The 70,557-nt window shown below is 35.0% G+C and overlaps 1 protein-coding gene across 1 annotated transcript; it reads left to right on the forward strand.

Annotated features, from left to right (window-relative positions):
* The first annotated feature begins 6,039 nt into the window (after nucleotides 1–6,039).
* Nucleotides 6,040–58,725, forward strand: CCT2 (chaperonin containing TCP1 subunit 2). The gene is made up of 11 exons (XM_089087475.1): nucleotides 6,040–6,138; nucleotides 25,029–25,202; nucleotides 32,864–32,999; nucleotides 34,243–34,372; nucleotides 36,544–36,746; nucleotides 37,388–37,488; nucleotides 45,958–46,089; nucleotides 48,169–48,339; nucleotides 51,787–51,964; nucleotides 56,574–56,777; nucleotides 58,498–58,725. Exons 1-11 carry the CDS (start codon nucleotides 6,136–6,138, stop codon nucleotides 58,668–58,670), a joined length of 1,605 nt encoding a protein of 534 aa, XP_088943601.1. The 5' UTR covers nucleotides 6,040–6,135; the 3' UTR covers nucleotides 58,671–58,725.
* The last annotated feature ends 11,832 nt before the right edge of the window (nucleotides 58,726–70,557 follow it).

Below are 70,557 nucleotides of genomic sequence, written 5' to 3' on the forward strand. Positions count from 1 at the left end.
AATTAATATTTCAAGAAGTCCATGTGAATCATAATGGCTGAAAATTCCTAAAACTGCCTGTCAGTGAGACATGGTCCTTGCAGCTCCAATGAGCCAAATACGGACTATTGGACCTGAGCTACATTTTAACTTCCAATTTTCACCACGGTGTGCATAACAATATTTCTGAGCTTGTAAGTACATAAATCCCAAATAGTGTTTACTTTCATCAAAGTTAGCATTACGATAAATAAAAGTTCAAATAGGGATAAAATCCTCTAAATTATCTAAGTTAGCATTAAGGAAGCTTCTGAAATTACGATTGCGTCAATAAAACTGGGATTTCACTGGCCTAGAAAGAAAATATGTCGCTTCATGTTTAACAAGTTTCATTACAGTTTGCACTTCGAAGGATTTATGAGCTTGTTTATTACACATTTAAGCTAATATTGTAATATACGAGTTCACAAATAAGCTCACCCCAAACCCAAACTATGAAGGAAATTTTTTTGGCAATTAAAGTACAAAACTATGCGTATTTCTTGCATATTTCCCATTGGGGATGGTTGTGACAGTTAAGGCCTTTCATAACCACAACGGTGCATTATTGCTGTTTTTTTTTCTTTTATTACGATTTTAAAAGGGCCAGGAACATGGGCTGTAGCACCTCACCCAAGACTGTATCCCGGGGGCGATTTTGAACCCCCTCCCCCCGTTTTGAAATTTTTGTCGCAATGCTTAAAACGTAACAAATATATCAACAAATTCTGATGCTTTTTTTTAGTTTTTTGTATACCCCCCCCCCCTCCCGAACGAAAATCCTGGTTACGCCCTTGACCTTGATAGTATTCGCTATAATCTGTGTTCCGATGGACTAAATTCTTTTACAGAAATATTTTAAACATTACATCTCACTTGATCATCATTTTGCTGACTCATGGACATAAGAATTAGACATTAAATTATGCATAGACAAAAGCATACTTAGTAAATATTTTCCGGCTTAGCTTTATGGCCACATGTTGGGTAATGTGCTTCCGTTGAAGCTACTTGGAAAATTTGTGGGCCCGAGGTTTTGGGAAACAGCTTGTTTCCCAGTTCACAAACAAGCTAATATTTAAGCTAATTTTGTAATATACGAGTTCATGTTAAGTGTGTGATTTTAACTGAATTCGTAGATAAGGTTTTAAACTTAAAGTCATCGCAAATATGAGGCTAAAACACCGATACAACTCCGGTGTCCTAAAAAAAAATGCAGTTTGTATTCCACCTTTTGCAAAACAATTTTAAATTCCTACTAAAGTTTGTATTCAAGTATTCCCGGGATTGTTGATTGCAATCCTAAAATCGTTACATAGAATTCCAAAAGCAAAACGCGTTGAGCACATACTTAAGAAATGGTGTTTAACACTCATCGGAGCATCTTTATAAGGGTTTTAAGTCAATATAAGGCAGATATTCTATTTTTGGCATCTTAAAACAAAACAGAGCGTGCAGTTGATATGTTTCGCAAAGGTCTCCCGATTTCTTCTAATGTATTTAATGGAGTTTTTTCGGTTAATGTTTTTGGAAGAAGCCAGATAAATATGGAGGATGATTTAATCTCTCTCCTCCTGTTATTTGGAGGGTATTTGACTAATCATTCAATATGAGTACTGAGGGGATCCCAGCCCCCTCCCTTGTATTGCTGAAGAGTAGTTTTAGCAGAAAGGAATGTATCAATTTACGTAACTAGAGAGAAGGGGGGGGGGGCAAACTTTATCATTCAACATCTCCTGGGGGGAATAACGCTGTTGTATTTTTTATGAAAAAAAATACAGAAAATCCATTTTTCAATGAAAACATCAAAAATGTATTTTCAAAGTCTGGGGTGGGGGTGTGTTGTGATAAAAAGCTGAACTTCAGCGTAAAAAGGGGTTTGATGTGAGTGACAAACTTTATTTTACTTAGCATAATTTTTCTTTTTTTGAAAAGCGAATGCGTTTAGAACTAATCCTATTTCTTGAAAGCATTGTTTTGGTATGCAAAAATTAAGTTTTAGTGTGAAGAGTGGGGAGGGGAAGGGCTGTTAACCTTCTCATATTAATAAAAATTCTGAATGTGAGAGCAACAACGAACAGAGATTATATAAAAAAATTCAAGTGAAAGTAAATAGCAAGATCAGAACAGAGAGTGAACACGAATTATCCTGTATATGATTTGTTTTCGTTTCCCTCAGCTCCATATGATTTTATTTTTCCCTAATACTTAAAAAACTCATACATTAGCACAATTTTACTTGATAATTGTATCTTAAATTGTTGTTTAGTTGCATGAAATTCTAGAAAAAAGTTGCTCGTTTCGAGTTCGAATCGGCTATTTATTCTAATTTCTGTTCTTTTGAGTTTCATTTATTTATTGATAGCGATTCGTGGTAGTTTCACACTTGGATGATTACTTGACTTCATTTCTGCCCATTTTTGCTTAATGTAGCTGTTTACTTTTCTTTGAAAAACTTGTATTGTGGAAAACGTTTTTTTTAGATGATTTTTTTGTGTTGATCCCTCCATAGAACAATTCTCTGTTTATTTGCATCTGGTTTAAAAAATGGAATTTTCAAGTAATCGGCAGATACAAGACATAATTCCATCTTAGCTACATTTGTTGTACACTAAAATGCTTTCAATAAAGCACTAGTTAAACTTTAGGATAAAGAACGGGCGTCCGAGGGGTGATAGCCCTTATCATATGTAAGATAATTTCTGGTCTCTTAAAATTGTAATACTTATCTTTACTCCTACTTCAAAAAACTTCTTTTTTCTCTAAATTTTATTATTAACGAGGAGGGAATTGGGCCAAGGAGGATGTATTTGAGATTTTGATAATTCTTCCATTTAATTATCAACTAGTTCAGTGACAAGTTGTATGCAGGGATGGGACAGCATTTCAATCAGGCCAAATCGTTTTCAAACATTGGTTTGAGAAGCCATTCCTTATTGCTTTGACCACGAGGGCCGGGTCCATGACAAAACTTCACTGACTGACTTAAGTTTCCAAATCTCATTGTTGAAATTGAAAACATAGCTCCAGACAAAAAAAAAACACTGATTTGAACTGTAATCGTTGGTCCAAATAATAGCAAATCTTACATTAATGTGTCTCTAGAGGGGGCAGATTGCTGTTCAATAATCTTCAGAAGCTCAGACAAGGAAAATTATCGAAAAGTACATTATTAGTGTTTGAAAAAGTATATATGGTGATACATGTGTATTTAAAAAAAAATCAAACTTATTCTACATGGGGCACAGTTTTCGTTTCTTTAAGGGGTTGAGGTTAACTTTAATGAGTTTTAGCTAGTTCTCTCGTACTTAAAGAGGATATTGTGCAATTTTGTATTATCTATTCTTAATTTTTTGTAGGGTGATCCAACACTCAAAGGAGTTTTTCTTTTTTCAATGAGATTCCATGCAGCCCTATCTCGACCACTGTAAACTTTTTTAGCTTGGGTGGCCAAACTATTTAGAATTGGTTGGGTGGCCTTGCCACAACTTGTAGAGCTGGAGTAAGAGATCTGAATAAACGACACGAAGCTAAATGACTACACCTACTTCCCTGGATATCTTTGGAGAGCCATTTAATTTCTCCTGTTTTGTGCTGGTGCTAGAGATTTTCTGATTCAGTGAAGCTTAAATCATTGGAAAATGTGGATTTTGATTCTTTGGATAAACAGAGCAGAATTTTCGTTTTAAAGTTCAGGAAAGGGCTGTCTTTAAAATTATTGTCGCATAACTGCTTTGAAACATCACAAACAGGCTCAAAGGATATATCGTCTGAGCAATTTGCTACCCGCCATTACTGAAAACCTTGCTATCCCAGAATGTATATTTTGTATGCTGTATATATAATGAATAGAGATTGCTTTGCTTAATAATTAGTAATAGGTTAAACTTTTTCTTTATTCTAAACTAGCCTCTTGATAGTTTTTCAAATTGTTTGTACATTTGAGATACCCAACCAATTTTTACCAAAATTACATTGAGTGTCTCCTGTAGGGGTGGGGTAATTTACTAACGTGTCTTTTGTCTTTGAGACGGTCTGCCGACGCTGAAACGTGCAAAATGTTTTTTAAGGTATCAAATAGCCTTAAGGGGCACAGGTCCCGAGCTCCACCTACCCTGTCAAGAAGTTGAAGCCTGTGATATTATTACAGCTACAACACGATGAACATTCAAATTATCATTTTCGAGAAAGCTGATAGCCAGAAGCCTTGATAAACTACAGATCCGTATATTAGGCGCAAATAATAAATATATTCTCAACTTTTTTAAATTGTTTTCAAAATGAACTAAAATGTAGAAAATTTTTTTCTTCTCGATAATCTATGATTATAAGTGAAAATGAGGGGCGCAAAATGGATTGCGCCTCTCGTTTCCACTTTTATTCATAGATTCTCGAGTAAAAATTATTTTCTACTTTTTACTCATTTGGAAAACGAGTTTTAAAAAATTATGTAATTATTATTTTCTAATTTAGTCTTCTCTGATACAAAAATTTGTCTTACTAAGATCCGAACATAACTTACCACAATCACAAGCAAGTGTTCTTACGCCTGCACTATTAACTCCTGATATTGTTTATTTATATTTGTTTTGCTATGCCAAATTTCCATTTTTGCTGTTTTTTTTATATAAGGGGGAGTATTCAGGAGGGGGGACTTTCAATGCAGTTTTATTGCGAGGTCTTCGGATATGCTGATATAATTTGGAATTAATTGCACATTTGGAACGGTCAAAAAATAGTTTACAGATTTTGCGAATTTATGTTCACGAACGAAATTACGTGAAGACATTGCAAAAATATAAGCCCTTGAGTTGATAAAAACGAGCTTAAAAAACTGCACATCGCCACTTCCCTGGAAGTGTGATTAACTCTTGCTCATAATTGAGAACACTAGATCCTTAAGTAGAATAAATTCTACCTTTTTTTTTTTTTTTTTTTTTTTTTTTTTTTTTTTTTTTTTTTTTTTTTTTTAGTTTAGGTCAGGTACATAAACGTATATTTTATGAACCCATATTTTGAATTAGGTTCTGAAAGCAGTAAACGAGGAGCAGGGGTGAATCTCCAGTATTTATATTGGGGGGAGGAGGGGCAAGAGGGGTTCATACCTGGATAGTCAAAGGACATGGGATGTATAATACTTTTTTCTCCCCATTATTGGGGGGGGGGAGAACTAACCCCCCTTGACATCCCCAAACGACGCCCCTGACGAGGAGTCAAGCCATTAGTCGTGCTATAGTTATCCATTTGAACTTTCTTCAAATACAAACCACCTGAGTTATGATTTTAAGGCCTACAAAAGATTTCGAAGACAGTATTCCAGAAGCCTGTTGGCCTATAACAATCAATTTGATTTTTTCTCAGATGTGTACCACCTGAGTTTTAACTTCGGAGTTTGAAGGATCTTTGAATTGTCTTTAATTTCTCATTGGGCCTATCCTGCTCAAAAATACAAATCACCTGAGTTATGATTTTAAGTCCTACAAGAGATTTCGAAGACAGTATTCCAGAAGCCAGTTGGCCTATAACAATCAATTTGATTTTTTCTCAGATGTGTACCACCTGAGTTTTAACTTCGGAGTTTGATGGATCTTTGAATTGTCTTTAATTTCTCATTGGGCCTATCTTGCTCAAAGTGACCAAGCGTTCGCGAGTGAAGGTCCATCAACTCAATGATAGGATACGTGCGTTATACCAGGCGTAGGTTGATCCTGGAAATATAACCCAAATTCCGTCCCTAAAATGAACTCTGTCCCCTTCCTAACAGGTCTCCTTGTAGCATTACAGTCTTTTCTCCATGCCCATTGACCTTGAAACAGGTTTCGCTTCACGGAGTAGCTGGCTTCACTGCAGAAATGTATTTCCTTTGACTCCTCTTCCTTCTTTGCCAAACAACCTGGGAACAACCACCGAAGTGCTCGTCTGCCTTGATCAATTTAAAAAATTCTTTGCTATGTTATCTAGAATTTTCATTTTTTTTTTTTGACTTGCTGAAGAGGGATTTCATTTGCGTACCGATGTTAAATAATCTTAACTCATCTGCAACATTAAAAGCCGGCATCACGCTTGGGCGCTCTAGTGAATATTTCATTCATTAGCCTAAGTATTTTGCACTGAAAAATGGTAGGCTATGGAATAATATTTCCAAATTATAAAGTCTTGATACCTTTAATAGAAGGTCACATAGTATAAACAATTATCAATGGAAAGTCTTCTAAGCAAGGGTAGTTCAGAAGTTTTTGAGGTAGGCCTAGCCTGGTGCCTAGGTTAATTTTGTTGCAAAATTCTTTTTATGAACTAAACAATTGATAATAACATAAGATTAGCACCATTTGATCCCCTGCTCTGTCAATTTATCCTGTATGAGATTCCATAACTGACACAGGGACAAGGTGAATACTTGGTAAAACTTCTCCAAATCATATTATTGACTTAGCTACAAATAAAGTAAATAAACCACTTGATGCCTTTTTTTATGCTCTTTCCAAATATAATAATCATTTTTGTCTGAAATGAATTTTACCCCCACCCCTGTATAGGCCTATACCAATTAAGGGTATATATTTGCACATTAGAGGCAAATTTTATGGTCAATATATACCAAATCATATTATTGAGTTAGGACTAAAGTGAATACACCATTTGATGCCTTTTTTTATGCTGTTAACAAATATAATAAGAATTTATATTGGAAACGAATATCAGCCCCCCCCCCTCTCTCTGCCCATTCAGGGGTAGGTTGGGTTAGGTAGGCCTATAGCCTATATAGGGGGGGCTGAAATTCATTTCCAATAGAAATGCTTATTATAGGATATTTGTAATCAGCATAAAAAAAGGCATTGAATGGTGTATTCACTTTATTTGAAACTCAATAATATGATTTGGTATACCTATATTGACCAATTTTATTTCTGATGTAAATGGAAGGTAAGTTTAAACTTTACCCCACCCCCCTAATGTACAAATATACACCCTGAATTGATATATAGAGGTGAGGGTAAAGTTCATTTCCAACAAAAATGATTATTATAGTTGGAAAGAGCATAAAAAAGGCATCAAGTGGTATATTCACTTTATTTGTAATTCAATAATATGATTTGGTAAAAATTTACCAAATACAATAGCCTAGGCCAGACTAATTCAGTTCCTTTTTCTGTGCTTTCCAACAAAGACTAAGAACAGCAGCAGCAAAGTTGCAGAATTTGGACTAGCCTATTAAGAAGGAAACATGTTAAGAAAACAATTCATACTCCATAATGTGCAGAATAATTGTAGGTGACACATTTTTACTCCAGCCCACCATACTTTGCCCCCCCCCTCCAAATGTGCAAATATATGGCCCAAGCAATATACCTCTGATGTGTCTGTTCTTCAATATACCTGTAAATGAGGTCAACTAGGCTATGATGGAACAAGAACCAGAAAAAATGAAAGTGCATGAAAAATTGTGGCAGTTTGCACCACAATTTCTCTGATGCTGCTAAAATTCTTTGTTTGGTTCAATAAAGACCATGACAGTACTGGTATGTCATATACAGAAATTTTGAACTTGATCAGTAAACACAGCAGTTTTTCAGACTCCTGCCATGATTTTACAGATAGTGCCACAACTTTTTATTTGGTTAAATAATCAGTATTAAAATAGTGACATGATATGAACCAAAATCTAAATCTTGGTTGGTAAATGGAGAGGTTTTACTGACTTGTGTAGTGATTTTATGTATTGTATTCAAAACAGATTATGCTTATTATATTGACAAAAAAAAAGTTGGTTAAAATGACCAGTCAGTAAAATCTCTTGCCAAACCCTCCCCCCCCCCCAAAAAAATAGTTAGTAACCCTGATTCTAGATCTTTACCACAGTAGCTCTCTAGAAGGAGATATGCTAGAAGAAAAAAAAAAGATAAATATGAAAAAAAAAGAGTTTAAAGGTAAATATTAAGAAGTTTAAATCACTAGCTTACAGTAAAAGACCACTTTACTTTGGTATTCTGGAAAAATAGAGATGGGTTTTTGGACCACCCCTATTTTACTATGGCATGACTCAATTTGAGGGTAGAAACAAGAGCCCTGCCTTTTTGGTGAATTTTTTATCAATAATTTGCCAGCATAAATTAAAAATCTGGTCTGTGTTTTGACAAGCAATTGAAAAGAGAAAAATTTAATATTTGTGATTTATAGAATAAATATCAAGCAATAAAGGCTACAGTTTTACAATCAGAAGAAAATCACCTTTCTGTTAATATGTTAATAAAACTGAAATGCTGAAAGAATATATACATCAAAATAGGATAATTGGTATTTCCAGAAAAGGTCCTTGTAGGTAAGTCAATAAACTAATAATTTCAAGTGTTTGGTCATAATGATTTTAATAATAACCATATTGATACATAGTTCAGATTTTTAGCTATTCATTCATATATACAATTCTTCTCAATTCATCTTTAGTAACAAGGTGTTAGGGTTTTAGTTTTACAAAATTTTGCTCAATTGGATACTGGTTTTTTACCCTAGGGATAGGCTAAAGTGAACATATCATTTGATACCTTTTTTATGCTCTTTCCAAGTCTAAATAGTTGTTTACATAGTAACTATATAATGTTACTATAGTATGTTAAATAGTTACTAAATCTAATAGGTGTTTTACATAGAATTTCAATTTTAAGACCTTTATGCACTCTCTCAAAGATGATACCCTTTTTTTCTCATTTTTGGCTATATAAAATGGTCAAAAAACTTTTCTTACTTCTATAAGTAGAATAATTGTATTTAATACATTTTGACTACAGTTCCACTATACTTTACCCCCCCCCCCCTCATGTGCAAATATATACCCCAAATTATATTTTTCCTATGTGTTTTCTGATTCTTGATTTTGTCACAGTTGATTCAATTTATGGGTAAGTTAGTTTAAATAAGAGATATACTAACAGCTTAATGTTAACACTGCAATTCTTTAAAGATTTTTAAATAGTTTATACAATTAGAGCATGATGAATCAATGTATGTGGATTGTATAATTCTAAAAAAATGGAATTATAATCAAATAGCAAGTTCTTAACCATTATTTTAACCCTTTTCTATTGCAAAAATTAGAGAATAAAGTATCATCTTCAAGGGTCCATAAAGGGCTTAAAATTGAATTTCCAAGTAAGATGACTACTATATTCAGATAGAGCATAAGCAAAGGCATTGATTGATATGTTTGTCTGATTTGTAAATCAGTAATCTGAACTTTTCCATATTTACAGAGAAGTGTTACCTTAATTTGCACTTTGGAGCAAAATAAAATCCATGCTGGATCTGTTCTGCTCTGTGTTAATGATGTTAATTTGGAACATCACTGTGAGATGGGCCCAGCAATATTGCATTAGTTGGCAGCTGAGAGGGATGGACTGTCCTACTTATATTTCCATGGCTTTTTGTTCCATTCTTTGTCAAGTCTTGACTTAAAGGAGGCACTAGTGGGTGCAGTCACAGTTTTGTCTTGGAGGTTGTTCCAGTTGTTGGAAATATGCTCATTAAAAAAGTTTTGGCATATTCTGGTCTTCACTCTTTGCTTTGCTAGCTTCTGTGAGTGTCCTCTAGTTTTGTGTTGACGTGTAGGTTTTGTGAGAAGGGTGTTTTTTGGTTGACTGTTATGGTTGTAGGTCAGCATCATATCACATCTGTGATGTCTGAAAACCAGCATTGGTAGTTTTAGGTGCTCCAGTCTCTTATCATACAGCATATTTTGTAGACTCGTGATGCATTTGGTTGTATGTCTTTGAACTCCTTCAGTTATTCTGGTATCATGCTTGTAGGAGGGGGAGGGGGATTATGTCCTACTTGAGAGTTATAGGGGGGGGGATGAATTGTCAAAAACAAACAGAAGCATATAAATTAGTAATCTAAATATATCTTTTTTTTGTTCTAGCTTATGTCCCTTTGAGAGTTATAGGGAGGGGGGGGGGGGAGCTGTGGATGAATTGTCAAAAGCACAAACAGAACCATAAAAATGAGCATAAAATTTGTTATATAAGTATTTTGTTGTAGGTTGCGCCCTGCTATTCTTAGCCTTTATTCCTTTCCAAATTCAGGCAATTCTCAATAACTCAAAGTTCTCAAAATCTTGAACTATTTTCAATCCCCTTGGAAAAACCTGTCAAGTCAAAGAAAAAACATGCATAACTCAAAATGATTTTGCAGTTATATTTCACCTCTGTAAGTCAAAGTGACCCAAGAGTTACCTCTATAACTGGAAATTTAGTGGATAAGTCAAATTTAATTGTCACTTTAGTCCCATAAGTTGAAGTTTTCCTCTTTATCTTGAAGTTTGAGGACCCAATCATTAGAAAAAAGCTAAATCTCTAGGGCACAATAATTTAAGGGCATTAGCAGTTGGATTGAGAATATTAAAAAGAGGTACAATAATATTTCTAATGCTGATGAAACAGCTTTGTACTTCTAGTTCCTCCCTGATAAAACTTATCAATTTAAAGATGAAAAATGTCATGGTGGCAAACATAACAAGGAAGGCTTACAGAAGGGTTACAATTTTGCTAGCCACCATAATGACAGATCAACCAACTTGGGGCCTTTCATTATTGGTAAAGTGAAAATTCTGCTTTAAAGGAATAAAGTCTCTACCCATCAAATGCATGTCAAATAAAAGGGTTAGGATGAATATTCAGGTATTTTCCTCATGGCTGACTGAAAATAAAACTATGGGCAAAAAGAAATGCCAAATTCTGTTCTCTATTAACAATTGCACAACACACATTGGGTTAATTTTAAGTTTTTGCCAGTCAAAACAATGTCTTAATTACAGCCAGTAGTTGGTTGTGTAATAAAAAACTTCAAGGCAATATCAACCTATTAGAGGCCATGCAATTTGCCAACAAATGTTGGGACAACATAACAAGCAAAACAATGGCCAACTGCTTTAAGTTCTGTGGATTCAGACTTCAAGAAAATTGAGCTGAAACAGAAAATGGGCCACAAGTAGAAGAACATCCTGAAGTGGGACTACCAAACAATAACATTGTTTTTCATTGTTTCAATAACAAGTACTTTTCTAAAATTTATCACAGAATTTGTTCTGGAACAAATGGACTAAACTTTCTTGCATTCTTGTATCAGTTTCCTAATTCAAGTGGTTCTGTTTGCCTGTCCCCTCTTTGCAGGTATTGTATTATGAATGATGAAACAATTGACCACTGCCTATTTGAATGTAATATGCTGACGTCTGCACAGTATACCTTGCATTGTAAACTGTTAAAGTGCTTCAAACACCACAAAATCTCACTATCAGCCAAGAGCCTAGCCGACTATTCCTGCACACAGAGCACAGAAATCGATATCTATCATCTTATATTTGAACTCCTTGAGTTGAAAGATCTACTGAAAGATATTTGAGAATATATAATAAATAAGAGACAATCAAACCAGTAGCTCTGTAGCCCACAGAGTGAAGCAAAAGGAAAAGGGCTAAATAGTATCAACTGAAAAGCCCGCCTGCTGTGAAATAGAAGAAGAAGAAGACATTGAACCTTGGTGGAATGAGATTTCCCCTCCTCCTGTCCAAGATTATCCTCCCCAAAACTTAGGAATTTACCTCAAAATTTCTCCTAATACCCCTTTTGAAATAACAAAGATTACTACCATAAGGGTTGCAATTTTCGAAATGCTAAAATCAATGTTTTCTCTTAACATTCACCATGATGGATCTTTGCTAATAGCTGTCCAAGATCAGAAATCAGCAGATATAATACTTAATCTAAAATCTCTTCTGAATACCCCAATCAATTCATCTAAATGGAACCCAAAACAATCCCCAACAAAATAGTAGTATATAATGTTCCCCTAGAATCACCAATTCAGGAATTAAAAGATGGGCTCTCAGATAGGGCTGGTAATACAATCCCTGTAGAAGATGTCACTCAACTCGGTAAACCCAACTCTAATGGATTAAAAACAAGTAGATCTTTCTTATTAACACTGAAAGAAAAAATTAATATCCCAGAAAGGTTATTCCTATTTGGGCAAATCAAACCACACAAGGAATGCAAGCCAAAGCCTATCCAGTGTCTGAAACTGGGACACACAACAAATAAATGCAATGAAATTCTCCTAGCCTGTTGTAATTGTAAAGGCTCCCATCCTAAAGAGTTGAAAACTTGCAACAACACTCAGCCTACATGTATCAATTGTAAAGGCCCACATGAATCCACCAATAAATCACAATGCCCTGCATATAAGAAAAGAGCACTAACACTCCAAATAGCAACAGAAAAGGCCATTTCATACCCTTTTGCAGCTATGGAAGCAAATGCTGCCCAATGACACCAAATAAAACCTATATTGAAATCAAATAAAACTCCCAAGTCAAACACTCCGAATGCATAAAGTACTCCTTACAAAACACCATCCTTTAAGCCCCCCAGCTCATATCTCAAAATCAGAAAGAATCACCAAGCCAACAAGCCTCCTTGCCTAGTGAGATGAGGTTGGCCTGGCACCCCCTCCCAACAAGAAACAAACCAGAAACACTACTAGGAATTAATCCCTTAACTGACAAACTGGAAGCACAACCAAACATGCAAACCCCAAATATATGCTTATTCATTCTAAACTGCAATGCAGTTCAGGCCATGAATATACAACAACAACAGAAAACAAAAATCATTGCTGAATTGGCAAAATCTACATCCCTAATAATATGCTCATTCAAGCAAAAAAAGATCTTGCTCTACTATTAACAAAGCTGAACATTGATACACAGTCATATGAAAAATAAATCAACAACACAACATACATCAATACTCCAGTGGAATGTAAGATCACTTACAGAAAATAAGTTAAATGAACTAATATCTTTTATGAATAGTAATTCCATCCATATTGCTTGCCTCCAAGAAACTCATTTAACCCAAAATCAACAAATTAAGTCTCTGGGATGCACTATCCTGAGAAAGAATAGATCATCAGAGAGAAAAGGAGGTGGAGTAGCTTTAATAGCCTAGTTAAAAATAATATAAAATTCTGTGGCATCAACTTGCCAGATTTTGTAGATGATGTTGATGCAATTGGTATCAGTGTTTGGCTGAATAATACAAAAACTTACATAATAAGCTTTTATAACCCTAATGGCCAAACTACAGATGCCATGGATTTCTTCAGTTATATAAATACTTCTTATATGTTGAAAAATATCATTATTTGTGGAGACTTTAAATGCCCACAGCCTTTTGCAGGGGAATAAACCAGCAAATAAAGCTGGTAAGTTCATTGAGCATATGACTTCAAATAAAAATGAATTAGCTGTTGCTACCCCTCCAAACCTGAATACATATTTCAACCTCAAAAGTGACAGTTTTTCTACAATTGACCTACAAATTGTGTCTTAAAATATTTTGAATAAAATTGATAGTCTGTGTACTGACCACTTTGCCATAGTTTGCTCCCTAAATGAACCTGCTGAAACCCTATCACATACCTCCAAATATATCAACTCTAAAGCAAATTGGCCTATGTTCCAAAATAAGCTAAATGATGAAATAACAAGTTTCACCCAAAATTCATACATTTCAAACACAACAGCTGACACACATGCTGAAGTTTTGGCATCTTTACTAACAAATACAGCTAATCATGCTATCCCCAGGACAACACCCAGGAAAACCTTCCCTAAACATATTCCTAAAGCATGGTGGACAAATGAGTGACAAAATAAATGGAGAACAAAAAAGGCAGCTATGAGAACATTCTTAAAAAACCATTACCTACTACATATTTTAAAAAATTACAAGCAGAATATAATCTTAAAAAGACCATAATAAATGCCAAATATAACTACTGGATAAATTTTGTAAACAATTTCTCAAGTGAAACACATAAGCCAATTATACATAAATTCATAAGCCACATCTGTGGGAAAAAACTTCCCCCAACCCACTCCTGTATGAGCTTATACATAATAATACCCATTATGACAATGATAATGAAAAAGCTAAGCTATTTGCCACTCTTCTTGTTAATAAGTTAACATCAAATAATTGTAGCAAAATGCCCCCAATTCCTATGAACCCAAGTTACCAACCTTTCCCAGGATCCGAGGATATAACCAGCCCATTTTCAATCCAGGAAATGAACAATGCAATACATCATATTAGGACCAAGACTAGCAAAGGCTATGACACATAGCTGCATAATATACACCCTGCATGGATAAAGAATCTCGCCCCTCTTTACAAACATGAACTTCTAAATTGCTATAACCATGCTTGGGCTTCATCTATGTTCCCCAATATCTGGAAATGTTCATCCCTCCTACCAATCCTATAGAAAAATAAACCCAAAAATAACCCTGAGTCCTATAGGCCCATAATGATTACTCCTGTGATGGGGAAAATAATGGAGCAAATGATCTATTACCAACTCCTCTGGTTTGTTGAAAAAAATAATATGATCCCTCACACTCAAACTGGCTTCAGGAAACACCATTCCTCAACAGATGCTTTCATATTGTTAACAAATGCAATAAATGAATCATTCTCAAAAAATAATGTCCTAGTTGCAGCTTTCCTAGATTTTGAAGGGGCATATGACAATGTGAACCACCAAATCCTTTTAATTAAGCTTGCAAGCCTTGGACTACCGCCCAAGCTAGTATCTTTTATAAAATCTTTCATAGAATTGCGAAGTTTCATTGTTTGTGTAGGTTCAGCCTCTTCACCCCAAAAGATAATAACCAATGGCCTTCCTCAGGGAGTAGTCCTGAGCTGCCTCCTTTTTGCCCTGTATCTCTGGGACATGAACCTCCCCCACACGTATCTACAATATGCTGAGGATCTGGTACTATGGTCATCTGGCAACACATTTGAGATTGCACAGTCAAAGCTACAAAAGTCACTTTTCCAATTCGAAAAATTTTCTCAACATTCAGATTTACCCATTGCACCCATCAAGTCAAAAATAGTCCAATTTCATCAAAAGCAAATTTAAGGGAATATAAGATTAACTCTAAATGGAACAACTATTCCAGAATATAAGCATATTATCTGCCTAGGTCTCATGCTATACCAAAAACTTAATATCCACCTCCACATTTCAAACACAATAATAAAATGCTATAGAAAAATAATCATACTAAAAAGACTTCTTTCTACACCCTGGGGCTGTAAGGAGAAAACCTTACTCCAGTTTTATAAATCACATATAAGACCCCATATTGACTATGGGCTCATCGACTATGGTGCATGTGCAAAGACCCAGATGCAAAAAATTGAAACAATACAAAACAATATAATATGTCTCATATTTGGTCTTAGGAAACCCACAAGCACCAAGTTTCTGCTTATGGAGAGTGGATTAACATCAATAAGGGAGAGACACAGCTTTCTCTTGACAAAACATCTTACAAAACTTGAATCAAATACTTCACAAACCCTGCATATTTGGCTGTGAAATCCAGCCCTGTATAAAGGCATTACAGATGAGTATGGCAATATGCAGAAGACGTTTCTTGTACTAGCAGTCTATTACAACTATTTTTCCCCAATCCCTTCCACGGAATTGGTCAATCCCCAAAATAAATACTGATTTCTCAAAGGGGACTAAAGATTTAACCCCCATTGCTTTTGTCCAGAAGAAAATTTGCTGAACTTAATACAATTACTTATAAAAACTATTTCCAAATATTTGTTGATTGGTCCAAAATGAACGAGAAGGTAGCAAGTGGTGCCTTGCTTCCTCACCTGAAAATTGCAATGGGTGAGAGATTGTATAATAATGTATTTATAATGTCTGCAGAGTTGAGTGCCATAATCATGGCATTAGAACACCTAATGCAAAATAAACCCTTGATTGCTAATTCAAATAATATTATAGTTTATTCTGACTCTTCATCAAGCCTTGAGTTGCTGTCTTCAGCTCCTCAGTATAAGCTGGATATTGACACTTATCATTGTCTTAGTATTATTGACAATCTTGCTTCAAGTGGAATAAGAACTTATCTTCAGTATATTCCTCGCCACTCTAGTATAAGTGGTAATCATCAGGTTGATGAAATAGCAAAAAATGCAATAAATATTGACCAGCCAAGTGGAAGACCAATCCCCATTAGAGATATTTACCAATGGAGACTATCAAATACTATGTTTAATAAGAAAAATCCTACTCTTTCCCCCTTTCCCAATAACTACTTTTCTAAAATTTATCAGAGAATTTTTTCTGGAACAAATGGACTAAACTTTCTTGCATTCTTCTATCAGTTTCCTAATTCAAGTGGCTCAGTTCCCCTGTCCCCTCTTTGCAGGTATTGTATTATGAATAATGAAACAATTGACCACTGCCTATTTGAATGTAATATGCTGACGTCTGCACAGCATACCTTGCATTGTAAACTGTTAAAGTGCTTCAAACACCACAAAATCTCACTATCAGCCAAGAGCCTAGTTGACTATACATGCACACAGCACAGAAATCGATATCCATCATCTTATATTTGAACTCCTTGAGTCGAAAGATCTACTGAAAGATATCTGAGAATATCTAATAAATAAGAGACAACCAAGCCAGTAGCTCTGTAGCCCACAGAGTGAAGCAAAAGGAAAAGAGCTAAATAATATCAACTGAAAAGCCCGCCTGCTGTGAAATAGAAGAAGAAGAAGAGATGAAAATGCATTTGTCATCAGACAAGATGCTAATATTTGAAGAATTTACACTTATTGACAAGGGGGTAGCAGTATTCAGCATATTAACTGATGAAGAAATGATAAAATCCCTTACTATTGATGAGGATGCTCCTTCTTACAAGGAAGATAAGCCAGTGGAAATTACACCTAAAGAAGCCAGAGCTGCAGTTTTTATTACATCTTTGTTTTTTGGGGAAAAAAAACAATACTATTCTAGATAATATTTTTTCTGAGGTTTTGAAGATATACACAGAAGAAGATTGTAAACTTTTTTATGCACTGAGTTTAGTATATGCACTGTACTGCTTAGTGTGATGGTGTATATGAGTATTTTTATTAATATGTTATGTTACTTGATTTTATATTAATGCAGTAATAAAGTTAATTTTAACACTAGTAGCTGTAGAGAATATTTTTTTTTTTTACCTTTGTAGCTCAAATTTTTGTTTAGTTTACCTCTATAATTTGTTGCCTTTATAAGTGAAATTTTATGCAGAAGGACTGCATATTCTAACCACACAATTATAAATTATAAAAAAAGATTAGAGAAACCAAAGAAGTTCATAAAAAACTCTATAGAAAGAAACTGAAGAATTTAGTTTAGATTTATTTGTGTATTTTTTATACTTTTGTATGCAAAACTGAGCCACTACTCAGATCCATATGATGGGGAGAAAGTTATGTATGGACCTTTACTAAGTTTGTCCCTTGTGATGAAATATATACAAGAAGCAATTTTGCAAGGTATTTCATACTCTAAAAAGTCATCTTTAAACTGTCTTCCCCTTAAACTTTTCCCAATTTTGATTGTGTAGATATTATCCAAACCCTGTATTATAAAAAGTAAGTGTTGTAGTTAAAGACTAAAGTTACAATTTCTCTGAATACAAAAGAAGAAATCATAAGAAAAATTAGTAGTTAATGACAAAATATTGAGGAAAGCATGGATATTGGAGCAAAGATCATCCCTTGCAAAAGTACAAAAGAAAATATAGCACAAAACAAAGTCTAGCCTGGTAAAATGACATAAAATAAACTGTTGCCTAAATAAAAAAAATATTTAACAGGGAAATGGCAGAGAAACAAGTGGACAAAACAATAATAGAAACAACAGAAAGCATGGAAAAAATATCCGTGCATACCTGCATACAGGGAAGTGGCTAGGAGGAATCCCCCTCCCCCAACCAAAATATTGATCCAGAGAATTCCAGTAGAAAAGTTGAAAAATAGGGGCATGCAAATGGAGGTTTTTCCATCTTGACCCCTAATCCCTCTTCCTGGTAAAAATTTTCTGATCCACCCCTAGTGTTGCCTGGCATGCACCATTGATAAACATATTTTTACAAATTTGTAGTGGCAAGGTGATGCTGAAAATATTTTGAGTTCTGATCCTAATCCTAATTTTACCTAAATATCTTGATTCCAATACAATACCCTATTCTGATTCAAGAAGTACTAACCTTTTAAAAAAGAAAAGTATTGTATTTATTGGTTCAGGAAATTTACTTGCTTTTTACACTTAAATGGGCCATCCCTTCTAGCTCTGTAGATGATTTACACTGTTTTTTCTTTATATTTGACAACTATTGAGATTCCAAGTATATGTCCTTGGAAACCCCCCCGCCCCACAAAGATGACAAATTTCTAGAATTGTTGACATAGTTTTGTTTTGTAGTCCTAGAGCAAGATTTTCTGAAGCATATTTACTACCCATCATAACTGGCCCCCAACTGCCTCCTACAAAATAGACACTACTCTGTAGATTTGTCCAAGTTGTATGTTCAAGCCTTGATTTCTCCAAATTCCCTGGAGCTCATAGTGATCCATCGTAGTCAGCATGGATATTTTGTTTGTCATTAAAAAGCTTTATGGATTAATTGATGGGACTCATCTTCTGATTCTTTTCAGTTGATAATTTAAAAATTGAACTAGGGCCATTTAAGCAAGAGTCTATGAAAATAAGACCTATCATTTGAAATAGGGGGCTATAAAGAGGGGTTTCTTTCTTTAGTTTCTATTTTGTTACTATCAGACTTTCTTGATTAAAGTGGGTGTGTTTTAGTTCTAGTGATTTACTTAGTAGTTTGGTATTACAAAAAAATTACTAGTCTATTCATTAAAGAATCCATTAATATGCTCTTCAACATTGGAATGCACAGGTGGTAGCAAAGCATTTGTTATATGAAAGACTAGGGAGAAATTCAACATTTTAGAGATTTCTCAAGAACTTACATCCAAACACTATCCCATGTACTCTTATTGTTAATTAAAGAATGAAAAAAGAAGATAATTAATAATGTTAGGTTGATAGAATAATTACATTTGGTAGTCTCATATATTCTGAGTTTTTTTCAAATGACACAAATAAATGCAAGCCAAAAAGGAACATTTTCATGTCAGTACAATAACATGTTAAAAATGAAGAAAAAACAAGATTTCCAACTTCTATCATAAGAGCTTTCTATATGTACAAAAAGTAAAATCTCAGTATCATTGAAAGCTGTCAAGAGTTTGTGGTTTGGTGTGAAATTTGACTAAAACATCAAAATTATTTTTCTTTTGTTGGTGAGTATGTCAGTCAAAGTGGGTGACACCACAGGGAACTCCCAAAGCAGCTTAATTACTGAAATGATAATTCCTTTGGACTGAATTTTATTATTTTTCAAGCAGGTATGATAGAACGTTTTAAGGGACTGCCCTTTCCTGAACTTTAAAAAGAAATTCCTGTTCCAATTAACCAAAAAATAGCAACAAAAAAACTTATGGTTCTACTCATATAAGTTTCATTAAAACTGAATCTTTCTATCCTCAGTTAAAAAAAGGGGGGGGGGGGATTGAATGATTTTTCTAAGCTTTCCAGACAAATTGGTGTCAGCTTTTAGTTTTCTGTTGTTTATTTATATCTATTGTCCAAACTTTACAAGTTAAAGCAGGACCACCCAGTCAATACCAAATAGTTGGCCACGCCAAATTAAAAGGTTATAATGGACAAAAAAGAGGATCCTTTAAGGTATCAGATCCCCCTGATAATGTTATGTTGATAGAATAGGTTCACTTGGTATGGTCAAATATCACAAGGTCTTTCAAATGACACAAATAAATACAAGCAGTAAATTTAAGAAGGATAAGAGAACATCCAAATGATCCCTGGAACATTGAGATTTCTGCAATTTATCCTCTAATATCTTATCTTTTTTGTATAATTTGCTGATTTTATGGATTTATGTCTTACTCCTAAATCCATAGGATAAAACCTTGCATACATACCCATACCTTATATTAAATCAAATCCCAAAAACGTTAGAAACAACGAATTCATCAGGAAATGTATCATCATAAAACTGAATAAAGATATTATCAGTTTCATTGATCAGGAGTTAGTTAACAATATAATTAGCACTAGATTTCAAATTTGCAACTGTCCAGACTCAGGGAATTTAAGAAATAGTTTTAATTCACTGTTCTGCCCAACCTTAGCTAATTTGGTTTTATTAGCTACATAAAAATGTTGCTCAGGCTGGGCTGTGAGCATCAGTGCTAAATATATAATATTTTCTTTTTGCTATAGTAATAATTAATAATAATAATTTATTTCTGACCCATTAATGTGGTGATAAAGGGGAGTAACAAAAATGGAAGAAAAAAGAATGCATAAAAAAGAAAAAACTATCCTATGACAATATTAATTATAAAGAACAACAAATGCAAATCATAACAATCGCCCAAGAGGATGAAAAGGACCTAACTGCATGCAAGCCTCTTCTTTTAACTTGCACTCCCAATTTATTATATGATGTCAATGTATCAGTTGCATTAAACATTCAAATAATCTTACAGTTTCTATACCAACAAGGTAGATACAAAAGATATTTACAATAACAGAAATGCAAAACTCTAATATGCTGCATATCACTAGTATTAAAAAATGGGTGCAAACCTGATAGAAAAAGAGTGGAATGGTCACAATATGTTGAATAGAGTTTAGCCTAGGCCTTACAAGAATGTCGGCCACAATTTGGGACAATTTTAACATAGCCTACTTTAAGCTTATTCTTAATATCTGCAAGCACACTAGCACGGATAGCTGAAACAGAAGAGCAGATAATAATCCTGAACCAATGCAACACAGGAACCAGATTAACTGAGAAAGAACCACAACTCAAATCACTTCTTGGGTTTTTTGCATTAAAAACTAAATATTCACATTTTTAAGCATTAAACATGAGGTCAATTTTTTCAAAAAGCTTAGAAACAAACTGGGTAGACTTAGCTAGGATGAATTTTGAACATCTAATAAGTAATAGATCATCTGTATAAGCAGTATAAGATAAATTAGTTAGGCCCATAAAACACAACAGAAAAATACAAGAAAACACAGGATGTAAACAACTATTAAAATGGTATGGTGACAACCCCCCTCCTTGCCTAAGTCCAGATCAAATAGGAAGATTACCAAAAAAGGTCTATCCTGACCAGAGTCAAACATATGAATTGGCATACCAAAAACGAAGGACATATATAACAGATGAATTCACTCCAAGTGGGGTAAGAGAATACCTTAGTTGGCTGTGACAAACCAAGTCAAAAGCTTTTGAAACATCTAACGCACATAAATGCATCCTATGTATGATTTAAACCCAAATTGATTCAACACATAATCAACTTTTGGAAGAATTTCAGGAAATTCTTCCAAAAGGAAATTCTTTACCGGCGTCCCAGGGGACCATAATTCCTTCTCTCCAGACTAACAGGACAGTAGTACAAGATCCACAGGCAAAGGCTGAAGCTCTTGCTAAGGCTTTTGCCGAATTCTCGAATCTAGACTACGACAGTAGAGAAGTGCCAAATTTCTCCGATGAAACCGACACTGTCCTGGAACGCGTGAATTTTTCTGCTCCCAAGATTCTTCGCATTCTGCAGCATTTTGATGTGACCAAAGCCACGGGTCCTGACAACATACCAAAGGTTGTCCTCAAGTCCTGCAGTGCCGAACTAGCTGGACCCTTGTCATTGCTTTTCCGGCTGTGCTTTTGCTCCAGAACCTTCCCACGAACATGGAAGTCCACCCATGTTATACCTACTCTAAAGCCAGAAGGTGATCCAAGTGTGGGCTCCTACAGGCCTATTAGCCTTCTCTCATGTGTTGGCAAAGTTTACAAGAGCGTCTCTAATAAAACACTTCATCACCTGGAATCAAATGACCTTCTAGGCGATCACCAATATGGATTCCGCCTGAAACACTCAACATTTGACTGCCTAGTGGCCCAGTATCAGGACTGGATAGAACTTCTGGCAATGGGATACAACATCAGGCTATTATCCTTCGACATTGCAAAAGCTTTTGACAGAGTATGGCACCGTGGCCTGCTAAAGAAACTCTATGTGTATGGTGTTTGTGGATGTCTGTTAAAAGTGATTGAGAGCTTTATTTCCGATCGGTCACAGCGGGTTGTTCTTGACGGGATTATTTCCCGCGAATATCCAGTGAAAGCAGGGGTACCCCAGGACACTGTCTTGGGACCCACGCTCTTCCTTATCTACATAAACGACATGGGAGACAACCTTGCAAACCCTCTGCATCACTTTGCCGACAATACCACAACACACTCAGCCGTCCCTAAACAACAAGACCCAACACAAGCCTCCCTTTCCCTACAGATGGATCTTTTGAAAATTGAAAAGTGGTCTGATGCATGGATGATCAACTTCAATACATCAAAAACAAAGGAGCTTCTAATTACCCAATCAAAGATGCCACATGAACACCCCAGTTTCATCTTCAAAAAGGATGCTATAAAGAGAGTCGACAAGCTTTGTCTACTGGGGGTTCATTTCTCCACTGATCTCTCTTGGAACAACCACCTTGATCGGGTGAGAACCTCCTGTGCAAGAAAGCTGGGAGTTACTCTTTGCTGCAAAAACCTTCTTCCATCAAGCTCGATCATCCCACTCTACAAGTCTTGCATCAGACCCATAGCTGAATATAGATGCCCGCTATATGCTGGTGCTCCAAAAACGCTGTTGGAACCACTTCAAAAGATCCAGAATAGGGCAAATAGGGCGGGCTGCGCCTCTACACAAGAATTGCTCCAGCCTCTAAATGAAAGGCTTGATGTAGCGTCAATGGCTGTTTTCTACAAGTACATGAATTCGCCTCCTTCAGACGAGCTCTCTCGAATTGTGCCGCCCTTTGTCCAGCTGACAAGGCAGACACAAAGGCACACAGCTCGGTCCAATTATTAAAGGAGGATACGCCAAAAACTGAGTACTTGAGGAACAGCTTCATCTGGCATTACACTTCTATCTGGAACGATCTTCCTGGGGATATTATCCCTGCAAATCCCTCGGTTGACACCTTCAAAAGAAGGTTCAATAGACATTTAAAACCTCGAGGCCATTGAACAAGGTAAATGAATAGCGGCATATCAGATACTTTGAAGTACCTGGCGCCGTGAATATTGGAATAAAAAAAAAAAGCAGGACATGTTCAAAAAGTTTGCTCAACAAACAAGCTACTGTAATAGGTCTATATGATGCGCAATTAGTTGGATCTTCCCCACGTTTAAGAATCAAAGTGACACTCCCATACAAAAAAGAATCAGGCATCAAAGACGTACACAAACAAATTTGAAATAATAACTGCAAATGATGATTCAATTATTTTGAATCAATATGAAGGTGAAAAACACTAATACCATCAATATCACATGATTTAGATTTTAAATTCTTAACACAACCGATCACATGGTCAGCAGAAACAGGAGGCACATGACCTTGGGAAATTCTTGCAGGTAACACATAAGAACAGAGGATAGCAAACTGAGAATGAGCTGCATAATTCATAATATTAAAAATCTTATTATGATGATTAATCCCAGAGGCATTAGGGATCCGATCAGCAGTAGGAGGTGAATCAAATTTCGCAACATTAATCACTTGTTTCCACTGACTAGAAGTCTGGAAATTTCGCACCATTGTACCTTACTTTAAAAAGATAACGTTTAAATTCCAGCTTTGTTTTCTGTTTAATGTCAAAAAGGTGACCCCTTAAAGGGTGGTCACACGCTACCCAAATTCTAAGCCACAACTTTGTATGATTTTTTACAATATTTAAACCAGGGTCAGGTTTCTATATTGAACTTCTTGTCTTAAGCTTAAAATGGCAAAGTGGGAAAGCCATTTCTTCAGCTTTTTTTCAGGCAGGATACAATCTAGCTATAATATATAATAAGCTGAACTCCAGCTTGTGCGGATATAACACTGGTACATAACAAATTAAATGGAACTTTTAATTGTAGATAAAAGAAGAGCAAGGGTTGATAGATGTAAAGTCCAATCCGCTTTATTCCAGTCTCTTTGGTTATCTGCTTTTGGTAATTAGTACATAAGGTTTGTTCAGCCCAAATCTTATTGATGGTGACAGTGGCTGAATATGGCAGATGTCATAATCACATTCATCCTGTTCAGTATGAATATTGCTAATAGAAACAGCACAGTGATCGATATCAGAAAATGAACCGCTATTATGTATGTATGAACGTGATGCATCTTTATCCAAAATTTGATAGCCAAAATTTGATAGCCATTAGGTAACGAATCCAAAAATAAATCAGTCCATGTTGAGGTAGAGTTTATATCATAGCTCATATCGCCTAACAGGATCCAAGCCATTACTCTCAACACTAACAAGGAGGGTCTATAGCAATGCACGTGATTTAGTATACTTTGTTAGAGAGGAAAAGGATCTTTGGTTGCAAGGGAAGTATACATTAATAAGAACCAGGGTAACAAAACGGATTGCAATGATAACAATTCTATTCACGATAACACACGGGGGATAGCGGTGGTAGCTTCTGTTTTAATAGGCAGGCCAGCCTCCCTGAAGGTCTCCCGGAAGTTTTGAGGGCACTTCTAGCAAAAACCAAGTGTTTTTTACTCCTGCGAATAGATTCCAAACTCACCAAGGCAAGAGGTGTTCTTGTAGAAACAAAATATCGAAATTAGATAATTTCTGGTTCAAAGAATCATTCTTATCCTTTGTTCTGTTAATGTTGAATAAGCATATAGAAAATTTGATTTTAATCGTCATTTTCTTAGCTGACTAGAACGTCAGCTAAGAAAATGAAGGATTCGGCGTAATGGCGGAAAAACTTGCCACACAGATTTGTTAATAGTCCAATGTTTATTATGAAAATTCAGTGTTCAGTCAATGAAAGCTTGTTTGCTATTATTGAACTTTTCCTGTGTTTATTAATTTCAAAATCCACGATTTTCTTATCCTATGTTCATGCTTCTTTATGTTGTAGGTAATTAGCTTATATTTACGCTTTTTCTTAGGTGTCCTTAAACCCAGTGAGAATATTGAAAGCAGAGGCTGATGAAGAGAAGGCAGAGATTGCGCGGCTCTCCTCCTTTATTGGAGCAATTGCCATTGGAGATCTTGTAAAATCCACACTGGGCCCTAAAGGCATGGATAAGATTCTTGTTGGAATGGGAAGAAATGAAGGAGTTGTAAGCATATTTTTCATTTTCAGTAGTTGATAGTTGAACTTTATGTTGATAATGCTTGATTCACTTTTGACAGGGCGGCTCTCTACCAGTGAAAAACACCTGTTTTGATCATGTATAAATCTGAGGATACTTTTGTCTGTTTAATTTGAATACCAGAACAGGGGACTAGCTGTCATAAAAAGCCGTCGAATGTTTGTGGTCTGACTGTAAAATTTGACTGAAAAGACAGTGAAATTTACTTTTTTTTTTCCCCAGAGGCACTTCATATGGAAGGGGTCGTTGTAAGAACTTCAAAGGGGGCTCATTCGATTGGCTCATTTGATAAGGATCAAAAATGATTGGAAGGCAACAAACACCCCTTCCAGGCCTACCATTTCCCCAAACACATCCAATTAAAATTTTGAGATAGCCGTTTTGTTCTACGTAGTTGATTTCCAGATAGAAATTTTGTTATTGTGGAGGACACTCCCCCACAGCCCTCAGGGCAAGGGTTTTAAGTTGCGCCCTGGGGGCATATAAGCTTCTTGTAGAAAGCTTTGTCGTAGAAACTTTAAAAAGGGCTCATTCGATTGGAAATTTAAAGGGCTAGTACTCTTTTTAATAGTCGAAAGTGATTGGAGGGCAACTAACCCCCCTCTCACGCCCACCTTTTCCCCAAACGCATCCAGTCAAAATTTTGAGATGGCCATTTTGTTCAAAATGGTTGAAAATTCCGGAAATTAGATCTTTGAGGATGACAACTCTCCCCCCCCCCACAGTCCTCAGGGCCAGGGTTGTAAGTTATGCCCTGGGGGCATATAAGGTTTTTAGAGAAAGCGTTGTTGTAAAAACTTCAAAAAGGGCTTATTTGATTGAAATTGAAATGGCTAATGCCCTTTTTAATTGTCGAAAGTTGTAGTAAGGCAACTAACACCCCTTCCACGCCCACGATTTCCCCAAACACATCCAATCAAAATTTTGAGATGGCCATTTTGTTCAACGTAGTTCAAAGTTCAGGAAATTATATCTTTGAGCATGACACTCCCCCCAATGTCTTCAGGGCAAGGGTTACAAGTTATGCCCTGGGGGCATATATGGTTTTTATGGGAGGATTGCTCGTTTAAACTTCAGAGAGGACTCATTTAATTGGAAATTGAAAGTTCTAGTTCACGTTTTAAGTGTCAAAAGATATTGGAGGGTAACCAGCCCTCCTCCTCCCCCCCACGCCCCTTTTCCCCAAAGGCATATGATAAGAATTTTGAGATAGCTATTTTGTTAAAATAGTTCAAAAATCATATAAAAAACTCCGGTGTCGACACAACCCCCCAGGGCCCGGGGGCAAGCGTTGTAAATTATGCCCTGGGGGCATATACGGTTTTTAAGGAAGGGATACCCGTATAAACTTCAAAGAGGGCTCATTTGATTGGAAATTGAAAGTTTTAGTTAACTTTTTAAGAGTCAAAAGAGATTGGAGGGTACCTAGCCCCGCCCCTGCACGCCTTTTTTCTCAAACCCATCTGATAAGAGCTTTGAGATAGCCATTTTTTTTTAAATAGTTCAAAGACCATATAACGAAAACACCAGGGCCCGAAGGCACATCCCCCCTGGGCCCGAAGGCAGGCGTTGTAAATTATACCCTGGGGGAATATATGGTTCTTATGGAAGGGGTGCTCGTAAAAACTTCAGAGGGCTAATTTGATTGCAAATTGAAAGTTCTAGTTCAGTTTTTGAGAGTCAAAAGAGATTGGAGGGCAAATAGCCCCCCCATGCCCATTTTTTCCTGAATATATCTGGTAAAAATTTTGAGATAACCATTAAGTTAAAAATTGTTCAAAAGTCAGATAACAAAATCTCAGGTGTCGAAACAACTCCCCAGCGCCCGGGGGCAGGCGTTGTAAGTTATGCCCTGAGTCATATGTGGTTCTTATAAAAGGTGTGCTCGTATAAACTTCAGAGAGGGCTCATTTGATTGGAAATTGAAAGTTCGAGTTCACTTTTTAATAGTCCAAAGAGATCCGAGGGTAACTAGTCCCCCCCACGCCGTCTTTTTCCAAACCCATCTGATGAAAATTTTGAGTAGACATTTTGTTAAAAAAAAAAACAGTTCAAAGGTCGGATAAGAAAAACTCCGGTGTCCATACAACCCCCCAGGGCCCGGGAGAAGGCGGTCTAAGTTATGCGCTAAGGGCATGTATGGTTCTTATGAAAGGGATGCTGGTATAAACTTCATAGAGGGCTCATTTGATTGGAAATTGAAAGTTCTAGCTCACTTTTCAAGAGTCAAGAGATTTAAGGGCAACTAGCCCCCATGCCCTTTTTTCCCCAAACCCATCTGCTACAAATTTTTAGACAGCCAGTTTTTTAAAAATTGTTCAAAAATTAGATAACAAAAACTCTGGTGTCAACACACTTCCCCAGGGCCCAGGGGGTAGGTGTTGTAAATGTTGTCATGGGGGCGTGTATGGTTCCTATGAAAGGGATGCTCGTCCTGTATAATGCAAAAAAAAAGAGTAATTGTAAATTAGTAAAACTAAGTTAAAAGTCGCAAATGTGTTTATTCTAAGAATTTTTTTTTGTGCTATGGCAAAAATACTGTTGAAAACATTTATATTTTTCTATAAATTTCTCCATGGTGCTGGAGGGGGCAGCAGCCTTAGTCTTATTTGCAGTAATGTCCGTTCATTTTAATTATAAATCGGTGCTGGCTCTGGCCTCTCTTGTGTCAGGGACAAAATGTTGATTAGGCCCCCCCCGCACCCTGTTTCCCAAAAAAATTTCAGGAAATTTCAGCAAAATTGTCATTTATTAACCAAATTTTTCATTTATTTAGATCTGGCTTTTCTTACTTTACAAAATTATTAATTATCTCGTCCCAATTGTTTGCTTCTAATTCTCTGCGTTCTATGCTCATTAAGGGTAAATTATCTAGTCGCTCCTGGCCCACAGTCGATCTAAGGTACGTTAATATTAATTTAATTTTACAAAACCATCTCTTATTACTGGCCACTCACAGTGCAATGACTAATAATATTTGATAGACGACTTGTGTGTTTGCGAAGACCCCTTCATCGCCGTATTGCACAATTAATTCTAGCAACTTTAAAATTAATTAAATTTGGTCTACTTACTCATTATCAAGGAATGGTGACGAAGATATGGGAAAAATTTTAAATGTGGATTCAATTTGCTTATGCTTGCTGCCAACTGCGCCCTCTGCTTTATTTTAATAAAAATACAATTCCAAAATGATTATAACCGTTAGGTAATCTATTTGAAACTTTGCGCGCCTAAAATTTCCTCGCCCGGGGCAAGTGCCCCCTCTACTACCTCCCCTACAACTGCCTCATTTTGACTGGATTTTTTATTTTAATTTATGTTCGTTTCCGTTTAATTTACTAATTCACGTCAATTTCTTTTCTCTTTCAGCTTGATTTTTTTATGAGACTTTGTTTTTACTGATTTTAGGTTTTTAATATTCCTCTTCACTTGTGTAAGAACAACTTTTTTGGAAATTGGTATATTTTATTAATTAATCCTTGTCCGTTTTTTAATGGCCATGCTCCAAGGCCATTGGCTATACATGACGGATGAACTAGATAAATTTGAAAAAACAGAAGGATATACAAAAACAAAGGTAATTTTCAACCAGTTATTAAGAAGAACGAAGCCAAACTGATATTTCGGCTAGAATTTCTCGAAATTCTTCCTTGGTAAAAAAATTAGAAAACTAACCTTTCAAAGTCCTCTAAAAGTAAAAACCAATCTAAAAAAGGGAAGAAAAAAGATGCCTTCTTGCTAAACAAGCTCAAAATCTGATGGGGTGTAAATTCTATCCATGGCTGTTGATGCATCGTGTCTATTGCCTTATTTAGGACAAACGAAGCTAATTTATTATTCGCTACAATAAGAAGGAACGTCTGTTGAATTTCTTTAAAGTAGACTATCACAAATAGAGGCAAAGAAAATATAACTGTATCTTTGTTTAAAATAAGGCCTTTTTTTGTTTTCTTTCAACCTCTTCCCTGAACTTTTTTTTTTCTTTTGAACTTTTTTGCATGCTCACCTTGTTCTGCGTTGCGCAGGTACGGATCTCCTGATTCTCTGCCTTCGGCCGAGAGTACAAAGCGCGGTTGAGGGCAAATCATTCGACGTTTCCCATGTTTTCCCCCCAGAGGTCCCCGGGTAACCATTTAGAGCTAGATCGACTCTCCATTTAGAGCTAGATCGACTCTGGTTGAGCTAACAGTCGCGTTATTGACCCCCATCCCAAATCAAATAACCAGGACTGAACCCCTGTCATCAGGATTTCAGGTCTGGCAATATGACCAGAAGTGGTATTGCACAACCGATTTGTATAGAGATTAATCGAATTTTGTTGTTTTTGTCATTTATTTTATTGGCAATATCCTTATGAAAGTTTAGTTAGAGCATTGACATTTAGTCGTTAACATATTGCAAACTTTTGATAGACCCATTGTAAGGTTTTTTCTTTTGCTTAGTTGAGAAAGCAACTTCTCATCAATCCGTCAATATGGTAATATCATTTCTATATTCTATTGAAACGAAAATTTTTCAATATTGGGTACTATTTTTAAGAGATTTAAGGGTGGAAAACGGACGTTTTAACACAGAATAATAGTAAAAGCCCATATATTTCGGCTTCAGAGCTGGAAGCTGCTATGAACGTCAAAATAATAATATAAATAAAAAAACTAGCCTAAACAAAACATAAAAAAACAAGAAAACGCACTACTAAAGAACAGAAGAATGACGAAAAGAGAATTAAAAATTTAAACAAAATTCAATCACGCAGCAATATATAATGCACACAACAGGATGTCTGCTATATACTATTGTATATATGTGTATGAATTAACCTTCTGGTATGGGGCTCTAGCAAAACGGAAGAGGATTTTTATTTTAAAGTAATAAATATGCCCTAGGTTAGATTAATTAAAAACTAACAACAGATCATGAAAGTATTGTGCTTGATAAATTTAATGAATCTTCTGCGCTGCTAAATTCGTTTAATGCCTTTTTCAAAGGTTTTTTTATCTTGCATTTTAAAGTCAAACTTATAAATGAGCCGATATGTGCAGAGCTTCCTAGGAAAATAATGATATCAAATACCTTGTGATAGCGTGGTGGAGAAAACCGTGCCTGCTGATTTAAGGTTATCAGGTTCAACCCCACGTGTTGCAAGGAAATTCACTAAAACAAAATTTCCATCCAATTTTTTTTTTCTCTGAGCCAGTTTTTTAAATGCATTTTTTAATGATTATATTTTAAGATCAAACTTATATGGGACTGAACCGGTGAAATCTCTTCAATGATAGCATTAAAATGAAATGGTCGGGTCTTTATATTTAAAAGTCTTGAGATCTCTCAAGTCTTCCTCCCTTTTTTAGCTTAGTTTCTATTTCTTGAGTAGGCTACTTCAAAAGTACTTACTAAAGGCTATAAATTATTATACTGTTATATTATTAATAATTTATTACATTATTAATATATTATTAAACTATTATAAACTGAATTTAATCGATATTCACATTCTTCTCTATTCATTCTACCTTTGCTACACATAATATTTTTGGATTCAATTTTTATAATCTCACTAATACTTTGTAGTTGCCCAACACAAATATTGATTTATTTTGTTTCATCGAACATAACATTATCGTACGGAAGGTCAAACAGACGCTCCACAACTGCTGAATCGGAAGTTTCTGTTTGTTTGTTTTTTTTGTTTTTTTTTTTCTTAATTGTACTTTAAGGAATAATATATTGCTATGTCATATTGTCTGAGTTTATTTTCTAAATTTTGTTGGGTTCTCGTTTTCTCAAACATTATATTTTCCACAAGAAGAAGGTATTCTGTTTACACCATTTTGCATGTCTTTCGGAATTATATCTTTGCCTGTATTTGCTAGAGATATTATAGTTATTTTGGGATTAAAAGCAACTTCGATATTTTGTTTAATTTTTCTGATAAAACTGAGGCATACAGGTTAAGATATATAATTTTATTTTCTTATCACTTTGTTGTTATTTTTCAAAATCCGTGCTGGTGTTCCAGCAATTATACTAGCTTAACTAGGGTAAAAAGGAAACGGTTTCTAAATGCGTAGGAAACGGGAGGAGGGGGGGGGGGGCTTCGCATGGTTAAGTAAGAATCTCAAAAAAGAAAAAGTAAATATTTCGGGTAAACCACCTCTAGCCAAGCCAACAATCACGCACCAGGAAGATAAGCCAAGGGTGCCAATTTAGTATAATGTGGGCGGTGGGCGAGGATTTTCTTTTCTGATTGTTTTTTTATTAAGAGTACAAAAAAGTTATTTTAAAAATGTAGGAGGTATTTTTGCTTAGACAAAGATGAAACCAGATTAAAATATTTTTCAGAATCTAGGGGTATAATTACACCACCTGTTGGTGCCTCTTGTTGAATGTAATAAACGAACAAGTTAATCATACTGATAAAATAGTCTTGAAAGCTACTAAAACCGGTCATTTCAAACGCAAAATCACACTGTCTGGTGAAGCAGCTATTTATAACTTTTAGTAATTTCATTGCTAATTTAGTGATTTTTCTCAACAATCTAGTGATTTTTTGCTGATTTTTTCTTCAAGAATCTTGTGATTTATTTTTTTCATCTGGTGGCAACCCTGTTCAAGCGTACTCGTTATTAAAAACTATTTAAAATTTTTGAAGCATGTAGTAAAAGTAAAATCTATTCGAATCTTCTAAAATTGCTGTATTTTCTTGTTGAAAAAACAAAACCTTTTTTCAAACTTCTGTTTCCTCCACATTGAAATTTTGTGAAGGGTAGTCTCCCATTAAAAAAAAAATTATGCGTATTCTTATATTTAAATTAGAGCCTCTTCTTTAGCACATCCTCATTTTCAATCCACAAATTGTTATAAATAAAAGTTCAAATAGGGATAAAATCCTTTTAAAAGACAGTGATGATAGAAATTCACAAAAATACCAGATATTTCGGTCACATATACAGTGACCGTCATCAGTAGTAATTATCTACGACAAATTGTTATGTGAATAATATCACTATCTGAAATCTGTGATACTACAATAGTAGGTAAATTGTACCCTACTCCCCCTAAAATATAGCACATTCTGAAGTTGAAGTTAAATTCACCAGTACCTTAGCTTCAGACTGTAGGATATTCATTTTTTTGGGAAAAGACGTATTACACCTCTTAAACAAAAACTAGCACAAGTGGTAAATTAGTACCATGTGTGCTACCATTAGCACACTGTGTTCTAGAGTTGCTAACTTCATACTGCAAAGGGCATGTTTGTCATGGTGGCATTGAAGCTCTTTCTTGATGCCTTCTCTTTTCTCAATGGGGTTTCTTAGCCCATAAACAGCATACCACACACCATAAAAAAGTACCACAAATGGTATATTAGTACCAGGGGTGATAACCTTGACTACCTATCTGGTTATATTATTTAGTAAGAGATTTACCTTTAATTCTAGAGGTGCTAACCCAGTATTACAAGGGTGCTTGCTTAGCATGGACGGTGTTGAAACGCTTTCTCGATTATGCTTTTCTGTCTTCGTTGGGGTCCTTGCTTTTTCTCTAGCAAGATAGAAGTTAGTTTCATGTTTGGATTTTACAATTTTGTTTATGATTTGTTAATGCTCCATTGTCTTTTGTAGGTGGAAATGACAAATGATGGTGCAACAATTTTAAAATCAATTGGAGTTGATAATCCTGCTGCCAAAGTCCTTGTTGACATAGCAAAAGGCATGGATGATGAAGTTGGAGACGGCACTACTTCTGTAACTGTGTTAGGTAATTACTGTTTCTAGCTAATCAATTTAAAAGTATGTGTATTTTTTATACTTGGAAAACATTCTCTCAACTTTTCTGAAGTTTATATCATAGATAAGCAGAAGATCCTATTTCTCAACGGAAGCATAAAGATGGCTGACTTGAGCGCCTATTTTTGATGATATGGTTAATCTATATTGAAAAAAAATAGTTTGAAGGAAAGTGGTGGATAATTGGAGCAATAAAAATAGCTTTTTAATTCAAAATTAATGTGTATTCCAGTAATTTTCAATGGATTTAAGTAACTAATTAATCAAAATTTATTTTTAATTTAATTAATCGAATTGAATTCGTAAAATTCTTTGATAAGTATGACTTTGTTGAAAAACTGCATCTTAAAAGCAGGTTTTGACTCATGTTTGTGAAGTATTCTGTCCCCTCCCCACTAGAATATATATACATATATATATATTAAATATATGAAGCGTTTTTGAACAATTTGGTTCTTTCCCCCCCAGGAGTTGCATGAGTCATGTTATCTCCATGGGTGTATGCTCATACCTTTGAAATGTTCTAAAAAACGATTTTTGCAAGATTTTCATCTTATAACGTAATTGATCGTCGGGGCGTGGATAGGGCCATTGAAAGGGTGGCCTGGCGTTCTCCAATCGTCTGTGTTTCTTAAAAGGCTGTTAGATCTTTTAATTGTGACTGAATTAGTTCTCGCCCAATTTTCTATAATTCTCTTTTCTGTGTGGTGAGGTCAGAAAAAAAGATATACGAGAACCTACTTGATCATCGACCCCACCACTAGTTAAGCATTTATCACATCAGAGAATTATTGATGATTGTTTTGAACGAGGTTCGATAATCTAACTTGTGACCCTGAATACAGATGTTCCTCCCTTCCCCCTCTTTTCAGTATTAATAATTATTTTCCTTGATTGGATTGACATATTTTTACTTGTTTGAATTTAGAAGTTTAGGAAATCTTTTAGTTAAAGCGATTTCTGCAAGGCAAGATATGAGTAAATTACTGATAATGTAATAATGTAATACTGATAATGTAATAATGTAAGTTTCATCCTCAGTTATAGAGGGGAATATAGCCAGCAAAGAAAATGTTTAGATGGATGGCCTGATAATCTGGACTTGACTTATTTTTTGTACGAAATTCTCGTAGTTGGGGGGGGGGGGGGTTCTAAGGGTGGATAGGGTGCTCCTTGTTTATGCAGATAGGTGTAAATAAAGATTTATTTTTCAGCATCAGAATTATTACGAGAAGCTGAAAAGTTGATCGAAATGAAATTTCATCCACAAACTATTATTTCTGGTTGGAGAAAAGCTATCAAAGCCGCGAAGGATGCTCTTGAAAAATCCACTAAAAATAATAGGTATATCCTGATTGATTCTTTACTTTAATTTCTTACCAAATCTTCTTTTTTGGCATGTTACTCCTATTGAGGGTTGCACAAGAACTAAAAAAGCGACAAGAGCTTTTTATAATCTATATCGTCATCGAGATATCGACATCTCATAGAGTATCTTGTATTTTTGTATTTAATATGTTATTAGAGCAACACATTGGTTTTCTCTTCTTTTTTTTTTTGTCTTTTTTTCCGTATGTGGTTGATTTTTGATTACTGGAAGAAAGTGATAAGGATCTAGCCTTCCCTTTATTATGGAAACTGTGCTTCTGGTCGATTTAGTTAAAATGTAGTTCTATTAGTCTAGGTCATAGAGGGCTATGTGAAATTCCCCGCCAATTTTTTGCTTCTTCAAGCCGCGATCTGCGCTCGAATAGAAAGCTCCATGAAAGCAGGCTACAGCAGGCTAGGGCTCTCTGTCCCTTTGCTAAAATGTTCTGTTAGAATAATTATTAAAAAAAAAAAACTGAGATTCCAAAAAGGACCATTTCCCCTTGAAAGTACTGCCATGTAATTCTACAAGTCATTTCTGTTGGTGAGTTTGGCTAAGTTCGCTGTTCTATCTTCTGTGTTTGGGACTGAGACAGGGAAAGGGTATACCATGCGCCACTTAAACTTTAAGATTTTTCCCGGTGCTAAAAAAAAGATTGCTGGTTCTCTCTTGGTTCTTATCTTAGTTTGCCTACATATGAACTTTAATCCCTGCTGAGCGAATTTTCTCTCGAGTGATTGTGATACTTTTTTTGGGGGAGGGTGACGAGGAGATGGAATGGAAGAATGATTTTTAATTTTGTGTCTTCGGTATCCAGTTAGGTCGTGAAATTTATTAGAAATTAATTAATCTAATTCGTTTATTTATTTTATTATTATTTATTGTTTTATCTTTTTTTTTGGGGGGGGGGGGCTAAGGATGGCTGGTAGTAATTGTGTATGTTGAGTTTTGTAAAGGGTGATGTCTGCCCATACAAGTTTAATAAGCTTCAGGTTTTGTTGTTAATGTGTTTTGTTTCTTTTTAATAAAACCCTTTTCTCTCTCTCTTTGATATTAGAAAGTTGGCCCACGTCAAGACGATCAACTTTTGAGACAAGATATTTACAGTTTCCTTTTTAATGATGATCAATACTGCTTTAGGAGCTGATGAATGACTACCGTTTTTTTTTTTTTTTTTTTTTTTTTTTTTTTTTTTTTTTTACAAAATTCCTTCATGTGAGACACCATTTTGAAATTCTGAAGGGACTGACAACATATTTGTTATAGAGCACACCAGAAAAATAATTGGATTATAAATATGCTCAAAAAGAAGCTAAAACCCGATTTATTGTTGAAACAAGCGCTAAAAGATGATCCTTTGTCTCTCCATTCGACCCCTTCTCCGACATCCAAATTGCTTGAAACTTGTGGGACAAGAAATTTTGGGCAAAGGGAACAGAGTGAATGAATGTTCAGAGGTGTCGCCACTTTTGAGCTACGCTGAAATTTCAGACTAAAGTGCACGATTATCTGGAAATATTGCTGAAGGGCACCTATAGCAAAAATAGCTTTAAACAAGAAATTTTACACCATTGACATTTGGAGCCCTGGTGATAGCAAGCGTCAAGGTTTGATTATTTGGAGATGTCTCCGCTATCACAAAGTCACTTGAAGGCAAGAATCACAAGTTGTGTTGAACTTCAGGGGTGAAGGTTAGATATTCCTGGTAATTCGTCTACCTATTATACATTTTAAGTTTCGGAACTTTTTCTTCGTGCAAGTGGCTATGTAACGATTGTAAATAATAGCTCAACGTTGTGATGTAGTTTTGCAATTATTAGTAAAGTTTTTAATAGAGAATCAATCGGTAACAGACGGAGTGTCATCTTTGAGTTTTTGCATATTCGCCCTTTAGTCTATTTTACTAGTTCAGGTAGAAAATCAATTATGCTGTATGAATTGACGAATAAAACAGTGTTCATTATAATCATGAGTAATAAAATGACTTCATTTAGCCAATAATGAGTATCTACTAGGAGGGAATAATTTTTGATCGACTCAATTCTTAGAATCTACATATTTGTCTTTTGTCTTCTTGCAATCCTAGGCTAAATGATGGAATAAAATGTTTATTCCTGTAAAATATAAAATTATTCTGTATTTTTAGCGAGAACCAAGAGGCTTTCAAAAACGACTTGCTGAACATCGCAAGAACAACGCTTAGCTCCAAGATCCTAAGCCAGCACAAAGATTTCTTTTCTAATCTCTGTGTTGACGCAGTTCTTCGTCTAAAGGGTTCTGGAGATTTGACTGCAATTCAAATAATTAAGATCAGTGGTGGAACCCTTTTAGATTCATTTCTAGATTCTGGTAAGTGTTTTGTAGGTATTCACGTATGAAAGTTGGGGAGGGGGATATGATGCCTCGCGATTTTCAGATCTTCGTGGTTTTTCAGATACTTTTGCCCGATGTATGGAAGTATGGATGAGAGTGTGGGTACTGTAATGTATGAGTAAGAAGAACTGATTGAGTTGCGAAATGAAGTGTATGGAGTGTATGTTTGATGAGACATGACTGATGAATATTTTGCAAGTGTTACAAATTTAGGACGATTTCTCAGGCTGGCTTTGTAACACATAAGTAGATTTTTTGTGATACGTGTTTTCTTTGTTTATGTAATGTCAATTATTTAGAATTGAATGTTCTTTTTTGTATTGCCCTGGCCCTAGGGCCTTTAGCGCAGTAAAACTTACTTACTATTAAGGTTTTTTATGTAATTTTTAAGACTCAAAGGTTTTTTATGTAATTAATTATTAAGGCTTTTGTTAATAACTATGTTTTATTTATCTAGCACCAATTATTGATAAAAAACTTAACAAAACCACATCCCCCCGAAATGCCATGGCATGATATGAAGGAGGGATAATCTAATTTTACAATATCCTATTAAGGCTTTTATAGAATCAGATCCCGTTTCTGCTGTTTATAGCTGTTTATTTTCTTTTTTTAAGGTTTCCTTTTGAACAAAAAGCCTGGCGTGAATCAACCCAAGAGAATTGAAAACGCCAAAATACTTATTGCAAACACGCCCATGGACTATGATAAGATTAAAGTATGTCTGTTTTCATCTTCTTCTTTAAATTTGCTATAATTCTATTTGATTGCAAACACGCCCATGGACTATGCAAATACTTATTGCAGAGTATTGCAAATACCTATTGCAAACACGTCCATGGACTATGATAAGATTAAAGTATGTCTCTTTTCATCTTCTTCTTTAAATTTGCTATAATTATATTTGATTGCAAACACGCCCATGGACTATGCAAATACTTATTGCAAATACTTATTGCAGAGTATTGCAAATACCTATTGCAAACACGCCCATGGACTATGATAAGATTAAAGTATGTCTCTTTTCATCTTCTTCTTTAAATTTGCTATACTTCTATTTGATTGCAAACACGCCCATGGACTATGCAAATACTTATTGCAAATACTTATTGCAGAGTATTGCAAATACCTATTGCAAACAAGCCCATGGACTATGATAAGATTAAAGTATGTCTGTTTTCATCTTCTTCTTTAAATTTGCTATAATTCTATTTGATTGCAAACACGCCCATTGACTATGCAAATACTTATTGCAGAGTATTGCAAATACCTATTGCAAACACGCCCATGGACTATGATAAGATTACAGTATGTCTGTTTTCATCTTCTTCTTTAAATTTGCTATAATTCTATTTGATTGCAAACACGCCCATGGACTATGCAAATACTTATTGCAGAGTATTGCAAATACATATTGCAAACACGCCCATGGACTATGATAAAATTAAAGTATGTCTGTTTTCATCTTATTCTTTAAATTTGATATAATTCTATTTGATTGCAAACACGCCCATGGACTATGCAAATACTTATTGCAGAGTATTGAAAATAACTATTGCAAACACGTCCATGGACTATGATAAGATTAAAGTATGTCTCTTTTCATCTTCTTATTTAAATTTGATATAATTCTATTTGATTGAAAACACGCCCATGGACTATGAAAATACTTATTGCAGAGTATTGCAAATACCTATTGCAAACACGTCCATGGACTATGATAAGATTAAAGTATGTCTCTTTTCATCTTCTTCTTTGATTTTGCTATAATTCTATTTGATTGCAAACACGCCCATGGACTATGCAAATACTTATTGCAAATACTTATTGCAGAGTATTGCAAATACCTATTGCAAACACGCCCATGGACTATGATAAGATTAAAGTATGTCTGTTTTCATCTTCTTCTTTAAATTTGCTATAATTCTATTTGATTGCAAACACGCCCATGGACTATGCAAATACTTATTGCAGAGTATTGCAAATACCTATTGCAAACACGCCCATGGACTATGATAAGATTAAAGTATGTCTCTTTTCATCTTCTTCCTTTAATTTGCCATAATTCTATTTGATTGCTTTCAACCTGCGAGTTTAGGTTTTTGATATTAGTGTTAATTTTGAAAGTTCAGACCCTTGCCTGTGTAACTAAAATGAAAACATATAGATATATGATTAATAAACAAAATTTTAATTCAGAAATTGAAATAAAATTAAATATGCCCAAATGCTTTGGCTTCATGTCGCTTTTTCCACTAAAAAAATAAATAAATGCAAAACCTTCTGTCATAAAAGATAATGACATAAAAACATGATAAGACAAAAAAAAATTATTATTTAAGAATAAATTATTACAATTATAATTATCTAAAAAAAAGAACTCGTGTCTAAAAAAATAATCGTTCTGTAAAAGCTCTAAACTCTTATGGTGACAAAACTGTGCACAAATCCTATCTAACTGAGGATTAATGACGCAAAGCCAAGAGTATGGGTAACTTATAAGAGTGGAGTAACAAAAGTATCACCAATGCCATCTATCGTTTGGTGTTTCGTGGCATTTTCAAAACTTCACGATTATGTTCTTTTTGTTTGTTGTTTTTTGTCATAAATTGAAGCCAGATATATGTCAGTACATTTTACAAATTACACTCATTTTCCCTAATTATTGAAATAAAAAAATGGAAAGAAACGCCAAACATTAGATGGCGTTGGTAATTTTTTTTTACAATTGTGCTAGTTCCCACTTCTATAAGTTATCCATACTGTTTGAACCTGCAGCTCCAAAAACTTAATATGAGATTGTAACAAAATGAAATAATATTTTAATTCAAACATCTTACGCATAACCTTGGTCAGTACAATTAGAAGTAATTAAAATCAGAATAGATATAATAGTACAGGCAAACTAGCCAAAAATATGGGTCGAGCCCAAACAAATTGCAACAGGAATGATTTTTATACCATGTTGTAAAGAAAAGAAAAAAAGAAAGTTCGACAACATATCCAAAGTTGCACATTCTAGGTCGATGCAAAACTAGTTTTTTTGCTTTTCTTGTCAATTTTCTCAGTTAAAAAAAAAGAATTAACTATCGGTAAATGTTCGTTTTTCTATATATGAAGTATAGTCCCGATGTAAAATTAAGCGCTGAGCCCGAAAATGAAAGCAAATTTGGTATAAAGTGTACAAGAGAAAAGTTTCATAATCATCAATATGTGATCTTACCCTTCTCATCGTTGTGACCTCTTTTTCACCATATTATCAGAAGGCAACTATTCTGACATAAAATGATGAGCTGAGCCCAAAAATCAAATTAACCTGATGTAGTGTCTGCTAGAAAACCGGTTTCATATTTATCAATATGCACTTTTTTCTATTTGACATGTTTCTTTTAGCACTTATTGTTCAACGATTTGTCGATTGTTGGAAAAAAAAGTGGGCTGATAAATTATGGTTGGCTCGTTTAGAAGACCAGTTAACGCACAGAAGACAGCTACACCACTTTCATTACCTTCGTATGCAATAAATTATATCAACGTTTTGTCCCACGCTTTGTGCAAATAATTTTCCGAATGAAGCATAAAGCTAAAAAATCGCAACTTAAAATTACTGTAATTAATAAATTATCTGGTTATGTTGATACCCGTGTTTGATATCTGACCATGTGTAGAGACAAAAAAGCTATTCAATGTTTCTGCCACTTAACAAGGTAAAAAAAAGTTTCACTCCGAATGTTTATCAAGTTTCACTTCACTGTTTATTAAGCCTTCCAGAGTGGGATGTATGTGATCAGACGTTTTGATAGATTCTGGGCTGGGCTCTCCACGGATCTTGTCATTGAGTAAGAGCTCATGCGTTGTCTCAAAACGGCTGGTGATCTTACCGATGGAAGTGGTATGACAGAGGTTCAAAGGTCTTTATGGGTTCTGTCTCGACCAGTCAACTCTGCACTAAATCGTCAGATGGAGGGTATGTCACAGGCTTTCTATGGAACTAGTGAACAACATAAGGAAACGTCCGAGCCGAGGCAGCTAAGAGACTGTATAGACGCCCAGATTGTTATCGATTTCTTAGAAAAAGGATCACCATTTAAGGAGGACCTTCAGTTAAGAAATATCACCAACAATCAGACAGCCTACTAATCTGCCAGAGTCGATTCTGCTACATAATTAGGCCTAAAAATCATTTAATCCATGTCTGGAAAGCTAGTTGCTGATTTTGTGTTTAGACGAACAAAACAAGCAGTTCAAATTACTACAAAGCAGAATCCAGGTGGATATTGCAAAAGACTGGACCCCACTCTCCTTTTTCAGAGGTTCATGACGCTAGAAAAGAGAATCAATCTCATAGAATCTGAGTATATCATCGACGGTGGAGCTCTTCTGCACAGAATTCCATGGGCCAAAAACGAACGATACTCTGAAATCCTTGACCATTATGCTACTTACTTCACCCAAAAGTATCCATCTGCCACTATTGTGTTCGACGGCTACGATGGCGGAGCTACCATAAAGGATATGACCCAGTCGAAGAGAAGTCGTATAATCGGTCATGAGATCTTCACAGAAGATATGCAGCTGAAGGTAAGGATGAGTTCTTGTCCTGCAAGAAAAACAAGGCCAGTTTTATCTGCGCGTTGGCTGTTTATCTCCGATTAAAGAGCTTCGTCATTGTCCAGGCACTCAGTGATGCAGATTTCCAAGTTGCGCAAGCTGCTGTTGATTCTTCACGGTATTACGACATTGGCGTCGTTGAAGATGATACTGATCTTTTGGCTCTATTGTGTTTCATGGTGACCTATGAAGCGAAAAAATATTCTTCGTACCTGAGCCAAGGTTGAACAAAGCTCCCTGAATATGGAATATTCACTAATTGAAAGAGAAGATGGGCCAAGAGACATACCATCTGATTCTTTTTTGCTCACGCCATCTTAGGCTGTGACTCTACTTCACGGATCCACAGTGTGGGAAAAGGTCTTGCTCTGAAGAAGCTAATGGCAGATGCCGATTTTCGTAAATCAGCAGAAGTCTTCATGCTGAAGTCAGCTTCGAAGAAGGAAGTAAGGGTTGCTAGTGAAGACGCTCTGCTCATGATATATGGCTCATCAAGAGGGGGAAATCTGAATGAACTCTGCAGGAAAGTTTTTAAAAAGAAGGTGACTACTGCTAGCACGTTCGGATCACATTATATGGTGCATACCCTTACGATTGAAATAATTATCACCATTTTTTATATTATTAAAAAATAATTATCACCATATTTTTTATATATTGTATGAGTTTCAACTATTTACCCGCATGTCGAGAAACTAGTAGTTTCCCATCTATTTCTATTCTCCTACCATTGGTTTTCGTCCTCATCCATATCCATTAAACTGATGACTCAAACATTGCACTGGCGTCAATTTGGGGAGGCCTGTGCCCTCTGGACTTGTGTGTCAAAACCCTCTAGGTTTTGAAGAAATACTTTTTTGGCGGATATTTTCATTGAAATATACCTTTTATTGTATTTTCATTGAAAACATTGAAAAACGACAAATCCCCCCCCCCCCGAAAAAAATCGTGAATTGACTCCACTAACACAGTGCATTAATAGATTTTGTTTAGCTTAATGCTAAGTTCTGGACTATATAAAATACTGGTAAGATGGTCTTACCAGGTAACTCTGTTAAAAGGCTCGAAAAAAAAAACGATGTTGTATTCACGCTCTAATGAGGGATTTGTTGAGACAAAAATGCTGTATGTAAAGCCCCGTTCACAGTTGAGCTTATCTAGACATCAATTTCTAGCTATCATTGCTTTGGGTCATCAGGGCTGCATATAGAAGAGGAAGCCAATTGTGATTGGTTGATAATTATTATACTCTCATTGAAAAACTATTATATTTTCATTAAAAAATGCCCCATTTCGAATTTTCATTGAAATTATTGGAAAACGAAAAATTACCCCTCACCCTAAAATTTCATGAATTGACACCACCAAAACAGTGTAATAATAGGTTTTATTTAGCTTAATGGTAAGTTCTGGACAATGTAAGATTAGAACACTGGTAAGACAGTCTCCCAGCCTGTAAAAAGGCTTTGAAAAAACGATGTTGTATTCACACGGTAGTGAGGGATTTTTTGAAATCAGAATGGTGTGCATGAAGCCCCGTTCACGCTTGTGCTTAGCTAGACATAAACTTCTAGCTATCACCGCTTTCGGCCATCGGGGCTGCACATAAAAGAGGAAACCAATTGTGATTGGTTGATAATGATTATGCATAGACGTATATTTCTAGCTAAGCAGGCCTGTAAATTAAACCGAATAGAAACATTAACTTTTTTTTTGGGGGGGGGGATTATTCCTAATTTTATTTATTAAAAACCCGTAATAGCAAAAAGGTCGAAGTATTGTCAAAAAACAAAAGAAAAGCAGAGAAAAAAGTAAAAAATATAACGTTCAACAAGAAAAATATGTAAATTACATCAATTATTATTATATATATATATATATATATATATATATATATATATATATATATATATATATATGTATATATATACATATATGTATATATTATGTATATATTATATATATATATATATATATATATATGTATATATTATGTATATATATATATATATATATATATATATATATATTATATATATATATATATATATATATATATATATATATATATGAATATATATATATATATGTATATTTCTAGCTAAGCAGGCCTGTAAATTAAACCGAATAGAAACATTAACTTTTTTTTTGGGGGGGGGGATTATTCCTAATTTTATTTATTAAAAACCCGTAATAGCAAAAAGGTCGAAGTATTGTCAAAAAACAAAAGAAAAGCAGAGAAAAAAGTAAAAAATATAACGTTCAGTAAGAAAAATATGTAAATTACATCAATTATTATTATTATTATTATTATATATATATATATATATATATATATATATATATATATATATATATATATATATATATATATATATATATATATATATATATATATATATATATATATATATATATATATATATATATATATATATATATATATATATATATGTATATATTATGTATATATATATATATATATATATATATATATATATGTATATGTATATATTATGTATATATATATATATATATATATATATATATATATATATATATATATATATATATATGTATATGTGTATATGTATGTATATATATATATATATATATATATATATATATATATATATATATATATATATATATATATATATATATATATCATATATATATGAATATATATGAATATATATGTATATATATATATATATATATATATATATATATATATATATATATATATATATATATATATATATATATATATATATATATACATGATATATACATATATATATATATATATATATATATATATATATGTATATATATATATATATATATATATATATATGTACATATATATGTACATATATATGTACATATATATGTACATATATATGTACATATATATATATATATATATATATATATATATATATATATATATATATATATATATATATATATATATATATATATATATATATGTACATATATATATATATATATATATATATATATATATATATATATATATATATATATATATATATATATATATATATATATATATATATATATATATATATATATATATATATATATATATATATATATATATATATATATATATATATATATATATATATATATATATATATATATATATATATATATATATATATATATATATATAAATCACTGTCCTATAAGTGGGCCTAAATGGTAGCCGGCTAATTTTCTGTTATGTTTTGCAATAACCGGATAGATATAGAAGAGAAAGAAGAGGAATATAGAAGAGCATATAGAAGAGGAAGCCAATTGTAATTGGTTGATAACGATTATACCTAGACATATATGTCTAGTTAAGCAGGCGTGCAAATTTAATTCAATGTCAATAGAAGCGTGGGCAATTTTTTTTTGGGGGGGGGGGGAGAACCTGAGAGATAACTTGTACAGGGTCTGCAATTTTGTATTTTTGAATTATTGATGTTTGTTTCTGTACCATATTGGGAGTAATAAAAATTTTGCTAAAAGGAAAAACAACGAACTGATTTTTGATTGGTAGGATTTTGTGTGGATATTCCAAAATTAAGCAATATATAAGATATGAAAGAGAATGTGGCGGTTAGAGCCATAGGTGATTGAGGAAGAATGCTTGAAGTTTGAAGAGGGAGACAAAAGATGGGAGAGGTGATAACTCCCACCCAATGAAAGCAAAGCTGAAGGGGGACTGTCAAAATTGTTCATATTAGTAAGAATAATATCAAGAAAGGTGTTTCCCCTACTAGTAGGTATTTTAATCATTGGATTAACTTTAAGAGAGAAGCAAATTGAATCCATCATAAGATCGTTGGCGTCACCATCTAATAAAATGTCGAGCATTGACAAACTTAAGAAATAGTAAAATCAGCACTTGTCTGCAATTGCCGGATGACTCCATATTTGCATCCATATTTGATTTGTTGAGTAATTGAACGCAGCTATTTAAAAAATATGAAAGAGACGGGGAAGAACTTAGACCTGATACTTAGCCAAAGGATTTCATTAAACTCTGACAAATTAAGGTCAGAAATAATTTTGGGGTATGGGTAACTCCTAGTAAAAAGCAAACACCACCACCTTTATTTCTGAGAGTGTGACCTTTCTAGAAAGGGCAAGAGTCTATAATATAGCTTAAGTATAGTATGTATAATTTTCAGTTTGAATATTAGCTTGAATTGTGTTTCCAGGCACCGGCTTTGAAGCGTGTTTTGAGCGGGTTTGACAAACATCGTTTTCAGGTTCTCCGTGTTCAACCAAGCAATATTTTAAAATGTTTAATTATTAAAAGTTACGAGCGTCTTTGACAATGGTTCCTCAAAATTGTAACGTGCCAGAATAGCATAGTTGAACACGGGTTCTGAGAAGACATTCACCCGTGTTGAACCCGGCACTCAAAATGTTAATCTGCACAACTCGTGTTGAACTCATTGTTGGATGTGGGTGGCCTAAAAACAAGGCTTTGGTCAACTCGTTATCTACCACTTTATTCTTTTTAAAATTTAAATTATTTCATTTTGCATAGATATTTGGCTCCCGAGTACAAGTAGATTCTACAGCCAAAGTAGCTGAACTGGAATTAGCAGAAAAGGAGAAAATGAAGGAAAAAGTTGACAAGATTCTGTCGCATAATATCAATGTATTTATCAACAGGCAAGTGTTAATTTCATCACTTATTTTTGTGACATTTTCTACGGGATACTGTGATTCATGATACGTAATGTGCTTTGTTGTGATACTAAAACCCACTTTCAAGATTGGATCCTCTGCTGATTAAATTGTTTGTAACTCGACGGAATATTTTGAGTCTGGACCTTTATTTAGGGGTTTCATTTCTTCTGCTTGGAATTTGATTGTCAGAGGAGCACTGACCTGTTAAGGAATGGCACTATTATTGGGTTGCAATGATTGCCAGTTCACGAAACTTGAGGAGGGAAGGTTGGACCAGATTTTTATAAAACCTTCAACGAAGATGCAAGCAGATATTTATCAAAATCTAGTGAAGGATTTTTTTTTTCAAGATCAGTACCAAAAATAAATTATTTTACAAAATACAGTATCGACAATTGCCATAACATCCCCCCCCCCCAACTGGCGCATCTGGGGGGCTGTCATTATCAAATTGTGCAACCTAGAGGTCTTCGGATATATGTCTGTAAGTCATCACTAAATGGCTTGACCTCTTATTTTCTCTTAATTTTATAAAAAATTATATGTATTCCGTCAAGTTCATTATAATTTATCTTTATTTGTTTCGCTTCTATGACTTTAGCCCATTAATACGAATCTGTTTATGTATTTATTAGTGTTTTTAATTTATTTATAAGGCTTCAAAAGTCTGCGCAAAAAAGTTCTGCTTTGATCATTGTAGTGGAACACGTATTAATGCCAGGGTTGCCAACTTGTAGACTTTTCGTGTGAAATGCAACTTTTTTCACGTCGGCTGTTGGCAACCCTGATTAATGCTCGTAAAACCGACATGGTACTACTGAAAATATGGGCTTCTTTTCATGGTTTAAATAAAATTGTATATGGTAGTCTTTGAACTAGAAATAATAAAACTTTTAATTTCTGATTTTAAATTAAAGTTTCTTCTACCTTTCATGGGATAAATTGGCTGCCAAGCAACAAATAAAAGTTCACTATAGGACTCTTAACTTTACGATTACTTATTTTTAGGCCCGCCTATGGTCAACATTGGATAAATAGCATTTCAAGTTTCAGTGTTGAATAAACAACATCATTCTTAGATCATCTTATTCTTTTTAGGATTATTCCAGCATACACGCTTTGACTCAGTTAGCTAAGAATTACCCTGAAAGTAATATTGATAAATATGATAAGTTGTGGCCAATAAACTTCATATATCGTTATTTAGCTTTGCCCATACTTTTGAAGATATTCCTAATGCATTCTAAACCTCCTTACCCTCCAATCTAATCCCCTCTTCGCCCATAGATATATCCCTGAGAGTTCAATTCAAATCCCCAACTGTGAGGCGAAATAGGACAGACTTTCCAAGACTTTGGAAATAGTTATGGAAATTTATTTAACATTTACGGAAAGGATATATCCCCTTACTGTTTACTTGAATTTTTCGCCCATCTGTTCTTTTGAAGAATTCAAGCATCGATTCTAACACCACAAATGCAGCTGTCTCTAAAAAAAAACAATATATGCTCAAGATTTTACTTTTAACGGACGGGGAAAAAGCCCAACGGCGAGCTCGGGTCTCAGATTCCAAGATTGTAAGTCTGGTGCTTTTCCTCCTCTTCTTCTTCTTACATCAAGACCAGGCATTTTTCCGCCTCAACTGGGATCTGAAGTTTAGATGCTACTTGAGAATATGTTAAACCGTAAGCTCCCCCGACTCTCCCCGACTGAGCTGTTAATTAAAATTAATAGATTGATAGCTTTGAACATATTGAGACATAAGAACAGTTGTCTTGGCCTCAAGTAGCATAGTGCTTCACTGAGTTGTTAGTAGTAATATTGGTGTATTTATATGTAAAAATTAGCAGACTTCGGGGAATCTCTTGACACGGGCAATGAACGGGAATAAAAACTATTCCGTTCTCTGTCCATGTGTTTGCCAAGCTTAGGCAGTAAATTTTTTTTTTCGACCTATCTAAAGCTGCAAAAACCTACTAATGATATAGGTAGATTGCAAATCAAAACTGAAGTAATAAAAGTAAAGTGTTACTTGTATAACAAATTATAAATTTATTTCAGGCAGCTTATCTACAATTATCCCGAGCAGTTGTTTGCTGATGCTGGCGTTATGGCAATTGAACACGCGGACTTCGATGGGATTGAACGTTTAGCTTTAGTAACTGGCGGTGAAATTGTTTCAACCTTTGACCACCCAGAATTGGTAAAACTAGGAACCTGTGAACTTATTGAAGAGGTATGAAACTATGGTTGACCATCACCGAAAATCGAAACAATCTTTTTTTTTTTTTTTTTTTTTTTTTTTTTTTTACAATTAGCATATTGCAACATCTGTAATACCGTTAATGGGTAGGTGGGTTCTAACAGTTTGGTGAAAAATCCATTACCAGTTTTGGTGAAAATGCAGCAAGAAAGATTTTCCCGAAACAATTTTGTTTCATAAGATGAAAGACCAATGTTAGTACATTAAAATTAGGATCTTAAATTCTTAGGCACTCTTTCACGTTCGATAAACAGTAATAACAATTTTTTTTTTTTTTTTTTTTTTTTTTTTTTTTTTTTTTTTTTTTATAAAGGGCTTGGGCACTCATAGCCCCAGCAAGTGACTATTATGGAATGGCTGTTGAAGTAAATCAAAAGACACTATATGCGTCCAAAGTATTTAAAGGGTGTTACTGCAGCCTTTTAGAAACTGCAAAGGATAATAACTTGAAACTTTCAGGGGATTTTGAACTTAATCAAAGACATAATGTACATTCCGATAGCCAAAGATGTACATTCCGGTAGCCAAACATGTACATTCCGGTATTTGCAATGTGTCAGAAACAGCTAAGAGTATTGAGTCGAAATTGTCCGTAAATGGTAGTTGGGTTGTTGAACTGAATCAAAAACACCATGCGCATCAAAAGGGATTATCTGCCACATCTCAGGAACCGTAAGAGCATTAAGCTGAAATTTGCAGGGAATGTAGAGGGGGATTTCAAAATAAATCAAAGGAAACTATGTCGATCCAGGTTGTCAGAATGGCATTATTTCTACGCCACACCAATCAAACGCTGACGGCCTAGTTCCAAATAAACGAGTTCAGAGAATCAGAAATAAAGATAGTTGATTGATGCTTTTGATATGTTTGTTTATTTCATTCTATTTTCACTCATGCGTAATCTTTTCTAGTTTATTACACTGGATAACAAAAAAATATTTTTTTTAATCGTCCAGGGTTTTCCTGCTGAATTAGACTAATTTTGATGCTCTGAGTCTGAAAATGACCTTGGTTTCGCTCAATCAGGTCAGGATTTTTTGCTACAGAAATTTTTAACAAATTTATTTTTCGTAAAAAAGAAACAAATTTCTGCGGATTATCACCTGAGAAACCCTGGAGGTTTTTTCCGTTATCCTCAAGAAATAACAGTCAATGTAACTAAACTCAAAATTTGAGAGTTCACGGCATAAGTTGGCGTTTCTTTTATTCCCGTGTGTGAGTAGCTGCTGGGTTGTGTCTTCAGCAACCAGCAGTAGTCCGCCATCATGACTGCCTCCACCTTCCCTGGTACTTCTCCTTCCTTTGGCATATGCTGTGATGGAACCTTTCTACCTACTCGTCACTCATCGCCCTAAGGTTTTCAGGAAACTTATCCATGTTTGAGAACAGGAAGTACATGTTTATACTCATCAAACACCCGAGTCTTTGGAAGGCCTCTATCCTGTTGCTGACGAGTATGGCGTGGTTTGCTGCCTTCGTGTTCCCCAGGAATGCCCCCTTCGAAAATGCCGGCCTTCAGCTTTTCAATGGTCAGTCGAGGAAAGGCTTGGTACAGGTAGTTGAAGCACCTCCCATCCTTGTCCAGAGCCTGCGTGAAATGCTTCATTAATCCAAGCTTCATGCGTAGCGGTGGGATCAATATTTTCTTGTAGTCAACAGGAGGTTCGTTTATGACGTTCTCGCCCCACGTACTAACTGCTTTGGGGCCAGCCACTCTTTCTTTACGTAGTGCTGTGATCTTTCTTGACTGTCCCACATACATATAAAATATGGGTTCTTCGTGAACCCGGACTGCTGACCAAGTAGAAAGTTCACCCTCTTGAAATCGACGCTGATGATCCCCTGATGCTGATCATATTGGATTTTGTCGAGCACATACTTCACTGCTTAACATTTTTCTCTGAGGGAGTTGTGGAGCGAACAAGAGGGATTGAGGCGAACTGGTTCCTGTTATGGCGGAGCACACTCTTCAAAACGCGCTCTCGGATCGTATTGAGAAGCTTCGAGTTTACCAAGAAGACCGGCGACATCTCAGCAGTAAACGTAGTCTTCCTCCTGCCAGAAGTAGTCCATATAGTCCTCATGCCTTCTACGAAAGAAAGTGATACGCACGTCCTCACCAAGTAGATTTTTCTCTTCGAGTCTTGAGGTCAACAGCTTGGAGATAGTCTTCGACAAGCTGACATACCAAGTCAGATCATCAAGCTCACATTGTGAAAAGGGCCGCAAACAATTTTGTCCTTTATACTCCTTCTCTGTAAATCCTCCCTCGTCTACATTGGTGGTCTTATCGTCACTGTGGAGAAGGTCTGTGAACACTGACATAGGAATTTCTTCATAGTGAGGAACTAGACGGCGGGTAGATGGAAGGTCAGGGTACTGAAGGCTGTTTTGAATCTTCCGGTTGATGCCAGTAATATTGATGGTGCAGAAGCAACAATCCGATGTATAGTCTAACGACTCCCTCCAAACCATCAGAATCCCAACCATCAGTGAAGTTTTCGCGCCCTTTATCCACCGCCGGAGGTATTCCACGTTTGATTTGCACACCGTATGCGATGCCCAAGACTTATCTTGGGCACTCAGTTTGACGTTCAAAGTAAGCCTTGTAGGTGCGCTTTGCAAATCTTGCGATGTTCCTCATGTCCACTGACAGCGTGTAATCTCCGCAGATGTTGCAGAAAACGTCAGGATCATTCCTGCTTGACCGTCGCACCGAAGCAATATCAATAAAGTGAAAGAAATAGAAAAAAGCACGTATGTTGGGACTCGGAACACCAAAATTAGTCTAAATCAGCTGAGAAACCTCTGGCGATTTTTTGGCTGTTACCCAGTGTTATCTAGAAATTGCTATGGAATCAATATTCTAGTTCAAGAACCGTCCTTAACCTTGATTTTAAATTGAGCGAAGCTTAGGCAATAATTATGTTGAATGCAATCAAAGCCACGCCCAGATCACCTTTTGCTACTTAAGAATTTCATATCGAATTCGGTAGTTTGTTTATTATTCTTTAATTTTTTGTCCTCTGAAATGTTTTAGAGATATGACTCTTGGCCATTTTTTTCTTAACACTCTAATTCTAGATTAAAGGCTACAATTGTTGGGTAGTTGAACAATTATTCATCTTTTGAATATTAGGAGTGCATGCTCCTCTAGGGAGAAGTAACTGCCCAAAGTAGAACAGATAAGTATTGTTTTAACTTGTGATGCTTTAAAAAAACCTACAGTTTAGCCTATTCAAAATTGTGTTTTTATCAACTTGGTTTTCCATTTTCTTTCATTCGTTCTCCCTTCCTTCTTAAGAGAGTTTTCTTTTGTAGTAGCTCTTGGGAGTCACATTTCAGTTTTATCCTTCTTCTGAACGAGTTTAAGCATAGTTTAAAGATATTCATTCTTGACATGATATATTTCCATTCTAGAAAATGATTGGCGAGGAGAAATTACTGCAATTCAGCGGAGTTCCACTAGGCGAGGCCTGTACTCTTGTTTTAAGGGGTGCCACCCAACAGATTCTGGAAGAAGCAGAGAGATCAGTCCATGATGCCCTCTGTGTCTTGACATCAACCGTCAAAAATCCAAAAACTGTATATGGTGGAGGTAAGTGTGTGTGGTCCAACCTTAAAAAGGTCATCTTGAATTTAGATAAAGATAGTTTGACTTCTAATATATAACATTCAAGAAGTGTAATCCATTGTAAACTGCACGCTCTGGAGATTCTAAAAATTTATAGTTTCTATGTAAACAGTATCAGTGTCTAAGTTTTAATTGCCTAAAGTAGATGTTATTGGCGACCCATCTAACACCCTTAGATACCCTTTGATGCTCAAGCACCCTTTGATTACACCCTTAGAAAACATAAAAAAAAACAGAAAATCTTGACCCTGCTCTTGCAGAACACATTTATGATCACCCAGACCATACTAGTTTATTTACCCAAGCTAGCTTAATTTCACAAGACAAAGGTATTGTTCAGCACTTCAGAGAGGCTGTTGAGATTTATAAATACCAACATTTAGGTCTAGTTTGAACAGAGGTACCGGTGATTTAAGAATAAATTACTCATATTTCGGTTTTTTCAAAAGAGATGCCAATACTTTTGTAATCCCTGAAATAAACCTTGAATCACCTTCACATTGAGATAATCATACGCGTCATCAATCACTTAAGTCTCAAAGGGTGTCTGCAATGAATGCAATTATTAAAATCAGAAATCAAATGACATAGTTCTCCAACTTATTTAATTGGTGGTTCGTTTGTTTGAGTGAATGAATTTTTTCTTTTATTTGCCAGTTGTTCGCTAGTATCCGTCCATGGCAGTTCAAAGTTTTAGTTTTTGTACAAATCGCGGATATTGGTGAATGACTTTATGGTTGTTTGGTTTTTCGTTTTGATTTTTCTAATTTTGGATTTATTGAATTTTATTAATCTTTTAATTCGTTTTTTTTTTCATTTCTTTTTATTGGTTTGCTTTTTTCACATTGACTTTCCACGTTTGCTGTTGGTTTTTTCTTAGTCTTTTTCGGTAACCCTAACCCTGTTTGAAGTAATTTGTTTTAGTTTTTAAGTTGACCTGCTTATTCATTTTAATTTCGACTCGTTTTACATTTTATTTATTTAATTTATTCATCTTACATCATATTTGCACAGGACGGCTGGCCCCCCGCCCCCCATTGCACTTCCTGGCTGAAGGGCCACGAAACGGAGATCAGCACCGCCGGTTTGGACCTTAAGGGTCTAGTGCCGTCATACTTACTTATTTATTCATGTATATCACTATCTGTTATCTTTATGGTTGATGTGATAATTCATTTCATTTCTGTTCGTTTTGGGTCTCGCTTTTTCAGTGATAATAATTTTGGGTCGTTTTTATTATGATTTATTATAGGACTTTATTTCTGCCTTTCTTGGGTTTTAATATGAATCTTTAATTTTTGTTGAAAAGCTTCTTTTTCCGAAAGCTTTCCTTTTAATTAGTACGTTTCTGAAAAATTTTAAGTTTTATTATTGGTTAACATTATGAATACTTTTTTCCGTTTTTTTTTTTAGATTTTCCGCTGAAGAACTAAAATACCAGATGCCAATTTAAATTCTTAAATTACAAAAGGTTACCTGAGCGTTGCCTTTGATTATATTCAATAAAAACATTGCATAAAATTCATTCAATTTAAAATCAAGGTTTAGGATGGTTCGTGATAAAAGCTTTTGACTCAACAGCAGTCTCTAATTTATATAGTTGAAGGAATCCTCCTGGGAGAATGTTCAAAAGATTACATATGAATGAAAATGAAATAAGAGAATAAATATATATCAGAAGCATCGCTCTGGTGTCTTTATTTCTGACTCTTTAATACTCTTTTATTTCTAATTTTTGCGTGAGTATATGTGTGGTGTGGAAAAGAGGTCATTTAGACCTCCTGGATGCATATAATGCCTTTTGGCTATATAATGCCTTTGGTTTTCAGTACCCGCCTCTATATTTACTGAAAGTTTCAACTTAATATCCTTAGTTTTACCTAAAATTTCTCAAGAACGCCCTTTTGACAACTTGGGTGCACATATTGTATTTTGATTTAGTTCAGCATTCCTTGGAAGTTTCTACTTAATACCCTTTGCCATTTTGGAAAAATTGCAGATAAGCCCTTTTGACAATCTGGACGCATATAATTTCTTATGCTTTGGTTCGAGATCTCCCTCAACAATCCCTACAAGTTTTAACTTGATACCCTTAGCCCTTCTTCAGATATTCTAGATACGCCCTTTTGACATCTTGGATGCGCATGATGTTTTTGATTTAGTTCAGTATTCCCTGAAAGTTTCAACTTATTATCCTAAGCCATTCCTGAAATTTTTCAGATAGTCCTGTTGACAACCTGGATACATCTAGTGTCTTTTATTTAGCTCAGCACCGGCCCCACTGTACATTCCCTGAAAATTTCAGATTAATACCGGTAGTCGTTCCTGAAATATTGTAGATACGGCCGTTTGACAACCTGGATGTAGTAGTGTCTTTTGGTCTAGTTCACTATTCCCTTTAAGTTTCAACTTAATATCCTAAACTTTTTCTGAGATTTTGTAGATACACCTTCTTGACAACCTGGAAGCATATAGTGTATTTAGATTTAGTTCAACATCTCCTTCAATATTCCGTGAAAGTTTCAACTTAAGCACGTAGCCGTTTCTAAGATATTGCTGAAACGGCTTTATGACATCCTGGATGCCGGAAAGTTTTGACTCGGTACCGCTAGCTGTTCCTGGGCTGTTGTAGATACGCCCTTTTACCAACTTGGGTGAACTCAGCGTCTGTTAGTTTAGTTCAACATCTCGCCCAATTTTCTCTGGAAATTTCAACTTAATACCCTTAACTGTAACTGATGTATTGCAGATACATCCGTTTGACGACCTGAATTCACATAGTCATTCCTTGAAACATTCCTCAACATTCCTCTAAAGTTTCAACCTAATACTCTCAGTCGTTCCTGAGATATTTTAGATACGGCTTTTTTTATTATTATTTAGTCATTCAACATCTCCTTAAACATTCCCTTTGAGTTCAACTTGGTACTCTTACCTGTTTCTGAGATATTACACAAGCCTACGTTTTTCATTATAAAACATATGTAATAAATAAAAAAAAAGAATATAAAAGCAGAGAAAAACGAGGGTAGTGTCAGACAGTGAAACAATATGAAGAGAAAAAAAGCAATTATTTCGACAAGGACCTCCGCAGGCAATATAATGGTCCTATGTCAATTTTAAATTCTTGGTCAACCTGCTTGAGACTCTAGGCAGGCGTGCCTTTCCAAAAACTAACACACAAGTACTTGTCCAATAAGAGAGTCATACTTACTCCCACCATTATATCCGTGCCATTTAAATATTTTTGCCTCTCAATTACTCGGACTATCTGTCTTGGCTTGTTTCCTACAATTAGCCATGTCTTGATGCCTACTGCAAAATACTTGATTTTCAATTCAAAATCTAATCAAAGGACCTAAGACATATTTTCATACCATCGACTTTAGCTGTTCGGATTCATTCGGGATCACCTGTAATTTCGCATGACGTCATAGATGCCAAAAATCTTTGTTCTCAGCATTTTCTCAGTTGTTAGAGACCTTTTTTAAGTTGGGTTGGCGCAGTGGTTAAAGTGCCAGGCTAAGGGTGTTGGCCTGATTGGTCCCACATCTGGTCGTGGGTTCGAGCCCCATACTTGATAAGTTTTTTTTCGTTTCCGTTGTGAAGTGTTAGTCGGATCTTAACTACTTTTAGTTTATGTGTTTTGTAATCTGTTAAAGAGGTCCTAAAAGGTCAATCATTTTGATCAAAAGCGTTTGTCAATCTATTGACTCAAGCATGATTGACCGTCTAGGAACCTGTTTGACGCTTGAGTCAAGCGTTGACGGTGATTGATAGAAAGTTTGAAGGACTCAATCATTTTGATCAAAAGCAGTGTGTTAGATTAGCTTTGGTAGAGATTGAAGGGTTGTTTGAAGCACACGTCAATCGATTGACGGGAACTTTTGATCAAAATGATTGATCGTCTAGAGCCTGCTTTAGTGATTTCATGCGGAGTTTTTCGTGTCAAATATACTACTACTATACTGGCTAGTGTTGTTTCTTCTCTAGTTAAATTCGTATCTATTCAGAAGACATGATAACATATTCCAAAAAGAAAATTTCGAAAAAGGAAAAACGACATCAAAAGAGAAAGACTTCAGATCTAATCAAAAGACCTAAGACATATTTCCGTAACATTGGCTTTAGCTGTTCGGATTCATTCGGAATCATCTGTAATTTTCGCATGACGTAATATATACATATATATATATACATATATATATATATATATATATATATATATATATATATATATATATATATATATATATATATATATATATATATATATATATATATATATATTTATATATATTTATTTATATATTTATATATGGCATATATATATTTATATATATTATTTATATATTATGGCAGATGCCATAATCATTCAATATTCGCAAAAAAAACTGTTTTGATTTAGGTAGAACTTGCTGATGACTATCATTTATAAATCTAGAATAATATTAGTATATTGTGTTTCGGTTTTTTGTGTCAAATATACTACTACTATAGGCCTACTATGGTAGTGTTGCCTCTGCTCTAATTAAATTTGTATTTATTCAGAGGACATGATAATATTTTCCAGGTTGTTCCGAGATGCTAATGGCGAATGCTGTATACAAAGCTGCCGCCCAGACCCCAGGAAAAGAATCGATAGCCATGGAAGCGTTTGCTCGGGCTCTTGCTCAACTGCCTACTATCATTGCTGATAACGGGGGTTTTGACTCCTCTGATTTGGTTGCTGAATTGCGGGCTCTTTACGCTCAAGGAGCAATCAACAAGGGAATCGGTAAGTGAAAAGCCCGTTTGCATAAAACGGGTATATTCTATAGTATAAGATATCAATGAGAGAAATGTAGTTTACCTCTTAAATCAAAAATACAAGACAGGTTTCCTCTTTCTTTGATTGTTTTTTTTTTATGGTTTTGTCCGGTAGAACAGTTGAGTCCATCCTCTATAAACAGTCAATTTTGTCACGTTCGGCTTTTTTTCTTTTTTTCTTTTTTTTTGTTACTCCAAGAACAACATTATGTCAGAAAAATACTTCCAAATTTTATTTTCTTGATTGTGATTAATGTTTTTTTGCTGCAATAAATGCCATCTGTCGTGCCTGCACCACGCCGTGTTGTTCAATCTTGTGAAGCCCTTTTCCTTATTTCTCCTCCTCCAGATGTCTAGAGATTCCCAGATTCTCAAGTTTTCTTTTTTATTCTTTGCTAAGTTTCTGTTTCCTCTTTTTTTTGTACTTTTGCTTTCACCTTAAGACACAATTAAGATCTCCAATAAGGAATAGCTTCCCCTCAATTTGCTGCTTCAGTAATTTCTGCTGAAACAGTTGTTGCCCAGGGATAGATTTAAGGTAAAAAAAAAGAGAAAATGCGCTCATGAATTTTACGGCCCTTTATCCCGGAAGTGTGATCGGCGGGGGGGGGGGGGTGCATAACTCCAGAAGATAGCGCCAGTTGCCTCCAGTGATTTACCGCCTAGTAGGTAAAGGTAAATAAGAGAAAGGACGCTGATCAATCTCATGGCCATTCAGCCAGGAAGCGCTATGGCGGGGGAGGGGGTCATTCTTTGCTCTCATTTGTCCTTCCTTTTTGCCTTCCCCAGATGCCAAGTTAGGAGATGAGTTGAATCTGGCTGAGCTTATTTAGTCACACCAATGTTTCCTATCCCTAAGCCAAATGAATGGCAACAAGATGGCACCATAGTTGTCATTTGTGTAACTCATAAAATGATTTATACGAAAGTTGCTAATATCAAAATTGTGTTGCTGTTGTAACTAGTTCAGAAGGTTATGGGAGATTTGAGACAATTATAACACAAATACTTTTAATGAAAATCTTAACAATAAAAATCCGAAAAAGTTGAACTGGAATCATCATGTTTTAAGTTGCTTATTCAGTTTTTATTTTGTAAACTTTCTTTTGTGGCTGTGAACTTTTGTGGTTTTCTGTTGCCTTTTTAAGTAGAATTCCCACATTTTTTAACAAGCAATCCAAATTAAAATCTGTATTTACTTTAGATCATTGTAATACTTGCAGATGTTAAACCTCAAGGCTTAAGTTCAAACAGCACTGCTGTCATGATTTGGTATTAGCATCGATAGGTGGAACTTTTACCAATCAATTACAAGCCATCAATCAAAATTACGCTAACATAGCTTTGGCTGCAGCAGTTGCTGGAGTCTAGTATAGAGCGAAGCTAGGTCGATTGAAGTTGAAAATAAGAACTATTCAACTCAATAATAATTCAAAGTTAGGAAAAGAAAGGTAGGAGAATTCAGAAAACAACCTGAAATTTTATAAAATGATGCGAAATTAAATTACAAAGTACAACATTGAGATCGTCATTAACGTCAAAAATCATTAACGTGAAGTTTAAACAGGGGTGATCTTATCAAACCAGTTGAAATTTTTATTTATTTGTCAGTAGCTGTTATTATATTTTTATTGTCGTGAATTTGGCTTCTTTTGCAGTAAGCATCCAATTATATTCTCATATTTTAGACATGGAGCTTGGCAAAGTTGCAGACATGGAATCTTTGGGTATCACCGAAAGTTTTATGGTGAAAAGACAAGTGTTGGTTTCTGCTCACGAGGCTGCTGAGATGATCGTTCGCGTTGATGATATTATCAAGGCTGCTCCTAGAAAACGAGAAGTTGATAATCGACCTTGCTAAAAGAGATACTGCTTTTTTAACTTACGCTTTCATTAATAAAATCCTCACTAATAAATGATTCTGTATTTTTATGCTCTTTAAGACTGGTGATCTATTTTGCCACCATGACAAGCGCTGTACCATTTTGAGGCGTTCCTACTGTTTTCATTCCTTATTAGGGTTAGGTCGCGCCAAGAAAATCTAAACTGGATAATCCAATTATTCAGGTTTAGTTGTCATGGTTAAATACGAGCCAGAATGACGCTGGCAGGCTATGAGGTTGACTCATAGCCTACTACAAAGGCTATGGCATAACTTCTGGCTGGCAGGCTATGAGGTTGACTCATAGCCTACTACAAAGGCTATGGCATAACTACTGGCTGGCAGGCTGAGGTTGACTCAAAGCACACTACAAAGGCTATGGCATAACTACTAAAAAAGGGCTTCTGAGACCTAAAGCCAAATGAATCAGCCTAAGCTAGCTTTTTAAGAACTCTAATACGTTAGTCGGTTGTTATTATTACGGGCTCGAAATATTCAAAACGGGCTTAATAATTAATGAGTCTGAGAGTGTAGGTTTGATGAGATATGGCTGGAGAATGTAATGGGTGATGAATGTTATGCAAGGTTAAAAATTTAGGACGCTCTCTCAGGTTGGCTATGGAACACAAAGGAAGGTATTTACTTACTTAATATTAAGACTCATAGGTTTTTTTATGTCATTAGTTATTAAAGCTTTTGTTGTTCACTCTTATTGTATTTAAGACCAATTATTAACAAAAAAACTTAATATAACCACATCCCCTCAAAATGCCATAGCATGATAAGAAGGATGGATAATAAAAAAAAAATTCAGGGCCTGGTAGGCTAATTTTACAATAGCCTATTAAGGCTTTTGTAAAATAAATTAGAAAAAACTTTTCCTCAAAGTAATTTAAAAAAAAAGGTAAAGAACTCCATTAAACCAAAAATGAGCAAAAATAGAATCAAATAATCTAAAAAGCCTAAAAATACCACAAATCAGCATGAATGAATAAATGAAACTCAAAGCGAACAGAAATTACAGTAAATAACCGAGTCAAATCCAAAACACGCAGATTTCAAATAGTATCTTTGGTGTAGCTCCACATCTCCTTCAACATTCCTTGAAAGCTTCAAGCTAATACCGGTAATCGTTCCTGAGATATTTTAGATTCGCCTTTTTGAAAACCCGGATGCACTTGGCGTTTTTTTTTTTTTTTTTTTTTTTTTTTTTTTTTTTTTAGGCCTCCAACACCCCCTAAACACTCCCTTGGAGTTTCAACTTAATGCTTTTAGAAGTTTCTGAGGTATTACACAAGCCTACGTTTTTCAGTAGGAAACAAGTTTATACATTTGCTATCACAGATTCACCCACTAAGCATCACTTGCGGAGACTAACACATAGAGCAAGTCGTCCATTTCAAATACTTGGGAAGCAAATAGAAAGCACCGGATCGACCAGAAAAGAAGTGCTCACAAGAATTGGCCAAGCCAATGGGGCCTTCAATGGATTGCGGAAAGTTTGGCGGTCTCAAAGCTTCTCCATACAGCTAAAGCTACGACTTCAACAGCAATTTTATGCCAGGTTTCGGCTGCTGTACGCAGCCGAAACCTGGCACCTGAACCAAGAACAAGAGAGAAGAATACTCGCTTTCGAAAACAGATGTCTTACAAGAATTCTCAACGTCTGTTAGCAGCAGAGAATAACAAACCAATCCATCCGTGACAAGACTGACCAGCCTCTTGTGACATATATCATAAGAGTCCGCCGATGAAGATACCTTCTACGCATGGACAATCTCCGACTACCAAATGCAACGCTCCATTGGCAGCAATCGGGTCCGCGCCGCAGTGGCAGACCCAGAAACCACCCTGCATCGAACGTACCAGACAGATCTCCGTAACCTGCACGCATCAATCCAACCTCAGTGGGAGGACATACTGGCAGCAGCAAGCCTGCGGGAAGATTTGCGGCTCCTTCTTGACGCTCTGGGTGCCTCTGGAGGCATAGGTGGGTCTAAGGTTTACATTTGCCAATTTACGATATTCACGGTCCTTGTCCCAGGGCCTATGGGGGCCATGTCATCCCCAGAGGTACATATTAGACCTATCGAGTATTTTGAACAAAAAGACTATCCTCTTCGGATACCTCTTTGGTGTAATTGGTTGGCCGGGAAGGAAAAAAGCGAGGGGGTGCTTTTTGCCCTTCGATTACTTTTGACTAATAAAAATTGCGATAGAACTTGTAATTTAAATTGAACGAGTCCCTTCCGAAGTTGCTTCATATGACGCGGTTCTAAAAAAAAAACCACTGAAGACTTATTATTCGTTATTACAGGCAGCACTAGAGTGTTAAACTAAAAAACTACGCATTTCTCAGCACAATCGTGGTTATGTATTTTCCCTAGCTACACGTAGGGAAATGAAGAAACTTATGTGCTCTGTAAAAAAAAGTTTGACACTCGCTTTAAGAGATTCTTATTTTACGGACGATGGGAGGGGAGGGGGAATATGTCTTCTAGGGGACATTTCCTAGGCTTATTATGCTTCTATTATACGCCCCAGAGAGGCTTTTAAGCTTCAATCTCTATCAGGGGTGTAATACGCTATGGGGCAGGGGACAACTGCCCCCTCCAGACCATGTCAAAACTTAGATAAGCCTGAATAATTCAAGCATCCAGAGAAAGAGGTCAGTTTTCTTTAGTATATCTTTGCCTTTATTGTACTATATGCCTCATTTTTTATTTTTCGCTGTCATTTTCACTTCGTTTGGGAAAATTGGTTCCAACTTTGCCCCCCTCCTTCCCTATTCCAAGTCTCAGAAAATTGCACTGAAGAAAGATATGTTTCATACAAGTAGCACTGGCGTTGTGTAAATTGCGACCAATTCCAGTCATAATTCTTAGCACATTTATCTCAGTTCATTTTTTGGCACTGGTTAAAAGAAATGTTTAGAAAAGCGAAAAGAACGAGAAGTCAGCATGGTATTATACATAGAGGGAGTTCAATATTTATGCGCTAGTATGTGAATCCAAAACGCAAGGAATAGGACATTATCAACGCTTATTAGGCATTTCAATGACAAATAAATCAGAATTTCAACTAGATACTAGACTTAAAAATTAAAACAATGAAAGGACTCTTGGAGCAGGTCACCCTCTACCAAATTCCATGACAAGACTACTACCCAATTCACCTATCTGGTTATAGCACGAATATCATTATAAAAAGCACTAAGTCTTTTTTTCTTTTTCAATCATTTCTTTTTTATTATTCTTGAATGATTATTATTCTTATGATTATACCTTCTAATGATTATACCTTCTTATCCTTCAATGATTCCATTTCTGTCCTATTTGCAGATATAGAGGATATATTAATTACCACTTTTGAACGTTTTAAAACAAGAGAATATAATCTTGAACTGATAGATTTTAGGAAGTAAAAGCACCTTAAATATCAGGGGGAAAAATTGACCTGAGCAAATGTGACAAAAAAGGAAGCATAGAACATTTTTCAATTTTGCCATTAACTAGGTTCACATTTTTACTTGATGATAAGGCTTAAAAGGCAGTATATTTGAGAGAAATATTAAGGTGGAACATATTATAAAGAAATTGTAATGGACTGCTATTTTTCTCGTTTTCTTTATGTTAAAAATGAAACTAAAAAGTATTATCTGCTCAAAATAAAGAGCAAATTTGACACTTACAACGAGCAGCAGTTTTAAAGCTACTTGATTGATTATAGTTTTTTCTAAATTATCGGAGGGGGACTGCCCCCTTTCCCTCCCTCCCTCCCCCTCCCCCCTCAATGACGCCACTACATTCCTCTAAGTTTCATTCACCTGACTCAACTACTGTCCAAGATAGAAAAAAAAACCCTTCATTCAGAAGATAACAACAAAGGCACTTGTTTTAGCTCCAAGGAAACAAACCCATTCAGAAGGATAAGCCGAAAGGATTGAATGTGAACTTCGGATTTCAGTTAATTTTTATTAAAGAAGTAGTTGACCTTGTTATTTGTCAATACGGGTCTAAATGTTTAAGAGGGATGCTTTTTTATCACAAGTAAGTAATTAAGGAATGAGAATAAGAATAGGCACAGAATATTTTATATTATAAGCTTAAAAAAAATCCTGGCCCGCAAATCTTCCAAGACTTTGACTAAAAAGAATTGAACGAACAAAATCTATTGCGGCTGAACAGCTACCCAAGAGGCCAGCAATAACCCCTGAAACAGTGCAGTCCCGTCCTCTAACACTGGTTACCTAGATCTGGCCACTTTACTACAGGATAAAAATCCTTTTAGACCCATTAACGGAAAATCTGAAACGGTCGCTGCTTCTTTTATTATTACAAGTCTGTTCCCAAATCGCCTAATAATATAAACAATTAACGTGTGCTTGAACAATAGGCCCTAAGTTCGAGGAGGATGGGCCCAGGGCGAGAGTCATTGCTGAGACACTCACCACGCTCCCACAGAAAAATGTTAAGTGTTTTACAGAATTCAAAACTAATCATTGTTGGGATAATCACATCCAAAATGATCCTGGTAACTCCAAGAACACGAAAAAACGAAATGAAAGGCGGGTTTTTAAACCAGTTTTCAGAAAAACGGTAACAGTGTATGTTGACGCAAAATTATAATGTAGCAATGATGTAAAACTAAAAAAAAATTCTCTTTCTTATTTTTATTCTAGCTTTAAATTTTTATTGGGGGTTATAAACAAATAATCAAATGTCGCACAAAAAAACGCATAAACAATGTCCACATTTAAAAAGAAATGCAAAAAAGACAAAGTTGAATTGAATTTTTTATGACAGCTTAGATATTTCCATCCACCATTTGATATTTACGAAATTGCACCATTCAATACGACTTGACAGACTTCATATGGAGCCTCAAACAAACGCAGAGAAACTGTCACACATGGAGATTGACCTTATATTCACCGCAATATTCATGATACATTCACGATATAAATATAACGACCGCAGTATTCACGAGAAGAAAAGCTTTAAAAAAATATGAAAACAAATAGGTACCTTGAGTGTTCTTGACAAGTCATTTTAATCTCTCTTCTTCTTTCTTTTTCAAAGGACTTGATTATTTGCATTTCCCTCCTAGCCAGTTCATCAGATTCTCCATCTAAAGGCGAAATTATATATCTAGGTGGCGTTGAGACATCTAAAGTTGCAGACTTTATATACGATGAACTAGAGTCCACTCAACTTCCTAAAATAGCTTTAAGGATTCATTTTCCGGGCTGGAATATTTTACAGGATGCAAGGATTCTAAACCCAGTAAACGGGTTAGATTTATTTCAACTGTTCAGAGGCTGATTTGAGTGAAATCGAGTGCTGGAATCGAGAGCGAAAGTGCTGGAGGAAACTCAGAAAGAAGACTTTTATCTTGTTTTTTTTTAAATCTTAACCAGGAATTATCAGTTAAAAACTTCCAGAATTATAGGGAGTTTGCCTATGTACTAGTAGTAACTGAAATGTTAAAATTAATTTTCCGGGTTGCAGGGGTAGCTAGCATATATTAAAAGACAATCATTAGAAGAACAAACCATTGCATGTATTGGAATTATTTAGCTGCCTGATTTTTTAAAGTTCGTCTCTTATTATTCCAGAGAAGAAAAAGTCGTAGGCTTTTTCCTGTTTTTAGTCCTTATAGTAAAAAAAAGATCTATAGCCGCAACCTAGGATAGAGAGAACCATAGCCCCTAGTAACCCAAAGTTAAAAGAAAAGTTTAAAAAAAAATACTGCCTAATCATAAAAAATTGCCGCATGCCACTGATTCAACTTAAAACTCAAAGTTTAGAGCGAGGGAAAATTATGATGATCATAGGCAACGAATAGCGCTGCCTAAGTAAAGAACGATGTTGGCACATGTATTATTATTATTTTTGTGTGTGTGTGTTTTCCATACCAGGGCACTTCGTATCGAAGGAGTTGTCACAGAAAACTCTAAAAGGGATCATTCGATTGGAAATTGGAACGGCTAGTGCCCTTTTTAATAGTCGAAAGTGATTGGAAAGCAACTAACAAACCTTTCACGCCCACCATTTCCCCCAAAACATCCAATCAAAATTTTGAGATAGCCATTTTATTCAGCATAGTTGATTTCCAGATAGAAATTATGTTATTGATGAGGACATTCCACCACAGCCCTCATGGCAAGGGCTGTAACTTATCCCCTGGGGGGGCATATAAGGTTATTATAGAAGCTTTTGTCGTAGAAACTTCAAAAAAGGCTCATTCGATTGGAAATTCATAGGGCTAGTGCCCTTTTTGATTGTCGAAAGTGATTGGAGGGCAACTAACCCCCCTCTCATGCCCACCTTTTCCCCAAACACATCCAATCAAAATTTTGATATAGCCATTTTGTTGAAAGTTCGTAGTTGAAAGTTCTGGAAATTAGGTCTTTGAGGATGACAGCCCACCCCCTACATTCCTCAGGGCAAGGGTTGTAAGTTATGCCCTGGGGTCATATAAGGTTTTTAGAGAAATCGTTGTCGTAGAAACTTCAAAAAGGGCTTATTTGATAGGAAATTGAAATGACTAGTGCCTTTTTAATAGTCGAAAGTGATTGGAAGGCAACTAACACCCCTTCCACGCCCACAACTTATCCAAAAACATCCAATCAAAATTTTGAGATAACCATTTTGTTCAATGTAGTCGAAAGGTCTGGAAACTATATCTTTGAGGATGACACTCCCCCACAGCCCTCAGGGTAAGGGTTGTAAGTGATGCCCTGGGGGCATATAAGGTTTTGATTGAAAGATTTATCGTAGAAACTGGGAAGGCAACTAAACCCCCTCTCACGCCTACATTTTTCCTAAAAACATCCAACCAAAATTTTTAGATAGCCATTTTGCTCAACGTTGTTAAAAGTTTTAGAAATTAGGTCTTTGAGGATGATAACCCCCTCAGAGCACTCGGGACGGTGGTTGTAAGTTATACCCTGGGGGCATATAAAGTTTCTATAGATAGTGGCGTTGTAGATTGGAAATTAGAAGGGCTTGTGCCCTTTTTAATAGTTGAAAGTGATTGGAGGATAACTAACACCCCTCTCAAACCCACCATTTCCCCAAACGCATACAATCAAAATTGTCAGATAGCCATTTTGTTCGACGTAGTTAAAAAGTCCGGAAATTATATTTTTGAGAATGACCGTCCCCCACAGCCCTCAGGGCAAGGTTTTTAAGTTATGCCCTGGGGGCGTAAAAGTTTTTTTTTTAAAGAAGGAGTTGTCGCAGAAAATTCAAAAAGGAATCATTCGATTGGAAATTGAAACGGCTAGTGCCCTTTTTAATAGTCGAAGGTTTTTGGAGGGCAAGTAACCTCCCTCTCACGTACACCATTTTCCCGAACACATCTATTGAAAGTTTTGAGATAACTATTTGGTTAAACACAATTGAAAAGTTCTGAAAATATGTTTTTGAGGGTAACGACCCCCTCACAGCCCTCAGGGCAAGGGTTGTAAGTTATACCCTGGGGCATATAACTTTTTTATAGAAAGCGTTGTCGTAGGAACTTCAAAAGGGCTCATTCGATTGAAAATAGAAAGGAATAATGCCCTTTTTTATAGTCGAAAGTGATTGGAGGGCAACTAATCCCCCTCACACGCCCATCCTCTTATTTGCCCGTTATGTTTAAAAATTAAATGTTGCCTTAAGATGAAATCAAAATGCATTGTGTTAATGCTAATTCCCAATACGGCATCTGAGCAGTATCCTAGGAACAACTGATAGTATTATGTTCAAACTTTCGGGGCTACTTCTGCTCTTAAAATTTAACCAAATCAAAATAGCATAAGTGCATCCAAGCTATCGAAGAAAGTAAACATGTTTTTTTGCGAATAGTGTCAAGTTTTCTATTCCAGGTCAACTAGAGGAGGTATGAAACTAAATTAAACACTACTATTTGTGTCCAGATTTTTAAAAGGGTGTATGTTGTTAAAAATTGCTGAAAAATTTTCTCCAGCACACAAATTGCAGGCCAAACTATAAAGTCTTAAAAAAAAGATATAAAGTTATTATTTTCTTTCTCCCTGAAATGATTATGTGAATATAAAACGAACAGAAATTAATTAAAAAACTTTTTCCACAAAACAAGCTTTTCAAAGAAAAGTAAAGAACAAAATTAAGCCAAAAATGATAAAAAATAAAATTTAACAATCTAAGGAGCGTGAAACAACACAAATCAGTATCGATAAATAAATGGAACCCAAAATGAACAGAAATTACAATAAATAACCGAGTCAAACTCAAAACGAGCAGAAATTAGCATGAGTAGGGCTCAAAACCCCTATGCCTTCCCAAGGCCAGAAAATAATTTGCACTTTACTGAAAAAAATATAAATGAATGTGAATGGTCAGTTTAATATACATATACTGATATTTAGTAATCAAAATGTAAATATTGTTTGATTTATTAAAGTTACGAAAGTAAAAACATTTATATTTTTTCAGTAAAGTGCAAATTACATCAAATGAATTGGAATTTTATGCTGATTTTAAATATACAAGTTTCATCTAGTTTACTCATATCTATCAAAAGTTACGAGAAAATTTGCCTTATTTTCAAAAAAAGGGGAAAACACCCCCTACAAGTCATAGGATCTTAATGAAAAACACACCATCAGAATCACCGTAACAGAGAATCTTACTGTAGAGGTTTCATGCTCCTATCTGCAAAATGTGGAAATTTGTATTTTTGCCAGAAGAAAGATCACGGATGCGAGTTTATTTTTTTGCTTTTTTTTACCAGGAGTGATCTTATCGACCCAGAGGTCCTAAAATTTTGAGATAGGGCTTATTTGAACAGAAATTAAGTTTTGGTGCCTTTCTTAGTCAAAAACAAAAAAAATTGAAGATAGAATCACTTTTTACAAAATTACATAAAGGATAGATCATCGGATGTATTAAACAGTTCTTGGTAACGAACTGTACAGTAAGAGCGACTCGTCTGAATTGTAACCAAAACTCTAAAAAATAGAATTTCAATATCAATAGATATATCAAAAGAATTTGATTTTTTATGCTGGTTTAAAATATTTAATTTTCATCAAGTTTAATTTGACTCATCAAAAGTTGTGAGCCTTAGAAAAGTTGCCCTTTTTTTGAAAAAAGAAAAAACACCCCCTAAAATTCATAGAATCTCAATGAAAATCACACCAGCATTTTCAGCGTATCAGGGAACCTTACTGTGGATGTTTCAAGCTCCTGTCTAAAGAAATGTGGAATTTGGGATTTTTTGCCGAAAGGAAGATCACGGATGCGTGTTTATTTGTTTGTTTTTCTTTTCCCCAGGGGTGGTCGTATCGACCCAGTGGTCCTAAAATGGCACAATAGGGTTTATTCGAACAGAAATTAAAAGTTCTACTGCCTTTTTTAATTAATAAACAAAAAACTTAATTATAGAATCACTTTTCACAAAAAACTGCATTTTGGTTCCTTTAATACTGTAGTCTTTTCAAAGAAGTTTGATTTTTGAAAGCAATTTGTTTTTAGAGATGGCTTATGCAAATAAATATTTTAATTATTTTGCCTTTTTCAAAGCATTGCTAAGTTTAGCTATTTAGTCGATAAAATTTAAGATAAACCATACAGTCTAATTAACCAGGTTAAATAGCACTGTTGATTTACTTATGATGTCATATACACTGGGTATAGTAAAGAACAAACCCTAAATTATATCATGGTTTCAGCAGTTGTTGTAATCTTGTAAAAGGTGAATCACAGCCAATAGTAATGAAAAGTTAAAAAACACATTTTAAAAAAACTGTTATAATAAAGAACGACTATTCTACTGATTTTCTACTTATAACCATATATGAAATAAGTGACATGACGTAATATCTAACACCTATTGTGTACTAATAACCATATACGATTTAATGAGTGACGTGACGTAAAAATTGAAAAATAATCAATTTTTGCTTTATTTTAGTTTTCAGTTCAGAATCGCTAAAGTTATAAACTGCAAAATCTTTACGGTATTTGAGTAATAATTTTAATCTTTTAGTCCGTGTTGCAGCGGCAGCTAGCAACCTAGTAAGAGACGATCACGTCCAATGTTAAGAAATATAAAAACCCATAACTCCTAAAAAAAAAGAGTCAGATCAAAGCAAAAAGTACACCATTAGAACCATCTTGTGCGAAGCCCCTATGTATGAAACTTTCTATCTCTTGGCTTGAACAGCAAGGGAAACATATTTGCTTGAAAATCAAGAAAAGCGGCAGCTACTACAGCGTTCTGCCTAAGTGGCATATTTTTTTCTTTATTTTCTTCCACAGATAGCTTGGCACTGGAACATCGTAGAGAGTTGTTCAATGGCTCATTTAAAGGAAATTAATGGGGTTAAAAACCTTTTGTATTTAAATCAAATAATTTTTAAAATAGAATAAATTTTTTATGAAAAACTGCATATTTTATGTTAAAGATTGATCAATGATCAAGTTTAGTTTTATCCATCAAAAGTTACGAGCCTGTGAAAATTCGCCTTATTTTCTAAGAAAAAGGGAGAAACATCCCCTAAAAGTCATAGAATCTTAGTGAAAATCACACCATCAGATTTATGGGATCAGAAAACCTTACTGTAGAGGTTTCAAGATTCTATCTACAAAAATGCGAAATTTTGTATTTTTGCCAAAAGATTGACCCCGAATGCGTATTTACTTCTTTTTTCTTTTTCCCAGGGGTGATTGTGTCGACCCAGTGGTCCTATAATGTTGCTAGAGGGCTCATACGAATGGTAATTAAAAGCTGTGGTGCCCTTTTTAAGTGAAGTAATTAAAAAACAAAAAGTTTTTAAAATAGAATCCCTTTTTACAAAAAACTGCATTTTTATTTACAAGCTTGGTGAATAATGTCGTCATAATCGTAAGTTGCTGGGACTGAAGTAAGAATGCTGGGACTGTTTTAAAACAAAATTCTTTTCAATTTTTATTAGTCGTATGCTGTTGTAAGTCTTTCTTCTCTTATATATTTATGTTATGCTGAGGACGGCCCTTGAACATTGGGCCGAAATATTTATTCTAAAAATTTCTACTGTCTTACGCAAAAGAATTCTCTATTGTTCTTTTTGTTTTTATGTTTGGCACGATACGATTGAGGCATTAGGTCTACAACTTCTTCTGAAGAAGAAGAAGGTCTACAACACTTCACGAAACTTTAGATTAATCTTCTTCTTCTTGTTTTGTCAGTGGTGCTGGTGGTGATGTTGAACTTTCAGAACTTGAAGGTTGATCACTGACATTTACTTTGAGCGTTCTTTCATGTCAGGGTTTATGTTTACTGACACGTCGAAAGGCATTTTGGAGCAAAATTATTTTTTCATCCTCGGCAATTGTTTCATAGTTAATAAATTTATCAAGATTATCTTCAAAGTGCTCTTTTGGTTAAAGGGCAAGCTCAATGGTCTTCAATTTGTAGGGTTTAGCGTTTTTCTAGAGAATAGTGTTTACAAGTCGTCCAATTATTGATAGTAACAGTGATATGAAACTACCACCTGCTTGAACAAGTCGTTTTCTTTTAAAATATTTTCATTTCTTTTTGCAAGCTAAGGCACGTACAAGTGAACGATATTGCTTTGTCTGCTGCTCAACTACTTCTGGCAGTTGAACATTGCCTTCAGTTAAATTTAAACAAAGCTCAGATAGGGGATTAAAGACTTCATTGTCAATGCCGTGTTCAAGTATAACCTTCCTAAGCTACGGTTTGGAATTACATAGAACGGAGAATAAACGTTGTTTTCATGTAGCTTCTTCAGCGTCATGATGACAAATAATAACATTTTTTACTATTCACTGGTAGATATATGGTAATTTTATTGTCAAAAATATCTGTGACCACACGTAAATCCTCAGGTGTG

Source organism: Artemia sp. Qi Xiang Cuo, chromosome 4 (assembly GCF_049724085.1).
Source record: "Artemia sp. Qi Xiang Cuo chromosome 4, ASM4972408v1, whole genome shotgun sequence".
NCBI lineage: Eukaryota > Metazoa > Arthropoda > Branchiopoda > Anostraca > Artemiidae > Artemia > Artemia sp. Qi Xiang Cuo.

Bases quoted from the DNA above. Each gene is read 5' to 3' on its own strand.
- CCT2 (XM_089087475.1), top strand. The intron at 37,489-45,957 runs GTATGTCTGTTT...CATTTTGCATAG, and splicing joins TGGACTATGATAAGATTAAA to ATATTTGGCTCCCGAGTACA. The intron at 51,965-56,573 runs GTAAGTGTGTGT...AATATTTTCCAG, and splicing joins AAAAACTGTATATGGTGGAG to GTTGTTCCGAGATGCTAATG.